Source organism: Strongylocentrotus purpuratus, unplaced genomic scaffold (genome assembly GCF_000002235.5).
Source record: "Strongylocentrotus purpuratus isolate Spur 01 unplaced genomic scaffold, Spur_5.0 spur5_scaffold_14, whole genome shotgun sequence".
In the NCBI taxonomy this organism is placed as follows: domain Eukaryota; kingdom Metazoa; phylum Echinodermata; class Echinoidea; order Camarodonta; family Strongylocentrotidae; genus Strongylocentrotus; species Strongylocentrotus purpuratus.
This window is the reverse complement of record NW_022145599.1, coordinates 28,512,048-28,584,136: the sequence shown is the minus strand read 5'-3', so window position 1 is coordinate 28,584,136 and position 72,089 is coordinate 28,512,048. Positions and strand designations below refer to the sequence as shown.

The 72,089-nt window shown below is 36.3% G+C and overlaps 2 protein-coding genes and 1 long non-coding RNA gene across 3 annotated transcripts; 1 reads left to right on the top strand and 2 right to left on the bottom strand.

The window, feature by feature from the left end:
• Positions 1-42,766: 42,766 nt before the first annotated feature.
• On the bottom strand, positions 42,767-45,357 carry LOC115923602. Its single transcript, XR_004063992.1, has 4 exons — positions 45,293-45,357; positions 44,319-44,626; positions 43,332-43,490; positions 42,767-42,909 (listed from the first exon to the last, which is right to left on the bottom strand). It is a non-coding gene; the product is annotated as an uncharacterized LOC115923602 (long non-coding RNA).
• A 5,356-nt stretch (positions 45,358-50,713) lies between these two features.
• LOC115923831 lies at positions 50,714-52,593 on the bottom strand. Its single transcript, XM_030985195.1, has 2 exons — positions 52,376-52,593; positions 50,714-52,016 (listed from the first exon to the last, which is right to left on the bottom strand). The coding sequence occupies exons 1-2, from the start codon at positions 52,591-52,593 to the stop codon at positions 50,714-50,716; spliced, it is 1,521 nt and encodes a 506-aa protein (XP_030841055.1).
• A 233-nt stretch (positions 52,594-52,826) lies between these two features.
• On the top strand, positions 52,827-69,886 carry LOC105439899 (transmembrane protease serine 3). The gene is made up of 5 exons (XM_030985194.1): positions 52,827-52,980; positions 65,049-65,229; positions 66,547-66,821; positions 68,824-68,963; positions 69,722-69,886. The coding sequence occupies exons 1-5, from the start codon at positions 52,827-52,829 to the stop codon at positions 69,884-69,886; spliced, it is 915 nt and encodes a 304-aa protein (XP_030841054.1).
• Positions 69,887-72,089: the final 2,203 nt, after the last annotated feature.

The window sequence follows — 72,089 nt, the reverse complement described above, 5'->3', positions numbered from 1 at the left end:
AAATAAGCAAAAGTGAAGAAAAGCGTAAATTTCAAACAGTGTTGTAGCCGTTTCAGGCCAAGACTGAGTCCAAGCAAAGATCCAAACTTAACAAAGATGATCACGTAGTTACGAACTTGCCCGTGCATACTGTGGTATGCAAGCATGCCCTGTTCGTTTTTCACAGGCGCGAAATACCCCCAAAATACATTACAAAACACATAAACATAAACACGGGACCGTGTCACAACGTTGCGAAGGCAAGGCCGGAACAAAGGATGGAAACCAAGGCCTGATGTTGGCCTCGAGTCATCCAACACTTTTTTCAAAGCATTTAGGGATATGAAATTGCATCCAGCCATTGAATGACATTTTAGCTCCAGAGTGCAATTAAATGATTGATTTCTTCTTTATCTTTTGCTTTAAAAGTTTCTTTCTGTCGAATTGCAATTAGTTTTTGGTATTTCATGATGGTATTTGAAAAAGTCCCCATATTATTCACACCAAGTTCATTGGTTTTCACACACTTCAGGAATCGTGCAAAGTCGATAAGTTCGGAGGAAGGACCTTAGGCCTGAACTCTTAGGGGCGTTCCCAACAACATGTTGACGTTAATTACGAAAACATTCTTCAAACCGAGAAAGTATAGTCCCTCTGAATCCATATTCCTTTAGTTTACGGAATAATATATATTCGATGATCCATGGTTTCGAATGCCTTCGATAAACTCAGTGTGTTTTTTTTTTTTTTATAGAGGAAATCAGTTGATTTGTAACATAAGTATAGTATAGCATAATCAGTGGAGCGATTCTCTCTAAATCTATATTGATAATAATGATTATAATATAGAGTATTTGTAATGCGCCAACTCCACATGACTAATGTGCTCGAGGCGCAATGGAGAAGAAAAACTAAAAGTTAATGAAAATACACAAAAATGGAACGACAGCATTGTGAAAGTAAATCTACTGAAAAGCCGCTTTGAACAAATGAGTTTTGACGGCATTTTTAAAGGAATCTACACTTGAAATATAACGAATATCTTGTGGCAATTGATTCCATAGGTAAGTTCCAGCGTTAGCAAATGACCGATTCCCCATGATTTCTTATTTCTCGGAACAACAAGCAATTTAGAATCGGATGATCTTCAGCGTCTGGGAGGATTGTGAATTATTAATATATTCATATTGAATAAAAAATATAATCCTTTAACATTTGTGATGGATCATCTTTTTTATGAATCAAAATTATGTTCACAATTTTTAGCGGGTCGGGGAAAATACCTTGGGAAAGAGGTAAATTAAAGATATGTGATTATGGGAAAGCTATGAGGTGAATACTTTGTTTTAATAAAGTTACACTTATTGATTCATCATAACCACAGTGTATTTCAATAAACAATTCAGTTTATTTAATTAGAGACTGTTTCTTGAGTAATCCATGTTTTTTTTCTTTTCGATTTGACCTGATTTAATTCTTGCGAGGGGCACAGTTTTATCATAATGAAAAAGATTTTTTTTAAACAAATTTTATCTTCTTGACTCAAGTCTACTTATAAGGATTCTCTATTACGCTTTGTTTATTTACGGCTTGTTGAATGTTCTTTTGTGTGAACTTTTTAAATAAGTGTTTATCATTCGGACATATCGTAAATATTGGTATATAAATTGTCTGAAATATCGTAGTATATTTTTCCATTCTGTTTATTGTCTAATACGTTGAGAAAATATTATTAATTATACTATGCGTTACGTGTGTAATCCTAGTTGGTTCATTGATAAGAGGTTTAACAGAAAATGATGATAATACATTTGTAAAGTATCGGCGCCAAACAGTATAAGATAAGGGCAGATCTATATTAAAGTCTTCCATGATAAAATATATCTTTATTATTTATGAATTCGACACATGATTCTAATTTATCTGAAAAAGTGTCGGCTACAAATTAAGTGGTCTATACATTAGCCAAACAATTTTATTCTGATGTATATCATCAATAATTTCTGAAATTAATGTCTCTACTCCTTCAAATTTGATATCATGTCTTAATGTTCAATGTAAATCGTTGCAAGTATAAAGAGCGACACTTCCTCCCTTTCCATTTTTTTCTCGATCTGTACGAACTAATTCATAATTCTCAATATCGAATATTGGAGAAGTTGAGTGTAGCCAAGTTTCGGCAATTCCTATCGAGGAAAATAGAAATGTGTTTAGGGTAGATTAAGATTCTTTAAATTATCAAAAGTTTGATATGTTTGTTATATAGCCTCGAATCATCATCAATAGTGATCTGTCAGTTCATGACAGGTTCAGTGGCCCATTAAAAATTCCATATCAAGTGTCTCTCCAAGCCCCTCTCCAAGTTCCTCGGTCTTGAGCAAACCGTTTCATCGTCTCATACCCCGTCGCTTCGAATATTAATGTTTAATCAACTAATACTGTGAAGATTATTGTTCGGTACCGTCGAATGAAAAGTTGAATTAAATACACTATTGATACAATATTTACGCTGGGGTGTAAAAACTTGATCATTCAAAATATTATCTAAATCCATAGAAATGTCAGATTTGGTGTGACGACCAGTATAAATGAATATTATGTGTTTGGTGGGTATAATGTGTGCGTGTAGGACTGCATGTGCATTCAGTTTGGGTGTCGGGTAGAACAAATATAGAACCGGGGGTGTGACTGTCAGGCAGACACGGGGCTCTCGACAGTGTTTAAACGTGGGATGTAAGATTTAAAAAAAAGTATTGTTATCATGTAAAATTACAGGGATCGTTTTCGATATTAATACATTTTTCAAGGACTCATGGTAAATTTGTTTAACAGTTAATTACCCTCGGTTGATTTTTTTGTTCGGATTCTTTGGCGGGGAGAGATGGAATGGAACGGTCTCACGCTTAACGACGTTGTATCATTATTCTTATTTGTTCGTCGTCTCTACGATGCTCTTTGAATCAAAAACAGCTTTTATTTTTAGGCTTCCTGAAAGATATTTCAATTGTTGTTAAGAATTTGTTGGTTGCACTCTGTAGATTATGATGATGTGTTTGATCTTTTTTTCAATAAAAAGATCAAACACATGATGAAAATCTACTGGGTGCATGCCAATAAGTTCTTTACAACAATAAACAAATGTGAGGTGATATTCGGTGTGGCGTACACATGGCAATCACATGGTAGTTAAAATTATGATCATCAGTACTGGTTCAAATAAATTAAAGAGAACTGACTTCGAACCCAGCCATAGGCTCCCTCCTCTCGTTCTCTCTCCCTCTCTCTCCCTCTTCATCGCCTTACTTTTCCCTCTTTTACCTTCCTGTGCATTTGTATGCCTCGATAATACAGAAAATAAACAATAAGATTCTTCCTCTTCCCCTCCTTCTTCCTAGTATATACATGTAGTAGGAGTAGTATTAGCAGCATTATCTCAATAATAATGACAACAATTATTAATATAACTATTATTATGGTTGGTGGTGTGTTTTTTTGGTGTTTTTTCAGAGAAAAATATATTCAATCATTCTTGATCAAGAACCAAACAATACATTTGAACAAAGTACATGTATTGCCATATCGGTAAAACAAACATTATTACAACAGTGGCACATGTCCCTTTTTATCAAGTAATACAACGAATTTGTTGCGTTTGATAGAAAGAACCCACTTAACCTCATAACAACTTTAAGCATCTTCTTAAAATAATTTAAAGATAGCCGTTCCCTTTTGTATTTCGCAGAGAATATATAGTGTTTTGCATATAAAATGACAAAATTAAAGATACATTGCGTACCATCTGGGAAACCAAACAAAAAGCAATTTTTATTCAAAAGCACTTCATTGTTTAGAATAGAGCTTTGGAAGTCTTGTATGAATTGATACGTAACAGAGCATTCCCAAAACAAGTGTGAAATACTTTCAACAGAGGATAAGAAAAATGTACATAAATGAATTAGCTATGCCCATAATGTGAAGATATTTGTTGACACCTAATGTTCGATGTAAAATTCTGAACTGAAAATAACGATGTTTCGTAGAAAGGCAACATTTTAAAGGTAATACAAAGTGTTGGTATGGGGTCATGGATCTTGTTCAAATGAACATATTGGAAGCATATGCGATCCTACAATATTAAGTTATGGTTGTCGCTGTCGAAATCGAGTCTGAAGTTATGAAATTGTAAATAATAAACTCTTTATGTTGTATAGCGCTCTCTCAAGGTCAAGATATTAATTAAGCTATAAAACAATGTTTCTTGACTAAAATCGACCGATTAGCTATTCCCGTTTGAAAATTATATATCACAACTACATATTCTGAGATTTTCATGGTCGCAGCTACCATTGTACAGCCGTAAGCGCCATTTCAAATCTATCAAAATTTACCAGGAGCACCGGTAAATTTTTAGATTAAAATTGTCTCCAAAGCAGAAGTGTTTTAGGGGCTAAATTTTCTAGTGCTTATAATACATCCACAGGGGCATCCAAATATATCAAAATTGTAAAGAATCACTATCCACCCAATTTTCAAAATTTACCAAAACTTTGTAGTACCTTTAAAGGAATAGTGTAAAGTTCTTTCTAGTCTTGAACAGGTTCAGTCAAAATTGTAGCGCATTTCATTTCCGAAATCGGAACTTTAAAGACCTTTTCAACAGAAATTTGATGAACATATTTGCATACTACCCTTATTTCCGATAATAACAGTGTCTCTCAGGGTGCAGCATTGAACCTTTCAGATTTCAACTCTTACCTATTATACCCAGAGGTGCACTGTTGCACCCCAGCTTTTAATATTGCTCCCTTGTTTGGTCTCTCTTCAGGGTGTTTCTCTTTTTTTAAGTGTTAGAAGAGAGTTCACTGTACGATACTTCCGTTGTGCTTCCTTGGTATGCATTGTTATATAATCACATTCATAATCATAATAATAATAATTAAGTAACATTGACTGCCTTCTGGGCAATACGACATATATCGCCCAAACCGAAGGTGAGGGTGATATATGACAAGTCGTATTGCCCTGAATTAGGCAGTCAATATTACTATTATTAACCACATCAGACATCTAGAGAAAACAAGAAACTCTTACTATCCCAATAAACAAAATCACGTGAAAATCACGTCAATATCAAGGTATCGACTTGAGGAGAGTTACGTTCTTCAAACACCTGACATTTACGTAAATGTGTTAATACGTTTATTGCACTAGGTAACTTAAAACACACGTACACTAAATCACGCAATTGTCACTGCAATATCACCATTATAATAACGTGATTATCCCTACCTTGGAGACCATGGTTTGTAAACCTAATACTCTCGTGTTTGTTTGGTTATGAAATTACATCTTCATAAACGAAATTATCGCGTCACAGAAACACGTGAAGCGTTAGTAATAGTTTTAGTCAAAATATCTGCGTGAAATTCACGTGAATATTACGAGGCTGACTTGAGATGAATCATGTTCTTCATTCACGTGAAATTTACGTCGAAGAGGAAGTATGTTACTGTAACCCGCGTTCAACCCAATAATTACGCAAATGTTACAATAAATGAACCAAAATAATAATAATCATCCCGTTTCTGAACATCGTGTCTTGGATCTTCCATAATTACGTCCAGGCGCGCCGGAAGCAGTTTGGGGTTAGAGGGGGTTGGGGAGGGGGGGGGGGTGCAAACATCCCAGAAGAGAAAGCTAGTTGCAACTGGTCCAGTTGATGAACCATTTAATGCCAACTGGTAACCCTGGAAATTGAAATGGGCTAAATGATCCAGGCCAGTTATAATTCAACTGGTCTAGCTGAGCCATTAGAACCATTTGGTTAACTTCCAACCAGTTGAACAGCAACAATACTTCAATACTGGTACGTCTGTATTTCCAATGTAGAGGCATTGGTAATAAGTAGACTTACATAATTGAATTGATCGAACAAATTTCGTATACTTGTACTTTATTGAAATTATTTTAGTTCATAGTTAATGTTTCCCTTATTCATGTTTAACTAAATGTAATTTATACGAAGTAGCGAAATGTCCTAATAACTGGTAATTTATATTTGTAGTATTTTCGAAATGAATTGCATATAACTAAATCATCAGTAGTTAAGAAATATGCTGTAAATTCAGATAAATTGTTTAAAAACATAGATCTGCACGCACCCCACATTCAATATGCAAATTAATGGGTGTCAGCTGGTTCAACTCGAAATATGCCGACACTCAGTCATCAACCGGTGCAACTGGAAATATGCACACTCCAGTTATCAACTGGTGCAATGGAAATATGCCAACAGTCAGTTATCAACTGGTGAACATAGAAATATGCCAACAGTAACGGTATTATCACCACGGAACTTAAATGGGAACTGTGAAACCATCAAGACACCCAAGAATAACTCATTTTCACACCTGGAAAACACGGAATACCCAGCTTATATAAATAATCCGTTTGAGTCACGAGATCATCAACGCGGAACTGCTGGCTACGTTGACTACCATTTAAATAGGTGTTTTAAGACACCTAATTATGACTAATTATTCACACCTAAAAGTCACGTATGCCCAGCTTAGATTAATATTCCGTTTGAGTCACGAGATCATCACCGCGGAACTTATGGCAACTTTGACTACCATTTAAATAGGTGCTTTAAGACACCTAATCATGACTTATTTTTCACACCTAAAAGTCACGTATGCCCAGCTTAGATTAATATTCCGTTTGAGTCACGAGATCATCACCGCGGAACTGCTGGCAACGTTGACTACCATTTAAATAGGTGTTTTAAGACACCTAATCATGACTAATTATTCACACCTAAAAGTCACGTATGCCCAGCATAGATTAATATTCCGTTTGAGTCACGAGATCATCACCGCGGAACTTATGGCAACGTTGACTACCATTTAAATAGGTGTTTTAAGACACCTAATCATGACTAATTATTCACACCTAAAAGTCACGTATGCCCAGCATAGATTAATATTCCGTTTGAGTCACGAGATCATCACCGCGGAACTTATGGCAACTTTGACTACCATTTAAATAGGTGTTTTAAGACACCTAATAATTACAAATTTTTCACACCTACATATCACGGATTCACAGCTTAGATAAGTAATCAGCTTGAGCCACGCGATCATAACCAAGAAATTTATGGTAACTTTGAAACCATTTAAAGAGGTGTGTAAGACACCTCCGAATTACTAATTTAATATAACCAGAGATTCACGGACAGAACAATAAGACGATTAGCCGGTGTAAGTAACGTGATTATTACCATCAACCTTGGATAACCTGTGAAACCAATCGATAAAGGTGCTTACAAGACCAAATAATAACGTATTTATCGCCACCATCGGTTAACGGACAAAAAACTCGTTGCTTGGTCAAGTAGTTATTTGGTCATAAACACTTGATTTACAGAGGTAAGTGGAATCACGTTACTCCAGTCGCGTGATAAACTGGTGGTTTTTAGGTTAGATAAAAACGTGAACAGGAGTACCTTTTTTGTTTAAATGAAGGCACGTGTCGATAACGTTTAAATCTAGTTCAAAAGGCACTATACTTTAAAATCACTTAAAATACACTCCCAAAAGAGGTTACTTTTTAGTGTTCTGTTTATTGGGATCTTATACTCTTGAATTATGTAGGCTATGCAGGGTTTCCTAGCATTAGAAGTTGCAAAAACATTGTCAAACCAGCACTGTTCATCCAGTGTTTGACAGATTTTCGATACACTGCAAACAGTTTGCCTAGGGTGTGATTGTTACGTCACAATAGAGTCCGCGCAAAGTGCGCATTTTCTTATACACGATGCGTGATGTAAATTACAGTAGCTGATGCGCGATGTAAATTACAACTGGCTCTATATTATTGCTCTCTAGTTTAACACGCATTTTGCCATTTCGCGTGTTTCTATTAGTTATATTGAATTATCCGGTTGAAGAAATAAGCGTATTAAGCCAGGGAAGGGCAGTTAATATCTACGCGCATTACCAGGATAAAATACACCGCTCCGATCTAGCCAGAAAAAAAGGCCGTGAAAAAGTTCGTCGAACTCTGGCTAAGGTCACCGCAAAGTATTGTGGGACTGCTAGGTCAACCCGGGATTGTAGTGTCGCGTCGCGCGCGTCGCGGTAAAACATTCCGATCACGTGATCACTCCTACTTCCGGTTTCTCCCCGGTATGTGCACTCAATCGGAACGGGGTGTGTTTCTACTTACGTTATCCGGTTAGCCTCCCCTGCATTATCCTTCTAAAAGAAGGATAATTTTGCAGGTGAACGCGTAAAAGTTTTCCCCGGCATTATCCGGATAATGCCGGAAAAAGTGTGTTTCTATTATGTAAACTGTTATCCCTTACCGGCCATTAACCGGATAATGGCGGATAATGGCTTTAGATAGAAACACGCCGATAGACTTTTCAGAGCGGGCTAAAATATTTGTTCATTGGTTTACTGTATAACCATAGTGCCCGGCAAATTGCACACAAATCCCATTGACTTTTCTGAGCGGGCTAAAATATTTGCTCATTGGTTTACTGTATAACCATATTGCCCGGCAAATTACACACAAATCCCATTGACTTTTCTGAGCGGGCTAAAATATTTGTTCATTGGTTTACTGTATGACCGGCAAATTACACACAAAATCCCATTGACTTTTCTGAGCGGGCTAAAATATTGTAATTTTGTTGGCTTATCCATCAAACCTTGAGGGCAATAACATTTGAAAATTGCCCTGCTCAGATGTCTGATACGGTTAATAATAAGTTACATTTATACAGCGCATTTCATGATGTGTGAGAGCATGTCTCCTTTTATGCCTCCATTATGAGGTAGCCGGAGGCATTATGTTTCCGGGTTGTCCGTCCATACGTCCCGTTCTTGTGATCGCGTCTTCTCAAGAACAAACTGATGGATTCCAGCCAAACTTTGGTCATGCACAATGTAACTTGCAGAGCTAATGAACTGATTAGATTTTGGGTTCACGAGATCCAAGGTCAGAGGTCACAGGGCTTATTATGTTTGCAAAAATAGCTCATGATCGTGTTATCTCAAGAACTGATTAATGGATTCCTACCCTACTTAGGTCTTGTATGTATCTAGCCTATAATCTAGGCGGAGTGCCGAGCTTTTTTCTTTGCTGCTAGACTAACCCTAAGCAGAACGTCTGATACGGCGAGACTACGAACCGTGAGTCGCGAAGCGGCTCACCGCCTATAATCACTGGTCTAGCTTTAGTCGTTGTTTTTTTTTATTATCGACCATGAATCCGTGGCAGTTTTTCGTACGAAAAAACCTCATGAATACGAAATGAACTCAACCAATCAGAAACACGTATGGAGAAGAGTCTATGCATATGCATATTATAAATCACGTGACATTACGTCATTTTCTTCATCCAAGATGGCGGGTAGTTCAAGGGACAACGATCTTCAGCGAGAAAGTTTATCATATGCGGCCAACAAACTAGGCATTCCTAATGGAAAATTCAGAGAACTGCAGGAATCCGCTATTCGTAGCGTTATTGAAGCCGGCAGGGATATTTTTGTTGCATTACCTACTGGTTTTCGAACGTAACATAGGTGTACCTTATTTGGTAGGGCTGTTGAATGATTCATAGATCCGCCATTTTGAATATATATGAATATTGATTAGCTAGACCAGTGATTATAGGCGGTGAGCCGCTTGGCGGCTCACGGTTCGTAGTCTCGCCGTATCAGACGTTCTGCTTAAGGTTAGTCTAGCAGCAAAGAAAAAAGCTCGGCACTCCGCCTAGATTATAGGCTAGTATGTATCTTGCAGAGCCAACGAATTGATTCGATTTTGGGTTTACGAGATCCAAGGTCAGAGGTCACAGGGCTCATTATGTTTGATAAAATTTATTATCATTAGAATAGATTAACAGATTACCATCAAACTCAGGACATGTATGTATCTTGCTGAACCAATAAACTGATTAGAATTTTGTGGGTCATTAGGTCAAGGTCAAAGGTCATGGGGCTCATTATGTATGCAAACATAGCTTGTGATCGCATTATAATTAGAACAGACGGATATTTTACCATCAAACTCAAAACATGTATGTATCTTGCAGAGCCAATGAACTGAGTAGATTTTAGGATCATGAGGTCAAAGGTCAAAGGTCACACAGCTCATGTATGCAAAACTAGCTTGTTTTCATATCATTAGAACAGATAGACAGATTTCAATCAAACTTAGGAGATATATATCTTGCAAAGCCAATTAATTGATTAGATTTTAGGGTCATGAGGTCAAAGATCAAAGGGTCATACATGTATATGAGAAATGGCTTGTAATCACGATATTCTGAGAACCTGTTAATGGATTACAATCAAACTTGACTTTGAAAAATTCCTTCTGTTTTGGATTGTAAAATTGCTCTAAAACGGAGGCATCATTTTCAACTGCGCGCAGTGGAAGTTCCATCCAATTTCTTGATATTTCATGTCTCATTCATCTTAAAAGTCTAATCTTTCCACAAGAGCAAGTATGGATAGTTTGAAAACTTTCTAGATCTCACTATGTTTGCCTTTTCTGTGATGTAAGCTCTATGGCTATATCTAATACGCAAAGTATGCCTTTCAGTGTTCAACCCATACATAACTTGCACGTAAATATTCACATTAGAACTGTGATGTAAGCTCTATGGCTATATATATATTACACAAAGTATGCTCTTCAGTGTACAACCCGTAAATAATTGCTTGAAATATTCTAATTGGTTACTGATGTTCACAATGTAAATTTCATCTTTTAGTGTGACAAATAGCTAGTCATCAAGTGGTTCTTGCACTTCATAACCCGTTTGGAATCTATTCCTAACTCATGTCCTTGTAATTTTACTCAAATATTTGTCTGTCTGTATGTGGGGGTGATTTAGGGTGCACCATTGTGTGTAATATAAAGCTTAACATTGATAAAAATTTGTTCATTTGGGGTAAATCTTGGATCTCTGTATGTATTTTTTTTAAACTTTTCCTGGAAATTAAATGAATAAATGAATATATTGTTCCACACAGTACATGAGCTGGTCAATGGAGAACATCTACACCTGTACTCACCAAATTATCCAAATAGCTACTATGGCAACACCTCCATCCTTTGGCTCTTCCAGGCGAATTCATCAGCTGGAGGCAACTTCTCTTTCGTTGTGACCATCGACGAGTTGCACCTCGACAGCTATGATACTTTGAAGATAGGACAAGGCCATGATGCCGATGGCTTCACTGTAGTCAATTTCACTGGCGTTACATCCCTGTCCAATACACATTTTACCGTCGTTGAAGGAGATCAGCTCTTTATTGAATTCGTGACCGATGACTTTTACGATTCAGGAGCTTTTAGCATCAATATTGGACTCTACTTGCGAGATGGTAAAGTTATTACACAAAATAACAAATTTAATTCTATTTAAAGGGAAAGTCCACCCCCAAAATAAGTTTGTTTCGATAGAGGCAGAATAATAAGAAAATCAGGTGAGTGAAAGTTTGAGCAAATTCTGAATGAAAATAAGAAAGTTATGAATTATTGAAGTTGTGATCAATCAAATACAAATTGGCAACTCTGTGACTTATTATACGAGCTCTCCTTCATTTGCTTTGTGCATAATATTCCATAAAATCATGTTTTCATCGTTATTGATGACGGAATATATATTTGTTCCTTGCAGGGGGAGTATAGAAACATATTTGCAATTATTATATTTAGGGTGCATGTATGGTTGAAATTTTTCTTGAGGGAAAATGAAAATTTTAGATTTTTTTAGTACTGAGCAAATGAAAGTTGAGCTCGCATGATACGTCATAGAGTTGCCAATTTGTGTTTGATTGATCACAACTTCAAAAATCCTAACTTCCTTATTTTTAATCGGAATTTGCTCAAACTTTCACTGACTTGTTTCTCTCATTTTTCTACTCCTATTAAAACTAACTTAATTTCAGGGTGGACTTCCCCTTTAAAAAAAGATCAGATCGCATCTAAGCTAAATTGAAAAAAAATGCTGTGATAAAAATAAATGTGCATTGTTTTCTTTCAAGATATTAGGGAGAGGGTTGGTTGCAGCAAGACAGCTGTGCACAGGATTATAGTTCATTTCTTGACCAGAAAATGTGCAATTCAACAAAATCTGCCCTACCCCCTTTGGAGATAACCAATGGTTTGAAAGAGCCATCTTTTTTTGGTGAAATTTTATGGCAGCTCTGACAAATGTAGCCATTAAAGCAATGAATAAGTTCATATAATGGAATGGTTTAAGTTGAGTTTTTCTTCAGGTTATTGCATTTGCATGCATTTGGTTCACTTTCCAAATTACATGTTACATTTCGGCTGGATTAAAAGTATCGGTATATTAATAATTTGAATCAGATGTACATATAGAAATGCATATGTAGATTTGTGACTTGACACATTCATCCGTATTTTACTAATTCAATTAAACCCAACCTTAGGTCTAAAATCATATATAACGAAAGGAAGACTTTGACGTGACTCTAACATCCTTTGTTAAACCCTTTGTGAGCAAAATCCAAAACCGACCAAAGTTTTAAATGTTCCAGTTTATCGATCCTGCCTAACCTTTGGTTTAAATCAACTTGTCACATTATATAGTGAGAGATATAGTGAGAGATATATTTTCTCCTGTTTGTGGGATTGTGTTGATCACCTTTGGGTTTTGTATATGATAAACTGGAGTATGCCATTCATATTAACTCACTTTGTTCTTCTATCTTGTCCTTTGTAGGGAAATTTATATGCAATGCTGGCATTGGCAAAGGCCTCATTAGCATTAACAAAGTATGTGATGGGAGGGTTGATTGTATTGATGGTACAGACGAGACAAATTGTTGTAAGTATTTTATTGTACATGATTCGAAATCCGTTTTTAGAAGGAGTTATATTAGAGATAACTTTGTTTGGCTTAGAAAAACAACGCTCAAAACAGCGGAATCCCCCTTCAAAAGGGTCATTCAACTACTACTTTGGAGTGGATTAAAGTCCAAAGTATTTTAAAGTGATCTGTAATATCACTCCTTAGATAGTGGATTTCCTCTCCTCTGCATTAAAAAAAAGTTATAGAGCAGAAAATGGTACTTCACATCATTTAATTTACATTTCACGTATATCTTCTGCTTCAGGTCATATTGTGAGCAGTCTATTTTTAACACGTTCAATATTAAACCTGATTTGAAAAGCATATGTTTATTCTAAACAGTAATAGAATAGATTGTCCCAAGAATATTTGCTTGAGTTTGATCACCTTTGTAAATGATGATTCGGGACATACAAAAGGAGAATTATAACGCAGTGGATTAATAGACAAGATATTCTTCACTTACTTTTATCTTTCTTGACATTTTAATTAGCTATCCTGACAACTGACGAAAAGGTTTTCCTTGCCTCCTACACTTATCCTTCTTATGTGAACTATGGAAATGAATACATCTATTCAAGCTGGATTGTTTCATCAGCAGACAGGGCAAATGCTCTGATAGTCCAAGTTGAATATATTAAACTTTATTTTGGTGACTCACTTATCATACGTAACGTTGGTGCAATTACAAGCTGGAGAGAGACCACGTGGTCATTTGCAGATGATACAACCTTTACTTGGAGCGATATTGCAGATAAAGTATTCCCAGAGGGAGAGCTGTGGGTGGAATTCAAGAGCCTGTATCATGGAGGTTTTGGTCTTGAAATACTTGCACTTCCGCTGGAAGGTATTTCTTCCTTTTCTACATACAGTCAAACCTGTCTATAGCGACCGCCCAAGGGAAACACAAAATGGTCTTTGTAGACAGGCGGTCTTTGTAGACAGGTTTCTTTAGTACATGTTTCAATGAGAAACCATTTTCAAGGGAAACAGAAAATGTGCTTGTTGTAGACAGGTGGTCTTTGTAGACAGGTGGTCACTAAAGCAGGTTGGACTTTAGTATCTAATTTTGTTTTTCACAAGCCAGACTGCAGCTCATCCATAGACCTAAACACAAGCACTTCTTGGGTGTAGCTCATAAAAGCACTTGTGGAAATGCTTTTTTTAAAGAAAAAGATTGGAAGGGCTTGCTTTGCTTTATACATGTACTTGATAGCACTTAATGGGTAGTGGGTCCATGATGGTAAAAATGCTTACCAGTAATATTTTGGCATAGCCACGATAATGTTCAATAGTGCTTTAAGATGACAGTTGTGTTAATATATATAGTCATTTAGGTTGAACACTTAATTAGTCAACGAGCTGGGACCATGGGGAATAAATGTTATTGGAGGGAAGATACCATAAAAGCTTGTGTTGAGAATGTCATGAACAAATAGAAAATAAGTTTACTGTAAAAAGAACGTCAAAAACATAGGATGGTCAGATGAAGAAAAGGAACGAAAAGAGAAAATGAATAAGGACAAAATACACTGTTGGTCGATCATAAAGGTGGAATAATTTTTTTTACCCCAATTTATGTGCCCTTTTGTGAGGCATTAATCCTCATTACTGTCAGTTACGACTTAAGGACGTAGGTCCCCTAGTCGATTAGCATAGTTAGTAGCACACACATGCTTTAGCAGTCATAAAAAAAACAACACTCAAATCATCATTCAATAAAATCTGAGAATGTACACTTGTATTTAGATCTAATAGGAATAAATCATTGTCAAAATCATTCCATAAATATGGGTAAAAATAATTATTCCACCATCATGACCAACAGTGTACTTTGTCCTTATTTGTTTTCTCTTTCGCCTTCTTTTCTTAATCTGACTATCCTATGTTTTTGACGTTCTTTTTACAGTAAACTTGTTTTCTATTCGTTCATGACATTCTCAACACAAGCTTTTATGGTATTTTCCCTCCTTCCTGAATAGTATTGTTTGATGTAGTGAACAGAACAACAAGACCAAGCTCTATAATTATTAGGATCTCTGTCCAGTAGTGCCATGTTTGTGCCAACAAACTGGATCGACCAAATCAATTGATTCATAATATTTTCCCATAACATGAGAGTAATTTTAATAGTTTCATTCTTTTAATTTAATGTAATGTTAGTTGTTATTGCATAATTGTTTTAAATGGGGGCACGCTACAAGAGTCCTCTCTCGCATCCCGGGGCAACGTGTCTGACACGGCCGGTTGTAGCAACTACTCCGAAGATCAAGATAAATTAATCTTGATCTAAGGGGAAACAAACGAACGAACAGATGTAGTGATCACTCTTTTACACATTACTGTACTTTGCCAGAAGGAAATATATGTGAATGTTTTCTTGGCAAGGCATGCAATCTAACTTTGTTATGCTTCATGCTTTCTTTAGATATCATAACATGTGATGCCGGAGATAAGATCGCTGCACCTGGAAACACATGTGATGGAACTGTGGACTGTACTAATTTACGTGATGAGCTTGATTGCCGTAAGATTTGTTGGATTTTCTACTATGTCACTTTGGTTCCCTATGAAAACTGCAAATTATGATAAAGACTAAAGAATGTTTAGATTTTGAAATTATTTCGAAACAGGATCTAGTATCGTGTGACTGGCAAATGTAAATTCTCTTTAAATGCAAATTCACTTTTTATGAGTCATCTTAAAGATCACTTTCTTTCAGTTGAATCAACTCCAAATTATAGTGGAATCCACTCCAAAAGTATTGGTTGCATGAGACTTTTGAGGATGAATTCTACAGTTTTGAGTTGGGTGTTCCACTCCAAATGAATTGATCCCTAAAATGATTCCCCCAAAGTGCCTCTCCACTCCTATTCATTTAGACAATAAAGAAGATGTCATTGAACATCTGCAAGAACTAATTCATTTGCTGTACTCTTCATAATCAAAATAATAGAATAATAATGACAGGGTGTATAGATCGGATGATTCTGTATTCATGTAATGCCTATCATATTACAGCTCCTATCTCAAGCTTTAATCTGAGTCTTGGCGAAAATGTTACCATCCAGTCCCGTGGATATCCAGTTTACTTACCTATCACCAGACCACTGTTGAAGACGTGGACATTCAGTGCAGTGGATGGGACAAGGCTACGTTTGGATATCGTCCATCTGCAGATGGAAAGTGTAGACCATTTTTAGCTAGGAACTGGTCTTGACATACACAATGCTTCAACGATTGTGTTTGAGGTACTGTATGTGTAAATTAGATTTTTCGCACGTCCAACAAGCCTTCAAATAGAATGTTCAGATGCACTTGTTAGTTGAATTGAGTCTTTTCGTAATGTAACCCATTAGACCAGTTCAGAGACGACACATGTACAAATAGGCTCAATTGGGATCAAGTGCAATTCTTCATGAGGATAAATAGATCTTTCTAGATTGGTGTACAAAAAAATAAAACGAGCACAGAAGACGTTATTACTGACATGAGGCATGATACTGTACAGGCACATTATTGGGAAATCCATTCCTAAGAATAAACCACTCTAAAAGAAAAAAAAGAGAAGCAGTCCGACGAAAGTTTGAATAAAATCATACAAAAAATGAGAAAGCAATGCTTTTTTAAAAGTTGTTACCATTATATATATGGGTTCTTCAAATTGGCTGAATTCGCAAAGGCAGTAAGCAATTTTAAGTACGTTCATTGGTGTTGGTGTTGAGAGCGTGAAAAGGCTGCTGAACCGAGCCCCAACACCGGTGATCAGTTTAATCAGAAGAACTATACCGATCACTTTATCAATAGCTCAACATGAGACGTCACACCTTCACACAAAAAATCTTGATGATAAAGTGAGATCAGTGCTAAATAACGTTCAAATTTCATCTTAAAGAAAATATAATGCTCCCATCAGTTACAGTTATTTTGACTGTACAATGGATTTTACCTTGGGGTGATCGTGAGACTCGTGAAAGATGCCCGCATAGCTACCTGCTGTATGCTGCAACACCAACACCGAACTTGAAATCATGAATTTCCCAATTTATATCAAACTTTCACCATTCTTTTACTCTCATTTTTCCACTTTGATACACCTTGGTGCATTTCCATCCAAAGTACAATTTATATGTACCGGTATGCTAAAACTAAGTGTTTAAAGGCTATTTTTTGTGTAGTCCTGCATATGTTGATTTATGTACAGTTTCAGATTCCCCATGCAGGGGGGCACGCATGAACATTAATGGTAGAAAATAATTCTATTATTCTATCTAGACATATCCCAATTTCAAACATTTGAGCATAAAAGATGGAAGAAATACTGATTTAAAAATTGTTTGTCATGTACATCTCATAATTCATGGAATTGCCCCTACATGCATTTTTTCAATATCATTTTAAACCTGGGCAGCCTGTCTTATAACAAGGTGATCGATTTTGATTAATCACAAGTCCACTCAACCACAAATACATCTGTGATCAATTTGAATCAGTTGCAACTGTTTGTGAGATCATTTTAAACCTGGGCGGCCTGTCTTATAACAAGCTGATCGATTTTGATTAATCACAAGTCCACTCAACCACAAATACATCTGTGATCAATTTGAATCAGTTGCAACTGTTTGTGAGATCGGACCCAGGGCATCGTTTTCACGTAACCTTCATCATACTTGATTACCAACATGCGATTGAAAAGCCTGTTCATTTTAACTTGTACTTTTGATGGTTTTGTGAAACAATTTGGATGTCAGGCCCACACACAAGTGTGCATGCATGTGTGTCATTTTTACTTATGAGTATCCCCATTTTATAATATGCATTGGTCCCATAAATCAAAAAGCCACAAAAGTGTATTGTCATCTTTTAATAAAAAATAAGAAATCATTGCTATCACCTTACATGTTATATACTTTTCAATTCAGAGAAAACCCTTAACTCTGATAATTACTTTAAATCCACTTTGTAATTTATATTCTGGAATCTAAAAGGGTGAAATTCACCTCTAATTTCTAGTCTTGATTATACATAAACACATTTATCAATGAATTTTTTGTATTTCATTATTTTTTGTTGTTGCTGTAATATGAACATTACTTTGTTACTCATCACATGCTTTTTATTTTTAATATGATTGCCTCTTATAAGAATATTTGTTTGTTCATATTTTTCTTTTGTTTTCTTTTGTCTTAAACCCCTATGAAAAACAGCTATTTGCTAATAAGGGCAATCCTACCCATAAGCAGTGAATAAATAAATCAAATCAAATATTATTATTTGGCAGAATTACATGCAAGTATCTCCAAGAGGGAAAAAAGTACACTCCAATTAAAAAAGGAATATTTCTGTCGCTTTACATCATAGACATTTTTAAGAAGATTAAAAAATCTTTTGTATTTTTTTAGTTATTTATTTTATACTCTTTATTCTAAATTCAGGGTAGGTACATTCAGTAAGAATGAAATGTCTGAATATTTCCTCACATTTATTTCTAGCTATCACATGACGTTTACACAGGAATTGAAGGAAACAGTCTACTACCTATCATACCGCCGGGATCTGAATTTTGGATTGCATACTTCAGAACTCAAGGGAGTTTTTTTCACACATCTTCCTTTGCATTTGAAGTTACCGCTGTCCAAGAAACAGAAAGAAATATATTTTATCCCTTTATTTTCCCCCCATTTCCCCCCCCCCCTCCCTCCATCTCTTCTCGTTTAGTCTTCTTCTTTCAGTTATTTTATAATGTGAATTTAACATGATCACAAAGACTATCAAAAACGGACTCAAGAGTAATTTCAATGCAGTTCTTTTTTTCCTATAGAAATCGAATTCTGATTTTGTAATATGGCGTTATTTGTCATTGTAATTTGTTTGCATTTTCAAGGATGATGGATCTGGCTATTGAAATTTGCTTAAGGTTAATTGTGTTTTTAGGAAAGTAAATAACCAATATTTATATATTCATTCATTCATTCAATTTATTCATTTGTCCAATGTCATGCAACATGGATATGTGGTTTGCTCACATGTAAAATAAAGGCTCAGACAAGGTTTACAAAGAACAGAAATGTGATACAAAACATGGATACATTTTGGTGACGAAAAATAATAGTCGTACATAATAATTACCGTGTTTACACAGTGACTCGGCTCGAGGGTTGAATTCGCGAGCCGCGCTCAACCCGGAAATTTTATGTCATGTAAACGGGATCTCAGTGATCCGCAAGCCTTGTCGAACTCGCCTTTTTGGATCCACCAGAATGGTAGGTTTCAACCCGCGAGCCGTGCTCAATCCGACAATTTTATGTCGTGTAAACGGTATATAAGAATTGATTGATGGATCACCGCCAAACTTGGGTCATAAATGAATCTTGCATAGCCAATGAACTGATTAGATTTCGGGTTCATGAGGTCAAAGGTCATGGGGCTCATCATGCATGCCAAAATAGCTGGTGAACGCATTGTCAATAGAACCAATGGATGGATTACTATAATACTCAGGACATGAATGTATCTTGTAGAGCCAATTAAATAATTAGATTTTAGGGTCATGGGGTCAAAGATCAAAGGGTCATACATGTACCGTATATGAAAAATAGCTTGTAATCATAATATTCTGAGAACCTGTTCAAAGGTAATACAAAGTTTTGGTATGGGGTCATGAATTTGGTTCAAATGAACATATTGGAAGCATATGCGATCCTACAATATTCAGTGATCGTTGTCCCGGTTAAAAATCGAGTCTAAAGTGATGATATTGTAAATAATAAACTCTATATGTTGTATAGTGCCCTCTCAAGGTCAATATATTGATTTAGCTATGAAACAATGTTATCTGACTAAAATCGACCGATTTGCTATTACTGTTAGGAATATAAATATCACTGCATATTCTGAGATTTTCATGGTCGCAGCTGCCATTGTATGGGAGCACCGGTAAATTTTTACATTCACTTTTTCTCGAAAACAGAAGTGTTTTAGAGGCTAACTTTTTGGTGCTTGTAATACATCCATAGGGGCATTATTATGTAGCAATATTGTAAAGAATCACTATCCAGCCAATTTTCAAAATTTACCAAAACTTTGTAATACCTTTAATGGATTACAATCAAATTTGAATTTTTAAAATTGCTTCTGCTTTGGTTTGTAAAATGGCTCCATGGCGGAGGCATCATTTTCGACAGCGAATATATCTAGTTTTTGCACAAATGATACGGGTAGGTTGTCAAGACAAAAGTTGCAATCCTTAGAAAAGTGTAAAGAGCCAATGGCAGAAAGAGAGAGAGAGAGAGAGATTGATAGAAATTTTGCTCCCGAAGAAGATATCAGAAGACATAACTAACATTCATAGAAATTTCACTGGACCTAGTACATTGTATTAGGGACTTGATATTGTATATATAAGCACACATTTTTCAAATGTTTTATTTATTTACACCAAAATTATACATTAGGTCTAATGATATCAAAGAAAGTACACATAACAAATCTATACCACATTAACATAATTAATTCTCATATAAGTAGACACATTTACAATGTACATTGATATATAATGGATTAAAGGATATTGAGAGAAGCTTCACTTTTCATTTGTATGTTAATATACTCTACAGTTCAATGTCCTGCTGGAGAGACAATTTGTGGAGACGTCTTCTTTGAATGTGTTAACTCTACCATGTTCTGTGATGGAGTGAATGACTGCATAAATGGAGCTGATGAAGAGTGTGGTATGTATGCTCAATTCATCATCAGTATTTCAACCCTTTGTGCACAGAGTTTTTGGAAATGCTAGACTGGTCAGCTTCTTTCCTTCCAAACTGTAACATCTTATCTAGTACATTTATTTCAATTTTAGTATTGTATCTGAAAAAAGAATATGCAAACCTAAGTTAGGCTATAAAGTTATGAGAATGTAATGTGGTATGGTAAATCAGAGCTAGCACAAAGGGTGATCAGCGTTTTTTTCTTCCGTAAATAGAATACATCTATAGAAACTATTCTGTATATTTGTGTAGAATATAATTTGTATGGTAGTCACTTCAAACGTTGCTAATTTCAAGATCTAAATGCTTTTTCTTCTTTTTCTTAAATGATGTCTTATGATATGTTACAACACGACAGAAAAAGGCAGAGGTCGTACACAATATTTAACCCTTATTGCGATGTACTTTCAATAAATGTTTGTGAACATTGATACCAAATTATTTAAATTGATACAAATAACAAAGAGATTCTAAAAATAAAATTGAGGCACTATAAAAAAAATTAAGAATAATTCATGTATAATTTTTAAAGTAAGTTTGTACTTGAGTCGTTGTAATAAGATCTTTCAGATGTTGCTAGAAGTCCTCGATCCTTTGATAATAAATTGCACATCATGGCAATACAGGTATCTGTCATATAACAATTTTGGACCATATAAGCATATTCTTTCTTTTAATGATTGTCCAATACAAGAGGTATGTACATGCCATTTCATCAACGTCAGACCAAGTGGATTGTTTCCCAAAAGCAAAATTTATTCCATTTTCACTGTTTATCTTAATTTTGCGTATCAATGTGAAATAAGTGTATAGATTCAATGTGTTCAGGAACAAAGCCACAAGAAGAAATATATTCAACGAAAGGATTTTCGATACTATCCATAAAAATGATGTCCCTTGTAAACACCTATTTAGAATGACTTTAGATTCTTTTTTAATGTTTTAGGGATTCTACTGATCGGATCCTCAGTGGAAGAGCATTCCAAAGAGATGGCATTTACTGAATGTCATTTATGTCAACAATACTATGTGATTTCCATTGACTTGATGATTGTTTATATGTCTCATACAGAATGTCCTAGTCTTTGGGAAGTGCGATGTGGTCCATATAGAGCATGTGTCAACCGCAATACCTTCTGCACCAGTTACCATTCCTGTGAAACAGACTGCAGTGAGTTGCCTATGTTTTCAATATTATACAAATATATAAGAATGGAATAATATATACTCTAGTTTGCAATATTAAAGGCCAATTCCAGTCGAGAATAAGAGTTTTTCAGCAGCTTATAAATAAATCAATAGGTCAAGCAATGCATGAATCACACCATAAATAATATATTTTTTTTTGTCGGATATTCTAAATGGAAATTTTTAAATTTGCCACACAAAATCCAGATAGACCATGTGACCGTGTGACCTAGCATCCTCAAATTATGCTGCACGAGCCGCTAATGCAGCTTCATACAGCCCAGACATCATAGGTTGTATAGGCTGGCTCTCTGACAGCACTTTAGCATTATGTCACACAAAATGTCACACACATTGCTAGGCATTGAATGGTGGGGGAAACCGACCTGCTGTAATGATTTATTTATAGAATTAAAAAATCATTTAAAATACTTCCAAGCATCATTTCTCAAAATTAAAAGTATTTTTAGGCATCTGAACTGGTTGTCTCTCCGATGGGCTAAGCTAAATACTCGACAGAAGCACTTCTTTAAAGAATGTTATATCTTATATCTACAAATCAAGAGATTATCTCTTGATTTGTATATCATATCAGATATTATCTGCACTCCAAATGCCATAGTATTCCATTTCCGATCATCTATCTTCACAAATTTCAATAGTTATTGGTCTTTGGTTTTCTGTTCAAACAATTTTAAAAAAAAATTGTTTGTTTATGTTGTTGCTGTTGCTAACTTTTTACAGCATACCAAGGTCGACATTCTTCCCTTATCTCAAATTCAATATGGTGATATAGATATATGGATGATAACACAAAAATGATCAAACAGTAGTTTCATGCTTTTCATGCTTTTATTTAGCTCACAAATTTGTTACAATACCAGCTTACTTCTTTCTCAAGTGAATACGAGACAGATTAAGAATAATAATCTTTAGCATTTTTAAGACAATGCAGAAATACTTTAAATAAGTTACAAGGCACATTACCTTGGAACACTCTACAGAACAGAACAGGAGCAGGACACACACATATATATATATATATATAAGCAAGTTTAGTAAAACTGCAATTTCTGACAGTGCTCAACTGTGGGAGCAAATGTAGATGTAGAAGTTGGAAAGGTTATACTTTATTGGTGAGAGTTATACTCTTACCTCTTACCTCTTAACTCTTACCAATAAAGTTTAACCTTTCCAACTTCTACATATATATCTATATAAGTAATACGCTAAGGCTCCGCGGGGGGGGGGGGGGGGGGCGACGTCTCCGCGAGCCTTTGTATTTTATTGTTTTTTAATGAGATCGCCGACCGAAGTTGGTGCAGCTATCTCCTCCTAAACCCTCCCCTCGGGGTACCCGTGCCCAGTGCCATCGTCCGCGGGAGAGTCTACTCTGTGGAATTGGCTATACTACGCCCAAGGTCCTCCGTGTCGACGTCCAGGGCGAAAACAGACGCGACATGCATAATGCAGGATATGGGTGACGACAGAGATACCTCATGGATATTCAACATTACATCCGTAGACACACGACCGATGACTATCCACTCACATTAAGTTGCGTATTAAATGCACGATACACAGGGTCGGGATTACCCGAGTAAAGCATCTTTCTATAGGATATCCTTTGTAGTAGCTGCACAAGCACAAAGCCAGAGAGATACACGGGCTTCCCGTCCACGTCCAAACTTAGAGACCTATTTCCATCATGATTGCCGCGATTTGTATATAGTTCTCGTGAATGGAGGTATGAAATCAAAGCTTATTTTGTGATTATTACGGCCATGTTTAATGAATTTTAATCATCATTTCTTAAAGGAAAGTTTCACAAGAAAATCATTGGACTGACAGTTCAGTCGCAAGCTGCCTTCAGTCAACACACATACATTATGTAACTCCGGGAAGCTCCAACACCGGCGCCGCACGCTTGCGGCGCCGGTGGAGCTTTCCGGAGTTAAGTGCAGTGCTGCTGCTGTCGCGCGGCGTGGACTTTGACTGAGTGTAGAGTCGAAAAGTATGGGGGGCCAAGCAGGCCAATATTTCGTCCTTGTTTTCACGAAGTGACGGTAGTGAGGAAAATCGTAACGCAAAGTGAATGCAATTTTTTTTCACTACCGTCACTTCGTGAAAACAGCGACGATTTGTACAACTATACAACTACACATACGTCTATCCATCCATCGAAGAACCCGTCAACACAACAGCGTGCGGGCCGAAGTGCCATAATTTTGTCCACCTATACAGCTACAAAACTATGCGACTTTACGTCTACTCAGCCATCGGAGACTATTATTGTCTTATATCTACAGTAAATTACAAGAAAGCATTAATTTTAAATAAGGTTATGAATTGTACTCAACCAGACAGAAGTATGTGAATTCATGCATTGCAAAACAGTTACGTAATGAGTAAAATTGTTTTTTTTTTTTTTTTTTTTTTTTTTGGGGGGGGGGGGGGGGGTTGCAGAAAGAAAATCTGCATCACCATGCACCATTCTTGCATGTTACATGCAGGCTACAAGAAACATTCTTCAAAGTGGGGGGAGGGGGGGATCAGATCGCAGCGAGTTGAGTGTATATATAATATAGGCGTGGGGTCCACGGGTTTCAAGGGGCCATAACCCCCTGATAGCTCAGGGGTTTTAGGCATTTAATTAGGGTCAGATGAGCATATTTTTTATTTGTGACACTGGCAGGTCACTAATTGGCGTGGGGTCAATACGTAGTGTTGCGTACCATCTACGCTTGTCTACGTTACTTATGCTGAGGGACAGAAAGGGGTAAGCAAGATGAACGAAAACAATTCAACATGTTTAATTTTTTTTGCGTACTTTCGGCGTAGAAACTTGACGCAGAAAGTACGCCTTTTTACGCAACACTACGCTACATGCCTACCCAACAGTACGCTACCCTACGCCAGATCGACAAAGCAGTAAAAGCTTTCCACACAGTAAGCAACCATAAGCAAACATGTACGCCAGCCTATGCATAACCTACGCAGGGACTATTTTCCCATTAATACGCAGCCTAATTTCTTCGTAGTCGGTACGCCACACTACGGAACTCTACGCAGTTCCAGTTGCTTATAGAATAACTACTGGTACAGTTGGATCATTTTTTTTTTTTTTTATATAAGGCCAAATAAAAAAAAAATATGTTTAGCGTCCTGTTTTTTTGAAAAATAGGAAGGAGACCCTTTTTTTTTTTTTTTTTTTCTTTCAAAATGGCCGCTCAAAATGGCCGCTCCGTACATTTTTCCTGACATTCGGGCTATTTTTCAAGATGGCGGCCGACAATCTTTTTTTTTTTAAATCAGAAATACATCCATTTTAGCAGTGTTTTTTTTTTTTAAATTAAAAAAAATTAAATAGGAGGCAGCCCCCAAAAACGAAGCGGGGGGGACGCTAAACATGTATTTTTTTTTTAATGGCCTAAATGGCAAATAAAGTTCTCGGTGGTTTTAATTTAGACAGTTTCTATATATCTATTTACACCCCCGCCCCCCTCTAGAATCCCGCGGATTTCCGCGGGTCCTGCTAGTATATATATATATATATGCATACACCAGTCCTGTTCTCTCTCTCTCTCTCTACTTCTTTTTTATATAGAGTGGAATGCATTCAACTGCAGGTTTTCTTTCTGCCTTAAGGGTCGTTCAGATATGACGCAGTCAGTAAACAGCCGCTATTTTCTTATGTGTATTATTTATGAATGGCAACTGCGCACAGCAAAGGTCCTGCAAGTATTCTCTGAGCCCTGTGTTATGATACGTATGATACTTTGCGTCATCATAGAAAAAAAATTCTGCGTTTTGCGCCATCATATCTGACAAGGCCTTGATTGATATTGTTAATCTTTCTCAAATGCAGCATTTGCTTGCAACAATGGGCAGTTCATTCACCGAGGATTTGTGTGTGACGGATTCAATGACTGTGGAGATTTTACAGATGAGCGTCAAGACTGTGGTAATTATAAATTAGTTAACATCATAGCTGCTCATAAGAGATAGTAACGTCAACAGAAGTATTTTCCCGAGTGGTTATGTCATTTCATGGAGCTTCTGATAGTTCCCTCCCATAGAAATTGTAGGTAGGCGTGAACTATTTGGAGCTCTATAATTTGACCTATGACATCACTTGCCAACACATAATGCATGTGTGTCAACTATACTTCAATACGCTATGATTATCATGTCATCACTAATCAGCTAATGTTATATAATAATGTATTGGTGAAGAGGTTGTGCCCTCTGGGTGAGAGCAAAAAGAAGGTAGAGGGGAGGGGAGAGACAAAGAAAAATGAAGAGGAAGAGAGGAGTAATAAATTAAATGTATCATAATCAGAGAATGCTGAAAAGCCAACATACATGTATGTACCTGCCCATTGTAGCTGGGGTAATTTAGAAGCACAATGATCATATCTCCTCTCTCACTCTGTCTGTCTCTCCCTTTCCTCTCTATTTCTCTCTCCTCTCCCTCTCTTTCTCTTTTCTTTTCTCTCTTCCTTTCTATTTATTTCTGCTCATCCCCCTCACTCTAACTCTCATCCAGAGGACATGACCTCTAATAGCATTAGCCAATACATTACTAATGTTGTAATTTAATTTTCATTAAGATATTTGCTTTGATTATACCTTATTTCTATTATGAAGGACGTAGGAAGGGGGTTAATTTTGATTTTATTTAAAGGTGATAAATCAGAAAAGTGAGAATGATTTGGATTTCAGATATTTTTATTCCTTTTTTTCTTCTTCAATGGGGTTATTTTAAAGAAAAAGGGTGTGTATCATACTACGGGGTTTATTGTCTTTAGCTGTCAAACAGAAACTATATCAAGCTTTCATATCAAATAATTTTTGGAGCAAATTAGATTATACCAACAGTATTTAACATGGAACAATTATCTTCATATTTCAGAATGTGCAGCCCATCAGTATGATTGTGGTGAGAAATGCATTTACAAAAACAGCGTTTGCGATAGCTTCGTAGACTGTGCTGATGGAAGTGATGAAAAGAACTGTTGTAAGTGAAACTCATCTTTCAAGGATTATTTATAGAAGGATAAATCATAGTGAATTGAAACCTCTGAAGGATCTTTCTTTCAACTGTTTTAATTACTATATATACTGTGTATACATATTTGTGTGTATAATAGTATTGTGTGCGTGTGTGGGTGTGTGTGTTTAGTACCAAGTGGGCGCTATTCTATGATGTGTTTTCAATCACACATGAACATGAAGACCATGGAGGTTAAGGGGACAACTATTTGTTTGAAATCCATAAAAAAAAAGTTTCAGACTAATGGGAGTATTCAGTCTTGACAGGTGGCATGTATTTTTAAAAAGTACATCTGAATGATAGAGTAGGTTATAAGTACCGCACATATGTATTCAAATTGTGTGCGAAACTGAAGACTGACACAAAGTAAAGATTTGAGACATTTCACTTTCTTCCAAATTTTCTGGTGTGTCCCTCACATTATGGAACTATAGTAATTCTTGTATATTTCTTTTCTTCAGCATGCCAAAGCTTTCAGTTTGAGTGTGCCAGTGGAGAATGTGTTAATTTCTGGCAACTTGGTGATGGAGCATCTCAGTGTAGTGACAGCTCCGATGAAATTACAGAAAACAGTCAATGTAAGTCTCTTTTATTCAAAAAAATGATGTACATGTATGTACAATGTTCATTTTAATCTGTAGAACTCAATTTAGATTACAGACACTTGTCAAGTCAACATATATCCTTCACGCACTTGGTATTGCTAAAGATAAACTAGGAGTGGACATCAGTAGTAACGATCTTGATAGAAGTCATCGGACGGGCCCAATGGAGAGACCAAAACGGAACTCATCACAACATGTGAAAGGATCATCGTCGTTGATTTCGTCCGAATCATTGCCGATAAATTCTCAGTCTCGTCATCGCCCGATCCTCGTCAAGTTTGCAACGTACCGCGCTCGCCAGGCCGTGTTGAGAGCAAGACGGAAACTGAAAAATTCTGGAATCTCAACTAGCGGAAGATCTTACTTTTTCGAACTACAAGATATTGAGGGCAGCCAGGGAAGCAAATAAAGCCACTGCAGCTTGGTCACAAGACGGACGAATCTTCGTAGCCATACCAGCAAGTAATGGAAAAACTGCTAAAAAGCTAATCACGTCCGTCGAAGATTTGAAAAAATTGTAAAATGATGATTTGATGTACATCTCTAACATCTAACGATGTTGGCTAGTGATATATTTTATATGTCATCCTGGGAGGTGTATCGATTTAACGAACAACAAGCTCGCATTTTGTTTATATTTCTTATTTTAATGTATAACTTTAATGTTTGTGTTATTTTGTTGTTTGCTTTGAATGTTTAGCTTTAGCTTTTCAAGCTAGATTTTAAGCAGGATTGTAATGTTAAGAAAGTTTCCATGTGGGTTGTGTAGAAAGTCTGTAAAATCAAACCAAAAGGGCCTTTTATGTACACAATGTAAAAGTTGGATCCACATATCATGTGCTAGTGTACCTGTACAATTATATGATGATGACACGGAAGTGTTCTTGGATTGGGAATGTCCACAGTGTATGATGCAGCATTTACCTTTTTATGGAGAAAGTGCCAATTTGATCAATGTGCAATATAATTCAAAGAAAAAATTAGATGAACATATAGTTAATCAGCCCGGGTTGAAATACAATCAATTATCACTAAATGGATTAAAATGTCTACAGCTTAACGTTGTTAGTCTTTTGAAGCATTTTGATGAAATTAAATCAATTTTGTGCAGTAATGACATACACCTACTCGCACTAAATGAAACCAGATTAGACGTTAGTGTGCATGACACAGAAATCGCCATACCCCAATACTCTGTTATTCGAAATGACCGCAATAGAAAAGATGGAGGAGTAGCTATATATGTGCACAATAGTTTGAATTTTCATCAATTGACATTTGATTCCACCCTACATTTAGAAGCTTTATCATTACTGATTGATTTGAAAAAAGATAAACCTTTCATATTTGTTACATGGTATCGACCTCCAAGCTCCAAATGTGATATTCTCAATTATTATGAAACTATGTTAACATTTCTGGAGGGATTTAACAAACCAATCATTCTTATGGGAGACATCAATTTTGATATTTTAAAACAACCTCAAACAAGTGGATGTAAACGATATAACCAATTAAATCCTATTTATGGTTTGAAACATGTATATAAGTCAGAATATACAAGAGTTACTAAGGAATCTTCAACACTTGTTGATCATATTATTACAAACTGTAACGAGAATGTAAATTCTTTTGGTGTTATTCATAATGGTCTCAGTGATCACTCCATGACTTTTTTGATCTGGAACACTCGTCAATATGATAAGTGTTCTGATCCAAATTTCGTCACATTTCGTAAATCAAAAGGTGTAGATTTAAATGCTTTTAAAAGAGAAATCAATGAGCTTGATTGGTCTGATGTTAAAGAAATGAAGAGTATAGATGACGCCGTAGATGGATGGCAAGAGCTTTTGTTGGGTGTAGTTAATAGATACATGCCACTCAAAACTAAAAGAGTAAGAAAGAAACATTCACCGTGGTTGAATGAATGGATTTTTGAATTAATGAAAAAGCGTGACAAAATGAAACAGAAGGCAAAAATTGATAACAAAGATGTATATTGGAAAGAATATAGACAATTAAAAAACAAAGTTACATTTGAAAATAGAAAACTTAAAAGGAAATACTTTATCGAAAAATTAACTGAAACTATAGACAGAAATCAAACATGGCCAACTCTTAAATCTCTCCTACCCAACAAGAGCTCTAAATCACCTATTCCTGTGTCACATGATATTTTTGAAACTGCAAATTATTTTAATAATCATTTTGCCAATGTTGCCAATGTCTTACATGCATGTAATGGTGTTAACGTCTCGCATGTATGTAACGAGGCAGGTCTGGATAATGATATGCAAACCCCACTATTTCAGCTTTCTTTAGTTTCTGAAGCAGATGTGTTAAAAGAAATATACAGCCTAAAGAATAAGAAATCGGTTGGTTTTGATGGGATCAGTTCTTACATATTGAAAACTTGTGCAACAGAAATCTTTAGAATTATAGCATACCTTATTAATAAGTCAATAACTGATGGGGTAGTTCCTCGCCAGTGGAAGATTGCAAAAATTATACCATTGCACAAAAAAGGTGACAAATGTCAGCCAAATAATTACAGGCCAATATCATTACTGCCCTGTGTTTCGAAACTTTTGGAGAGGGTTGTTCAAAAACAATTACTTAATTACTTGAATGACAATGATGTATTAGTGAAGGAGCAATCGGGCTTTAGATCGAAACATTCCACAACTACTGCACTTATTAAAGTAACTGATGAATGGCTTGAAGCAATTGATCAAGGGAAATATACTGGATGTGTCTTTGTCGATTTACATAAGGCATTCGATACTGTCAATCACCAAATTCTAATTAAAAAACTTTATGATATTGGAGTACAAGGTACCTCATTAAGATGGTTTCAGGATTATCTAATGAAAAGACGTATTAGAACTTCCATAGGACAAACATTGTCAGAGGAATTATCCCTTGATTACGGCGTACCTCAGGGCTCAATACTGGGGCCACTGCTATTTTTAATTTTTATAAACGATCTGCCTAGGTCTTTCACGAAATGCAATTTGCACTTTTATGCCGACGACACGGTTATGTATTATTCCCACAAAGATGTAGATGTGATTCAATCAGTTTTAAACGAAGAGCTAGGACATCTACAATCTTGGATGAATGCAAATAGACTCTCTGTGAACTCCAGTAAAACAGTATGCATGCTTTTAGGGACAAAGTTTATGCTTTCTAAGCATGATATTCTCAATTTAGAGATAAATGCCACTAAGCTAATTCAAGTAAAATGTTTCAAATATCTTGGAGTAAATGTAGATTGTGAACTTAAGTGGAATATTCATATAGAGTAATTGAACAAAAAAATTGGGAAAATGATCGGTTTCTTGAGGAGATTGAGGTATTTTATTAATGAGTCAAATCTGAAACTAATTTATACATTTTATACTGTAATTATGCCTCACTTTGACTATGCAGATACTGTTTGGCAAACTGCAAATAATAATCATTTTGATCAACTTCAGAAACTTCAGAATCGAGCAGGAAGAATTATTCTTCAGGTTAAACCTGGTGAACATATATCTATTCAGCAGATTCACGATACCTTGGATTGGGAAACCCTAAAATCTCGACGTCGAAGACATATGTGTTCGTTACTGTTTAAAACATTTCATGAGCTAGCACCTAAATATATGACTGATAAATTTGTATTTAACGAAAAGTGTTACGGGCTAAGATATAATGACAATTTAATGCTTCCGAAACCAAGAACCAATCAGTGTAAACGTACATTCTTATATCGGGGATCCGTGTTATACAATGAACTACCTATTAAGCTCCGTCAGTTAGGCACACTAAATTTGTTTAATAAACATGTTCAAAAATACTTCAATTATGTTGATATTTAAATTTCGCAATCCCATTGGCTTTTGCCATAAACATAACCAATTTAATAACAGACTAAATTAGATAATGTGTAGAATATTTTAAAACTAATTAAGTTAATTGTTAGCAGGGTGGGTGATAAGGGTGGGGTCGTATTTTGTTACATTAGGGATGGTAGGGGATATTTGAATAGATTTTAATGCTTTTTGTTAGTGTTTTTTGTTTAATTTAATTTAATTTGATTTAGTTAAGTTAAATACAAGTACAATGTTGTTGTTGTTTTTTTTAAATATTTTTAATTACGACTTACTATTTTGTTATATCATTGCTTATTATAGTATCATTATATATATATTGGACTCCATGGAAGAACAGAGCCATTAGGTTAATGGCTCTGAAATGGACTATTCAACCGTTTTATCATTCTATCATTGTTATATAAGTCTTTGATTTTGTTATATTGTGTTATTGTTTTTTATAATGATTTTCGGAAATAAAACAAACAAACATAAGTTTTGTGAGGTTGAGATCCACCTTCTTTTTTTTATCTACGTAATAAGTCTCAATTATCTTCCATATATCAGCTTGAATGCAAAACGACATTCAGTAGCAATTAACGTTATTTGTTTACTTTGATGTGTGAATACAGGTTGTAGATTTTTACAAAAAGATAGATACACATCTGCATTTTAAAATGATGTGCTGAAATTGTATTGTGTAAAATTAGTATAACAATAAATGTATAATTTGTTTAGTAATGAACATGTCCAGTTTATAAGATGCCACAGAGAATGATAAAGAGTAGCCAGCTCTTCAGCTGGATGCTTTTTTTTCTTCCCTGATCTATTTGGTTAAATTCAGATAAAACATTTAATGGTAGGCTTAATAGCTTGCACTTTTAAAATATTGTTGCCCTTTGCTGCAAAAAAACTGCCAGGGCAAGATACACTGACAAACGTAATTGCTATCTTATAACACACAGATAAGTTAAATTTGTACTGTACGTGCTTTGGTCTGTGCAGATACTTTTTCACAACCCCACTTGCCATTCATTTACATGTAAAAAATAAAAATCCTGTACTGATTAAACCACGTCATATGTGAAGGAGTCTCGATGGTATTTGTGTAATTTATATGTTTTATTTGTCTTATATGCATAGACTGTCCTGGCAATTACTTCCAGTGTCATAACTTCGGCAGCTGTCTAGCCCGCAGTGACGTCTGTGATAACCAGCAAGACTGTACTGATGGAAGTGATGAATGGTTTTGCTCTAGTGACCCACCAGGTACATTAGTGTTTCATTACCCATTGCATTATTACCTCCATTAGTTGGGCCTGGAAAGGCAAGTAGCCAGTGCGCCATTTTTGTTAAAGCATTCTTCGCACTTTTTGCCTTGCAATCACGTTTTAGACAATGTCACCCTCACAAGCATGGTGCTTCAAAACCGGAACCACTAGCTGACGATATCCCCCGCTAGTCAAATTACGCCTCCTGTGCAATGGGATTCAGAATAGTATATTATGTTTAATGTGTAACGCTAAAGTTAGGGGCTCGATCTTGGTACATTTTATATGATGCTCCTAAGCTCCCAATCGAACAGGAGATGCATTCGGTCCAGCTTTGTATGACGGGGGTGTTATCATAAGCAGCATATATATGGTAACATGATCACAAAGAATTTCAAGAAATCAACTCAAGGGCAATTTTAATATCCCATTGTCTTGCCTTCAGAAATCATTTTCGGATTATGTTGCATGTCATTTTCATGTTACTACAAAAGTTAAGATGACACAAAAGGCTATTAGTCAGTTTGTACATGTAGATACTATTTCCACATGGGCTGAAATAGCTAGGTAGGTCATTTGTATAGATCTGTAATACCCACCAAGATGAATACAGGATCCATGTTCATGAAGTTATGTAATCATTATTCATTTATGCTCGTAATGTACACTGTATGATACACAGGTCGAATTATTCTTTTCAAGAGGGCAAACAGAAGTTATTCATGAAGAACTTTGGCAGTGGATATTCTTTTAAAAATACATTGATACTTCTCCATGTTTAAAAGACTCAGGATATTTTTACCATCCGCTATCTATAAACTGGTCTATTGACATTGCCTGAGGTTGATTTTCTTAAGTCTTCACAATTATTTTTAGTATTGATGGTGCGGATCATATTCTAATGCTGCCACCACTACATTACAACTACAATATTTGCCATCAATTGGGCCCTCATAATAGTCATGTCATCAATTCTATTATTTCACTATTTATCTCTTTTTGTGCAAGCCAGTCTAGTTTTTTTAAGGCTAACATCACATTATGTATTTCATTAAGGTGTATTTGCACTTTTCACTTTATGATATCTCATCCGGTCATCGACTATTTTCTTTTTTCTTTTTTCTTTTTCTTTTTCTTTTTTCATTTTGTGTATCTTTATCATGAATGTCTTTAAATCTTTCACAAATGGGCCACTGGCTGTAACAAAAAGAAAGATGATAAAACCTTCCTCTCGGTTCAATTCAATATCCAGGAAATGATGATAATATGACGTTGAGCATTCTTTAACACTAGTTGACACTTATTATATTTGTATAATTCATATGATATAATTAATTTAATTAATTAAATAATAGTTTTGTGTAACCAACAGGGTTTAGAGGGCAAACACATCGTCCTTAAATCGGAATACATGTCAGATTGCCTAAAATTCCAGCTATTATATTAATTTTAATGTAAATATAATGCCCTATCTATCAAGTGATAAATGATATGATTCAAGAAGGGAAAGGCAAGAAATGCAGACGAAAAAAGCATCACTAAATTATGAAATGATACACAGTATTTATGAGCCTCATTGTTTCATAAAAAAACATGAGCAGGATACCAACATATAAATTTATGTATTTTATTGTATTTCATCACAGATGAAGTAGTCCTTAACAAAGGAGAGTGTTTCAACCTGACATCACCTTCATATCCAAACGACTACTCTAACAATCTAAACTATATCTGGACTATAACTGGAGCAGTTGGGGACTCTGGTATACGCATGAAATTTGATGTCTTCTCTTTAGAATCGGGCTATGATTTCTTGGATATCGGGGTTGGTACTTATGATGGAAATTACCTTTACCATTTCACTGGGACGTACTCTATTAAAAATCATGGCATTGCGGAGTTTGCTGTGGGGGCCTCTAAATCACTTTCAGACACTATTCGAGAACCAGAGTCAGATGGTCGGAAGAAGCGATCAGTTACTTCTGATTTCTGCAGTGCCTCCACATCTTACTACGATTACGGAAGTTTCCCCTATGTTATCCATCTAAACAGTACAAAGATCTGGCTACGAATGACAACAGATGGAAGCTATGTCTATAAAGGCTTTGTCTTGCAGCTCATTTCTACAAGATTTGAAAGTAAGTCTGTCAATTAATTCTAGAGACCTTCATCATGCTGTATTTATATACAAAAATACAAGAAATGCATGTAATTGTTATACAATTTCTTCCTTACAGAGCATTATTATTTTTTGTATATTTCTCGTACTCTAAGCAGAACTCTAGCCTTCCTTTTTTCTATATATATATCTATCTATATATATATATATGTGTGTGTATGTGTGTGTGAGGGTATGATAATGGTCACAGAACAAAGGATTAAGCTTAAAAGCAATCAGCCCCTGCCCTCCTTCAGCTTTTATTTTGCTGAACAAGTTGTTTTGCTTCATGTTGCTTTTTTTTCTTGAGCAAAATTAAAAGCTGATGAAGGGCTGATAGCTTCTCAACTCAATTGTCGTGACCTGCTCTATCATGTGACCATAATCATACCCTCACATATTTATGTTAAAAATAGTACCGACCGGTAAAAGCATCCGTACCTACCCTGCTTTATATAATATACAAACATACCTCTCATTGTGGTGATATAAATTGGCAAATTAACAGAAATCACAAATTGACCAGACAAATGAATGTTTATAATCAAATTGAAAGATGAATAATTTCAATTGTACATGATTTGAGCCCCATTATTCTCAGTAAAACCATGTTAAACTTTGCTTAGGCAGAATGATTATAGATATGATGCTCCGTACAGAGGTCTAAATCAACACACTATTGCCTAAAGGGCTTTCTCAAGTAAATTATTTAAAAAATGATGAATAAATGTATATATTGCACACTTATCCATCCTAGAGGATGCAAATGCGAAGTACTATTATTATCCAGGCTTAATGCCTCAGTCACACCTTTGCGTATGTTGCTGCGTATTGCTGCGCTATGCGGGGTATATCAATACGCAGCCGTGCCTAGCAATACGCAGCAAATTTGAAGGTAGCAGTCACACTATTGCGTATCTAGCTCATAGGTAGCTCGTATGCCGCTGGTACAACGACTGCCTACGGTTGCCTATAGCCACATTATAGCTCGCTGTTGCTCATAGCAGTACGATTCAATACGCAGTTTGCTCGCCATGTTGCGTATGTAGCTCGTTTGCTGCTCGCTAGCCGCTCGCTCCAGTTGGTCTCGTCGCGTGTTCGCTCGCTCTAGCTCGTTTGTTCGTTATGATGCATGTCGGCTTGCGCTACAGCGTACCAGCTCAGCATATGTAAAAATACTTGTCATTTTTGGGAAAATATAATTTAATTATAGTAGCGCTTATATTAGAAATATACTCAAAATTTGAAAAAGTTGTCTCATTTTCCGTAAACAATTTTGTAACGTCCAAAACAATTTTCAATTTGAAGTAGCAGAAAATATATGAACAGCAGGACATATCTATCATAACATTTAGTTAACATCTCATGGCAGCTACCCACCAAAACAAAGAAATTTGCAATACATTACTACGATACTATTTTATAGTTAAAACCAATTTTCCGTTAACAGTTGTAACGTCCGAAACAAACATGACTTTATTTCGATTTAAGTATAAAAATGTGTTGAAATATGATGCCAAAAATCAAATAATCCGTAAATTTTTATAAAACATAAAACATTGAAGCCGCACTTTGTGATGCAAGGCATGGCTGGCTGCTTTAGTATGTCCTTAATTGTAATTTATCAGAAAAAATCTCAACAAAAGTGACTCATAACAAATATTCAGCCACTTTAACAGCACTTTCTGGTATGCTGTTAGCACGTTTCGGACGTTACATTAAACTGTTAACAGACATTTTCATACTTAAACTAGTTCAAATGAGGGGCAAAGATAGACGTGAGAATAGCAAATTTCAATTGTTCAACTTCTCCTTTTGCTATTTACATTGGTGTGTGTTTGCAAATCATGACGTTTTCATTTTTATAGAGGTTGTTCCAAATGATGTCATATAAACCAAAGATTTTATGGTCAATTTACACTATTTGGTAGGCTACAAAACTCAAAATCACCCACTTAAGCAATACCCAGTGTACATGGTCATGACATGTATATGATACAGGTATACATGTATGAAGTTGATAAGATCAAGCAAATTAAAATGTTTTTTCTAACAATTTATGGGAAATATGATATGTATTTTTATCTGAAAATACATGTAAAAAAGGGCACTCAGTACATGTAACTAATCTGTGTAGAAAGGATTACTACTGCCATTATCCAAAACTGGAATTGGCAATTACGCTTAATAATGATAACAATTTATCAAGCAATTCAATGAAATTGGCTTGCACACTACATGACGCACTCATTGGTTGCATACATGTACAATTGATGAGCACAAAGGCTTCCATTATAAAACACTAATCAGTAATAAGTATCCGATTCCTATTATAGAAACTTGTACAACATAATGTTAAAATGGCTGTAGATCTGCCAAATTTCCAAATGACAAGAAAATGGATTACCAATTTGTGGGGGTAATTAATAAGCATGAACATGGAAATAAGGTGTAGCCTCTTCAAAATTAATTAATTCATAATTTTTTCCTTTCATTTGATGAATTACCCTCAAATGTACTCGTCTTTTACAAATACTTTTCAAATGCTTGACCCTCCTAACAAATTTACATGTTAATGATCATTTCATGATCCTAAACATACATGTATATGTATAGTATCTTCCTCAAATTTATGCAAAAATATTGGGATGTACAATAAATTAGGATTCCCATATTTCTTATTACTTAAATGGCTGGGGATACTTTTGTATACTTTTATTATTTTGTTAAAAATTTTTTTTTTATAATGTTTTGCTTACACTGTACATACTGTACATGTATGTGATAGTGATATTATTGAATGACACACTACATGAATCTAGTTTAAGGCAAAGTACAAAGCAAGCCGATTAAACATCTATGTTGTAAAGTTTGTAGAAATTGATGATCTGATTGAAATGTTCACATCGTGTAACATCCGAAACAAACTATAGCATATATTGCACTGTTGTTCATAACCTGCAAAAGAGAGTATGTTTGTAAGTGATTTTTTCAGGAGTTGTGATGACTACAATTGCTATTAGCTTCATATTTCACTTTGTTAGATCACATAAGCATTTTTAACTACACGTTCCTGAAATGAACAGTATACCTTACATAAATTGAGTGGTCAATGAAGACAAACTAGGTATATGTGCAAAACTAATTAAAACTGCACAATTTTTTCAATAAATGTTAAAGAAATATTTTTCTGCAAACAATTAATGTAACTTAGGTCAATAATACCTAAAGAAAAGCAATTAACTTGAAAAAAGTTATGATGTTAACAGTGTGTAACGTCCAAAACACCAGTGGTGAAAATTATTAGGCAATGCACTGCTTCCCCAATTTTTTTGGATGTATTTAACTTATATCATCAGTTGTAATAGTAAAATAAGTTTGACCCAAGAAAAAAGCATTTTACCTATTGAAATAAAAACTTTTTATTGTCAAAACCCTAATTTGGAGCTATTTGTCACTTTCAAGGGACACAAAATCTGTATTTTTCGAGATAGAAACTCAAAAATTTGCATAAATAATCTCTGAAACATATTCTTAAAGACCAACATATTTGTTGGTGAAGTTAATAGCAAATGAGTTTTATATCACAGTTATTAGATATGCTATAGTTCACAATAAAATTGTAAAAACTCATACCTGGTGAATAAATAAGGAGATAGATTTAAGGTCCAAAATTTGCATTTCTCAAAAATATGAATAGTCCTGATCCTAAAAATACATGTTTGAAGTGAGTGAACATAATTTCATTTCGGACCCTATTGTGGACACATTTGGTATACCGGGTATGTTAAAAAAAACCAGTGCCATATGCAATCCTACAATATTCAGTAATCGTCGCTGTTGAAATGGAGTCTAAAGTGATGAAATTGTAAACAATAAAGTCTTCATGCTGTATAGCTCACTCTCAAGTGCAAGGTATTAATTTAGCTTTAAAACAATTTTTTTGGACTAAAATATACTAATTGGCTATTCCCGTTTGGAAATTATATATCACAACTCCATATTCTGAGATTTGCATTGTTGCAGCTACCATTGGATGGCCATTAGGCGCTATTTGAAATTTATCAAAATTTACCGGGAGCAGTGGTAAATTTTGATATTCAATTTTTCTCAAAAGCAGGAATGTTTTAGGGGCTAAATTTTCTATTGCTTAAAATACATCCTCAAGGGCATCCAAATATATCAAAATTGTGAAGAATTGCTATCCGGCCATTTTCAAAATTTCCCCAAACTTTGTATTACATTTAACAATTATGCTGATAAATCTTAAATCATTAGAACTATATCATTGAATTTAAATACGGGTGTTGCTTTCAGAATTCTTGTATATTTCTGTCACATTTTGAAATCTGGGCCCTGTTTCATACAACTTGATATCAATTACAAACGCTAAATTGTTATGACAAATTTGCTCTCAGCCAATCAAATGCCATGGTTTCAGTAGCTTATAAGAGTTATTGTAAATTTTTATTGATAGCAAGATTTATGAAACAGGGCCGTGGTACATTAAGACGTGCAACTTTTTTTTGAAATTAGAATAACCAAAATATTATTATTATTTTTTAAATTCATTTTCATTGATATCACTATTGAAATATTTCAGAGAATGGTAGCTTTTGGGAGTGAAGTTCTTTGGGAGGGCAATGCATGGCTCTAATACACTTTGTAATTTTGATAATTGTCTTTGATTGTGGGAATTATTTCATATCTAATAAGAAAGTCCATTAACCAATTGCTTCTTCTTTTTTTCTTTAGGTGAATCCTTTGAGTGTTCAGATTTGTCGGTTCTTCCAGCAGATAAAAAGTGCGATCACATAGCAGACTGCCCATTAAACGACGATGAACACGAGTGTGACATTGGTAAATTCCAAGTTTATATATTCGTTTTATTTTGTACAGAATTCTGGGATTTGCAAATGAATTTCTCAATGAATAAACCATTACCTTACTATTAAAACTATAATACAGTGCGTACGTCCCAGAAAAAACGAAACCAAGAATTATCGATGTTTTACCATAACTTTATCACATTTATAATTAATAAATGACACATATTTGGAAAGCTTAGATCCTCCTCATTCATTTTTCTTGAATGAGGTGTCATATAAAAGGTCAGAAACTCAACTTTCTAGAAATGTGATTTTCTCTTTGAAATTCTGATACCGCCCGCCAAACGACTTTTCGGTTTCCTCTCTTCAAATTGAGTTTAATCACTCATGCTTGAAATATGCATTATTATTATTATTTCCAAATATGTGTCATTTATCAATTATAATTGTGATTAAGTTATGATAAAACATCGATAATTCTCTGTTTCGTTTTATCTGGGACGCACTGTATTACCTTGATTCTAAGTTTTTTTTTCTCCATACATTTCTGACCATAACAAGTAGTCTCATGTACCAGGAGACTGTCCTAAGTTGATTGCCTTTACTGTAGTTGAGATCACATCAAATGTCAAGGAATTTTTTATTTCAATATTCTTTGGGGATTGATCACCTAAAATATAAGACATACATTGTCTCACAAGGTGATTAATTAGTAGTACTTCAAATATTGCACAGCACCTGTCGAAAGGATATATGTAAGACTATATACAAATTAATGTCGCTTCTTTGCGGATTAAGTAAAAAGGAAGAAACTCATACTCTCTATAAAGTAGTAAAGCCTTAGAACCGAGTAGAGAAACAAGCGAAGAAGTAGGACATGAATTAAGATGAAGCTGAATTAGCTTTGGTGCAGACTGAAGGCTCTCTCTAGAAGATGTGTGCTCTGTAAGAACAGCTCAGGAGAAGTGATGAATATAGGTGTGGCAAGCAAGTGTAATATACTGAACATGCTATACCAGTACCTTGGGTGGTTGCACATCCCAACACGTAGGCCCGAATTCACAACGGAGGTTTGTGGACAAAGGTTTGACAAACCTTGGTCTGTAATTCCCAAACCTCAGACCAAGGTTTGTAAAACTAGTCTCAGCCACAGGGTTCCTAACATATTCTCATGGGCTAGGGTTTAAATGTTAAGAATTTAAAAAACTGTTGAACTAAGCATTCTTAGTACGATCCGGACATCTTAATGAGCAATCTTGAAAAGATGATGGTTAGAACATCTCTGAAATAAACTTTTGAATTGCATTTTCATGAATTAATCGAACCAAACTGGCGCGCCGATGCAGAAAGTGTTATACCCACACTTGTGTGGTGCTGGTGAAGCACTCAATCTGACCCAGAACAAATTGAAATCGGCACCTGAAAACCTTTGTTAGATTAATACATCTAAGGTTGTGAAGGGCTCTTTTAAATCAACTGTAAGCGTCTTATTGTTTTGGGGGCTACAAATTCTTATCAATAAAATCGCCTAATAATAATAATGATTTAATATGAATTCAGTTTTTATTAATATATTTGATTAATATATTAATTCATTCGATTGCAAGTCGCACATCCTCCTTTCATGCCGTTTTAGTTTTGTCTTGTATATTGTTTTCTATATTTAAAATTCTTAAGTATATACTTGTTAATTACTATAGATCTATATAGTTAATTTGTTAGAATGGTCAATCAATTATGTTAACTAGTTCCCCATTTGTTTCCCTAACTTGCCATTTTTTTTCACATCAAAATTGTAACTGGTAAATGATTCGTTTCCATATAATAATAATTAAAAAAAAAATCCTCTATGGCCATCTTTTTTTTCTCTCTCCCTCCCTGTCACTTTCTCTGTTCCCGTCCCTCCTCTTTCTTTCTACCCATTTTTGTTCTCTCACTCTTTCTGTCTTCTTCTCTTTCGCAATGAAACACATAATGCAAAACCATGCGAACTCCCCCCCCCCCCCAAAAAAAGGGGGGGGGGGAGAGAGAGAGAATCTGACGCATATATTTTTCCGTTATCTTTGTAAATATATGAAAGCAAGAATATTGTATTTGTATTTTCATGTTTTACATAAAAAATTGAGCATGCAACACGATAGTAATTTACCGTTTGTTCAAACAATGCAGTTCACATTTGTACATTTTGTAGCATGCTTATATGAAATATAGCCCACTAGAGGATTAGAGCTCTGGAAGGACAATTACAAGTCTCACTGTACCGCTATTAGCAGAAAGAATATCACAAATACAACAAAATGGGTGACGAAAATTCAAATTTGCACATAATAGTTCTTTAATTCTGACTTCGCTTAGTACAGTAAATAATATTTGTTCGAATACTCTCCCCTAGCTGACAACCAAATAATTTATATTGACCCACCCCTCAACTCAGCAGTGTATACAATGCTTATTATAGTTAAATCGGGTGCATTTAATCTATAGAGAACACTTAATTACAAATACCGTCAGAGTGACAACAAATACTTATCAACTAAACATAACATCAAAAATATTCATAAATAATCAACAGTTCAACACCCAGGTTCTTGATGTAATGCTGCATAACTACGAAGTATTGTGGGAACGCCAGGGAGGGGCCGTATTTTGAAATACATTTTGAGGTAATTCCAGTTGCAATCGAGTTAAATCTGTATTTTATAACTTATTACCGTATACATTGAAATTTTTTGTGGAATCCTTAATTAAATAATGTATAGCTCACTAAATAGCTAGATAGTGGTGGTTATTTTACTTGACAGCTAAGAAAGCAATAAATGCTTGTTAGTAAGCTCCAGTGTCAGCTGTTTTAGGCTATACTTGGCCAAACCAATGCTATATTTGCACAACGTGAATTTCCCCAATATGGGCAACAGGAAAGCATAAAAATAATTAAGAAGTGTCGACCTTCTCTCTTAGATTGATGAGGCATGGAACGTCCTCATCCTTGCATTTAATAAATATGCGTTCAATCACACATCTCCCTTTTTTGTGTGTGAAGTGTTAAAGCCCCACTGTACTACTTGTAGCTACTTGCTCCCTCTATATAGAAAACTTCCCAATCTGTGCCTGTTAATCCCCCATGATCCTCTTTTTCTTATGTTAATTAAGAAACGAATTGATGAGATAGCCTCCCGTCAGTGACCTCGCTGGGTTGTCTAATCCTCTTTGGCTGAACTAGTACAGATGGCCTTTAAAGCACATCTGTGGTCGACCCTCTGAATGAAGAAATGGCTTCTGATGAGGCAGGGAAGGCATGGATACCTGCAAAATTGAATGGACAAAATAAACAATATCATAAACAATATTCTTAATTTCAACTTGTTCATTTTTTTTCTTGGAGGGGGTGGGGGGGGGGGGGTGATACTATAGAAAGGATACAATGTATTGTACACATAATCAGGAATTATTCAATCCTGTGTCACTAATACAAAAACTATGAGGTTCCACTTGACAACAAACTAATCAAGTTGCATCCAGATATCAAAAACATTAATTGTGATTTGTGAACTGAAATTTAAAAGCATATGAGCTCGTTTGAATTAATTACTTAATGCGAGTTGTTACTATATTACCAAATGAACATTCCTAACATGTCACATGTTGGCCAAATACAAAAAAGGAAACAAGATTGATTAAGAAAAAGAATAAACAAATGTTTTCATATAAAGAAATAATCTACCTACCCTATAGTCTATCTCCAAGAATCAACTGTTATTCATATGCCCTAGCATGAAGCTCTCAATTCAGTGCACACTCAGAAAAGATCCTGGCATCGTGGCTGCTACCAGTCCAGGCCACCTTGCAACGATACTAGTTATTTTCCCAGCATAATCACAGACAACCTGTCAATATAAAATAACATGTTGGCATTCATTAGTTATGAAAACTCACCCATTTCACACTTCAGATAGGCCGTGAAATGTATAAATTTCACCTGTTATTTATGGTAATTAATGCAAATGCAGTTGAATATGTGATCATTGCTTTTCAATATATATTTATACAACAAAAATTGGAAGAAAATGCTAATTACCCTATATTTATTGACTGATGAAATATTTCTTCATTTTTAACTCATTTTGTCATTGTTTATCTTGTAACAATGTAAAAATGTAAACAAAAATAATCTCACTTTTAACAAAACATTTTGAGCCTAAAACAACAAATGCTTTGTGTGTATGTGGGGGGGGGGGGGGGGGGGGGTACCCACTCTCGCATCTTTTTATTGGAAATGAACCTGTTTGTTTTTCTATAGTTTAAAATATATAGTAAAAACAGTGGCCCGATTGCCATGGCCATCAACAAAATATCAGAAATCTAGAGGTCATATCCGTATTGCCAATAGAAGGATGGAACAAGTTTTGATTTTTCAAATTTTCCTTTCGTTAAAAAGATATTAACGAGTGTAAGGATTTTTAAGTTTAACTATTCATTGGATATTCTTAACTGTGTACAAAGGCAGTGAAATGAGTACCTGTACGCGAATATTACTTTAATATCCATTTGGCCACTAGAAATCTTGCATTGGTCACCAATGAATTAGCATGGATGTACAACACACAAGACTGAAGAGTGTATATATCTAATGTGAAAATTTTGCAAGGTACAAAAAAAAGGTCTAAAGGGAAAGCCGTGCTGGATCCAGTCATGATGTATTCATTTATTCTCACCTGAACATCGATGGAGTACCTGTTCTTCCTATTAAAGTAGTACCTGGCTCTTGCCCCACCAGGGCTCCTGATGTAAACATGTGTCCCATCAACAGCAACTCCTGGAAATCTGCAGTACTGGAAAAACTGCTTCTGAATAGTAGTCACTTTTTGCCTTGTTGTAACTTGTACTTGTAGGAAACTTCATGACTTGTCCCTTTCTTCTGACAACAGCTTCGGAAACATCCCTCACTACTCTCCATTCGGCAAACAGATGAATATGACACGGCATGCCGCCTCCTCACGGTGCATCCTTTAGATCGAATTACCTTTTTAAAAAATTTTAAAAAACAAGCATTCAAATAAATCATTTTTTTGCTGGTTTATGCTATTATATTTTTACATCCCCAACTGTCACTGTCACTTAAAAAAAAAAAAAATACTGATTTCTAGATGTGGTGTAAATCAATTTAACGTAAAAGACAAAATTGTCTAGACCTATGCCTTTTCTAATCTCCTTCACGGCTTCACCTTTTGTGAAATTTAAGCAACAAATCACAAACTTGTTTCCAACACATAATCTGAATAATTTCCTCATGTATTAAAGCCAAATAACAGTATTGGGAAATGCCCCACACACAAATTATGAAAATTAATGCTTTCATAACCTACCATGTAAAAGAATAAATATCATAACTAATCTTTCAATGTATGGAATATGACAGAAATGCTTAGAAATTGAATAAATTTATGTAAACGCACATGTGCATGGCATTAGGGGCTCGCACGGTCGTAGGCAGACCAGCGGAGCGGGGCAAACGAACAGTGAATTTAGGCGGTCAACATGAATTGAAATATTTCTGGATTTTAATAACGACACTAGGGTTGGATTTTACAACAGAAGCCCTTTTTTATAGCTATGTTAACAATATTCATCAAGTAGTTTGGCCATGTTTTCGCGAACTTTCCCAATACAGAATTTGAATTCAAAGTACCTCAATCTAAAACAAAAGGCTCATCCAGCGGGTTTTCCCAATCTCAGAGGCCTCTGCCGAGTTGTGCTGCTATATATTGCTCCAGCTCCTCCTCCAGGTACACCAGCTCATCATGCTGAATCAGCTGCATTTCTACCATCTTTACTAGAGTGAAGATAAAATGAAACAAATGTTTAAACAATGTTTTTAAAATAAAGAAATGTTACTTGTGCTTGTGACTTAGTGGGTGATCCTGGCTCTGGAGACTAAGCCAGTTAATTAAGACAATTAGAACCAGATCTAAATTTAATAAAAGCTTTGCTTGTCATGACTTATAAACAGAAATAACCGTCTGATATGGGTCATTTCTTTAATAAAAATAATAAAACTGACATTTGTTGACATTCTATAATCGGAGGTCTAGTATGGAGCCAGATGTAGTCTCAGTGAACAACTGGCAATATAGAGAGACTGCATGAAGCTTTTGGTCTATGCTTGTCAGTGTGATTCATTTTGGGGAACATTGCATTGCTGATGCCACTTCAATTTCTATTTATTTATGTAGGTACCAGTGTGTCCAAGTCAAGTGATGCATGGACATCATTGCCAGGCCTAAGCTAGAGCCTGGTATTATTATCATTATTATGAATTTGTAATAACTAGTGTAGGTCTAGGCCTAGTCTAATTGGCATGTGTCATGGCATTGCTGACAACAAGACAAAATTAAACATGACAGTCATACTCAGTTATCTACTGTAGGCCCGGCTAGGCCCAACTCCAGCCCAGGGTCAGAGGGTGCGAGCTCCGCCGCCGCCTTGGGCGTTGGACTCGAGCTCCCTCAGACACAGTCCCTGAACTCTGGAATTGAGAGGCCGTCGGATATGAAAACACCGAACATTTCATGGAAAATGGAAAGTTATAAAGCATATCAAATAGTGAAATGTCAGTAACGTGAAGAGTATGAATTCGACTACATGTACAGCTTTTATACTTACGATTTTAAGGAAAGGATCAAGAGATTGAGAGATTTCAATTGCACTAAAATCGGGCTGACCAGATACTATCGCAGATTGTTTTGGCGGTGAATTATTTGGATAAAATCAATCGAGCATAAATTATCTCCACCCAGCGCTGCATCCTGATTGGTTGATAGCTCTCAAACCAGGTTTGAGAAATTACAAACCTCCTATCTGAGCAGTCTGTAAATTTCGGGTCTGATGACGTACATAAACCTGGTCTGAGGACAAACCTTGCTTTGTGAAATGTAATTTCAGACCAAGGTCTGAACTCAAACCTGAAACGCGTCATATGACGTACATAAACCTTGGTCTGAGGACAAACCGGCTTTGTGAAATGCATTTCAGACCAAGGTCTGAACTCAAACCTGAAACGCGTCATATGACGCACATACACCTTGGTCTGAGCTCAAACCTTGCTTTGTGAATTCGGGCCATATTGTCTTGTATTACAACCTGTAAGTAACACTTATTTGAATTGAACAATTCAGCCATTGTTCCTGCACAAAATGCATATCTACCTTTGGAAATCTAAACCTTTGGAAATCTAAACCTTTTTCCAAACTGATAATTCCAAATCTGAATCATATAAATTCTTTGCCTATGAAATCGAGGTGGCTGATCAAAACAAATAGTGTCACTGCACCACTTGTGATTTAATACCTGTCAAAATACAAAACATCATTTTGCAATTTTATCAAACGTTTAAAACATTGTTTAGCCTGACAAAATATCCATATAAAAAACTTATTCAATTTCACTGAATCTCAAATACTCAATTAATGCAAACATTTAATATAATGTCCTCCTGTCTTTGTTGCTATTCTCTGAAAGTCTGAATGCTTATGGACATCACAAATTGTTCTTCATATGTCTTGTTTTTTTTGTTCAAATGTTGCAGTTAGTGAAATTCTTCTGAAATTACTTTATCAGCTGATCATTTATCACGCTTCAAACACTTGAATCTGCGTCCAACTTGCTTATCCGATAAAATTAATTATTCTCCATCACAGAAGGAACATGACTCGCGATTTATAAATTGCTTTCAAAACATGTTGCTTTAAAGTTGCTGGAAATGCTCTTGATCCAATAAATTGACGTTGATCACAAAATAATTTTCATTGGCGGCGCTTGGCTCGCACCAATTTCACAAAGGTATTTTATCACTTCCACATGGCGGTTGCAAAAATTGACGTTGATCACAAAACAATTTTCATTGGCGGCGCTTGGCTCGCACCAATTTCACAAAGGTATTTTATCACTTCCACATGGCGGTTGCAAGAATTGACGTTGATCACAAAACAATTTTCATAGGCGGCGCTTGGCTCGCACCAATTTCACAAAGGTATTTTATCACATTCCACATGGCCGTTGCAAGGCTCCAATTTTCTTGATCCAAATTAAATTCACAGTGATCCAAACTTCACAAAAAACATGCTATCACATTCCAAATGATACGAGTTGAGCACTATTCTGCTTCCAGGAGCGAACACAGCTTTATATCACTGGCCTCGTGAGTGTTGTGGATTTTGTCTTTATCCTTGCACTGCGAACTAGACCATCTTTACCCGGATATACTTCCTCCACTCGTCCCATCTGCCAGCAACATCTAGGCGCGTCCTTATCAGCAATCAAGACGACGTCTCCCACTTGTAGACTGCGATTTGGTTGGGCCGACTTCTGCCGTTGCTGCAAGGTAGGAAGGTACTCACGCACCCATCTCCGCCAGAAGGTATCTGCTAGTAACTGCATCTGCCGCCATCTTTTCTTAGAGTATACATCCTTCTCTGAGAAGCGCCCTGGGGGTGGAATTGTAGTCATCTTGGCCTGTAGTAGATGATTAGGTGTAATGACATCCAGGTCATTGGGGTCCACTGAAGCTCTTGTTAGAGGCCGACTGTTTATAACTGCCTCTATCTCACACATTAAGGTGTGAAGCTGTTCATCACTCTGGGCAGTTTTCAAGTACTGTTCATGTAGTATGGCATGAAGGATTTTTCTGATAGTTCTTATTTGTCGTTCCCATATTCCTCCAAAATGTGATGCAGCAGGTGGATTGAAATTCCACTGAATTCCATGATTACAGCAAAAGTTCATGATCTGCTCCTGACTCCATTCTTGTAGAGCCTGCTTCAACGCACTACAGGCACCCACCAAATTTGTGCCATTGTCTGAATACATTGTCTTAACAGAACCTCTTCGACTAACAAATCGTCTTATGGCATCTATGGCAGAACTGATGTCCAAGCTACTTGCCACTTCTATGTGTATTGCTCGGCTGGTCATACAGGTGAACACAACACCATAACGTTTCTGCATGCTTCGACCACGCCTCGTCTCAAAAGGCCCGAAATAGTCCATGCCTGTATATGTGGAAGGAGGTTCACATGCTGCAACCCTAGGCCTTGGAAGATCTGCCATCGTGTGTGTGTTTGTTTTGGCTTGGTACCTTCTGCATGTAACACATTGTCTGATGATTGTCTTTGTCAGCACACCTGCTCCAATTATCCAGTACTTCTGAAGAAGTTCTGCTAGAACATGGTTTTGACCTTGGTGTGCTACACTTTGATGAACATGTCTTACTATCAAGGTAGACACATGGTGCTTTTTGGGCAAGATCACCTGATGTTTTGCATTTCCATCAATCTCGGCATTCCTTAGTCGTCCGCCAACCCTCAGTACATTGTCATGCATTTCTGGATCTAGCTTTATGATGCTGCTGCTCTTGCGTATGGCCTTTCCTGGCTGATTTCCTTTCTGATTCAAGGCTTCTACTTCTTCTTGGAAGGACTCAGATTGCACCCACCGAACGATAGCCAATTCTGCACCATTCACTTCTGCTACTGTAAGGGTGTCAGAACACACTTTATCCAAGGACAACTTGGCCCTTTCTTTCAGTTTTCCTTTGAGCCTTAGCCACCAAGCAACAGCCCTTCGTAACCTTGTTCAATCTGAGAAATATGTGATCAACTTGTGTACTGTTTAAACTTCTCCTCCAGGCCTTGTTAAACCCACCATGCAGGTTTTCTTGATCTCAAGCTGCTCATTCTTTCCATCACGAGACATGTCAGGTGTCTTAGGCCATTCTTCAGATTTCAGAAGAAACTCTGGGCCACTTTTCCATTCTTCATTCAACAGTTATTCTTGTACTTTCAACCCCCTTGAGCCTGCGTCTGCTGGATTGAGACTTGATTTGACATAATGCCACTGGTCCGGACTAGAGCCGTCTTGAATCACTGCTAGCCTATTAGCTACGAATGTCTGGAATCTTGCTGTTGTGTTGTGAATGTAGCGCAATACAGTCTGGCTGTCGGTCCAAAAATAGGTCCTCTTGACTGGTAACTCCCTTTTGATTACCTGATCTATCTTCACTGCCACGCTTGCTGCAGTCAATTCCATTCTCGGGATAGATACTTGCTTAAGGGGTGCTACTCTTGATTTACTCAGCAGGAATGAACACCTGGTCTCTCCTTCACTATTTTCCATTCTGAGGTAGGAGACTGTCCCATATCCAACCTCGCTGGCATCTGCAAAATGATGGAGGGAGATAGATTCTGCTTGCTCATATGAGGCTGGCCTCAGACATCTTTCTATCTTGTACTCTGACAACATCGGAAGTTCCTCTAACCAGCCTTGCCACAATTTCATCTGTTTGGCTGGTATCTCATCATCTCATCCTATCTTGAGTCTACATAGGTCTTGTAGTAGTTGTTTTGCTGTTAAGATCACAGGAGACACAAAACCCAATGGGTCATACACTGAGCTGATGATTGATAGCATGCCCCTTTTTGTTGGCGGCCGATCCTTGATCTTGATGCTGTAGCCGAATGAGTCGACTGTTTCAGCATTCCAAAGTATCCCAAGAGCTCTTTCCTGTGGAAGTTTGTCCTTTTCAAAGTTTAGCCGTTGAACGCTGCTGGCTCTCTCGTCCTTTGGTATTGCATGCAAAACTGCCCTATGGTTACTGTTCCTTTTGGTGAGGTGGAAACCTCCTCTTCCACATGTGGCTTGTAGCCCTTTTGAGAGCTATACAGCCTTTTCAACAGTAGAGGATGAGTATAGACAATCGTCTACATAGAAGTCGTGTTGTATGATATGTGCAACTTCTTCATGTTCACACTGTTCTGCTGTCTGTTTCAAAGCATAGTTGGCACATGCTGGTGAGGAGGTGGCCCCAAATACATGGACATTCATGCGATACTCCTTGATTGGTCGTTCGATATTGCCATCAGGCCACCACAAAAACCTGTGGAGATCCTTGTCTTCTTTCCGTAGTCTTAGTTGAGAAAACATCGCCTCAATATCTGCCATGACTGCAATGTGATCTTGACGGAATCTGGTCAGAAAACCCAACAGGCAATTTGTCAGGTCCGGCCCATGTAGAAGATTTTGGTTTAGGGACTGCCCCCTGTAGGCAGCTGCACAGTCATATACAACTCGTAGTTTCCTTTTCTGAGGATGGTAGACACCATGGTGTGGGATGTACCAGACTTGACCATTCTTTCTCTGAATTAAGTTCCTTGTCTAGCACCATTTCAGCATAGTTCTGATCTATTACCTTGTGCATGAAGTCCTTGTATTCTCTGTGAAATTGTAGCTGACGCATGAACTTCCTCTGTAGATGTGCTAAACGCTGTTCAGCCTGAGGTTTATTGTTAGGCATCTTCATACTTTGGCTTTTTAGAGGCAGACCAATCTCATAATGCCCATCTACATGCTGAATAGATCCTTCAACTGAGTCTATAAACTGCCTATCCTGTCTTGACTTCTCAGGTTCATCATTTATCACCCTTTCACTAAAGTCTTGGTTGAACATATCTACCAGCTGCTGATTAATATCTGCTTGGACCAAAACATGATGAGCTGAAATCCTTTGTGACTCGTCAGACTTGGATAAACCATACACTGCCCAACCTAACAAGGTTCTAAATGCAAAAGGACCATCATGTTCACTGTGGATAACTTCCAGCGGTTCTGACGCTTTTGGAATGTTATTTCCAATTAGTATGCCCACATCCTCGTCAATCTCTGGCAACTGAATATGGTGGAGGTATGGAAACTGCTTCAACTTGGCTTGTGTTGGAATTTCCTCTTTCCCAACTGGAATAGACTGCTGGACAAATGCTTCTCTGATTTGAAGGTTGTTCTCCTCTTTTAAGTCTAGAACCTCTATATCGTTGATTACTTCACAGTTTACGGTCTTACTCTCTGTCAAGGTTTGCAATTGTATGTTTTTCCTTTTTCCAGATAGCTGGAGTCTGTCCTTCATGTCTTGGCTAACAAAAACTGCATTGCGTCTACTGTCCAGAAATGCATATGTCTGTATTTGTTTTCCACTTTCCTTTGAGCGCACCACTACAGAAATCACAACAGGGAGGCTGCCGGATCCACTGCTGAAACTTGACAATGTGCGTTTTACACCATCCTCTGATTTGTCTGTAGCGGGACTTCCACTGTTAGTAGAAGTAGCATAAGTGTCCTCATGTACTGTGTCCTTATGTACTGGAACTTCTTTCTGAGACTTTGGAACACCATCTTGGTTTGGAATTGAGGTTCCCTTTTGAAATTGTCTGTGCAGTACTGATGGATGCGTCCTTTGGCACAATGTACACTTCAGCCTACTCCTGCACTCCTTTGCAAAATGTGATGCTTTCTTGAGACAGGAGAAACATAAGCCCTGTGATCTGCAAAACTCGATGCGTTCTTCATGTGGCTTGGCTCCCAAATTTCTACAAGTCTCCAAATCTCAAACCCTGCAATAAAGACAGTATTTGTCAGAACTTGACCTTTCTTGCCTTTGACTAGAAATGCTTGTAGCAAAGCCTTGTCTTTCATTCCTTTTTCCGGGTTGGCTTATATTGGAATGTGTAGTGTCGCTTCTTCTTTGTGGCCCTGTAATGTCTCCGTACACAGGGTTAGATAGCACACGAGCTGCCTTGGCCACAAACGTCACCACATCTTCAAACTGGATACACTTTCCCTTTTCTTCCTGAATGTAGTCAGCAGTATGACGCCATTTTCCCTTAGGCGATATGGCAACTTGGAGATAGCTATCTTGACATTGTTAGAATGATCAATTTCATTGCACTGTTTCAAATCCTTGGCAGTGTTCAGAAGCTCGGTCAAGCAATGCGAAAAGTTATTGAGCTTCTCTGCATCATCGGTCTTTATTTCTGGCCACTCCTCCATACGCTTGATTATGGCATTTGTAATCCTGTATTTGTTGCCATAATTCTTCTGAAGAACTTCCTTGGCCTGCTTGTAGGCTATCTCAGGATCTGCATTGTACATGCAACTTCGCACCATTGTGTTAGCTTCACCCCTCGTGAATTGTTCTAAATAACATAACTTGTCTCTAGGATTTGAATTCTTCTCCTCAACACTATGGTGAAATGCTCTCATAAAGGAATTGTATTGCAACGGGTCTCCATTGAATGGTGACAAAGTTCTCTGAGGCAATGATGCTCTTTGGTGGCATTCCACTAAAACCTTGGTGAGGTCATTTTGTCTTTGAATTACATCAGTTTGTTGCATTAAATATGCGGAAAGGTCAAACACTGGCTGATTCTCACCTTGTGCATTATCAGCACGTTGAGTTGTTCTCTCATGAGCTACAGATGAAGGAGGAATGTATCCTGGCTGTCTTTGTGAAGTTTCACTTGCAAACTGTCTTTGAACTTGACCTTAACCTTGGTATTGTGAAGCTTCCACCTGTTGAATAGCTGCCAATCTTGCACTTGCTGCAGCTACTTCTGCTTCTAATTCTAACTGCTCCTTCCTTCTCTGCAGTAATTGTATCTCACTTTCTAGTTAATATTTCTTTCTGAGAACTTCTGCCTTTACTTTAAGTTCTGCATGGCTTGCTGGTGCTTCGACTTTAGCCCGAGATGCAGCACTCCAGTTGCTTGCCCCACTGACAACCGAGTGTGACCCATAACTCTTCATCTTGGGTGCAAATCTTGGTGCACTAACATTTGAAATACTATCACTTGGTTCTATTAGTGGTACATTCCCAACATCATCTGTAGTACCTCTGGCTTCTTCCAGATCCAATCCAAATTCAAATAGTCCCTGGTCATCATCCAGATTACCACTAAATATTGGATCATAGGTCGCACTATTCATGACTGACTTAATTCAACTGAAGTGAAGCAATAACTCTAAATCTAGTATTCTTCATAAACTAAAGGCAAGCCTCAGTTTTCAACTAATGATATTGCCATATGGCCCAGTGGGAATACTTGTAGTTGGGTCCAAATAATATCTGACAGAGACAGTGACTAGTCTTCGTCCTAGACTACTACTGTAGTGTAACTGTGTAGGTTATGTCGTCTGCTACTGTGAAATTCATTTTACACCTTTCTATCACTAGTATCACCATAGACCTACCACCACTGGTGGTAGGTCTATGGTATCACTCATCACTTCAGTCTGACAGTGTCACTGCTTAACTTTGTTAGACTAGGCTACTCGTTCCAAACACTCCACATGCAGCTCTTCTTTGCTCTCTTCATCGCTCTTTCAAGTCTCTGCTCATTTAATGTGCACACATACTTAATGACATACCTATGCCATCCCTTGCAATGATCTTGATGCGATTGTCGTCACACATGTTCCACATACCGACATTCGTGTAGCACAAATTGACTCAGTCTGAAAATGTCCAATTGTTTCCATTATAGTTATAATATCATAATCACATGAAGACTTAATTCCGATGAACATATTCAAGCGATGATTAACAGAGGTCATAGTATAGAGTTCACTTTCTGCCTGTTATGGAGCTTATAAAGCTTATGAAGGAGGTTGAAAACTGGTAGGCCTTCCTACATTCTTCCAACAACTACAAATTTGTTTCCCTAGCTACCACCTTCTAACCTGCCGCAGAGGGCCTAAATTCAATTTCTGCCTATAACAAACTTGTTCATTTTTTTTTCTTGGAAGGGGGGAATACTATAGAAAAGGCTAACATGTATTGTACACATAATCAGGAATTATTCAATCCTGTGTCGCTAATACAAAAACTATGAGGTTCCACTTGACAACAAACTAATCAAGTTGCATCCAGATATCAAAAACATTAATTGTGATTTGTGAACTGAAATTTAAAAGCACATATGAGCTCGTTTGAATTAATAACTTAATAATTTACATATCACATGTTGGCCAAAATACAAAAAAAGGAAACAAGATTGAGTAAGAAAAAGAATAAACAAATGTTTTCATATGAAGAAATAAGCTACCTACCCTATATGCCATATGTATAAGCTGTCAATTTAGTGCACACTAAGAAAAGATTCTGGCATCGTGGCTGCTACCAGTCCAGGCCACCTTGCAACGATACTAGTTATTTTCCCAGCATAATCACAGACAACCTGTCAATATGAAATAACATGTTGGCATTCATTAGTTATGAAAACTCACTCATTTCACACTTCAGATTGGCTGTGAAATTAGGTATCACAGAAGAGCTGCGTCGAGTGGGGACACGCAGAGCTCAATTCTCTCTTTATCAAGGAAGATTTTCATATCATGGAAAAAAATAAATATTATAAAAAAGCTCAGGATTCTGTCTTTCATGTCATGTCATTTTCATCAAAATCCATCAATTACTTACGACACAGTTGCTTGAGATTTACCCTCTAATTCGTACCGTGTCACTTCGTTTGTCCCCATTTTTATTTGATTGCCGATTCGTATGGCTAGTTTTGGCTCAATGCGCTTTAACACCATTTGTCTTTGAGTTTTAAAAATCCACTGGTTGGAAAAAGCACATCTTAAAGGCCCACTACACTACTTGTAGCTACTTGCGCCCTCTATATAACAAACCATGCCTAATCGGTGACCATTGATCCCCCATGATCCTCTTTTTCTTATGTTAACTGAGAGCTGAGTTGATATGAGATAACCACCTGTCCAGTGACCTTGCAGGGCAGTCTAATCCCTCCTGTAAACTATGGCAGATACGCTTTAATCTTTATTTTCATAAAAAAAAAATGATGGGGGTATGTTTTAAAAAAGATCGTGAAAAATCAGAGTGAAAAGTTTGAAACAATTTGTCTATATCAGAAAAACATACTTTTAATTCAATTTTGATACGAGAAGAAAGAAAATTTACTTTTTATTTATTTATTTATTTATTGGAGAATACAATCATGTAAATAATAAGAATGACCGCGAGATGGTGCTTGGGCGCAAATCCCATGAATACAGCTGTACCCTGACACTATGAAAATGACGGACAAAGAAAGCGGACAAAATATACAGTTCCGAAGGTAGACAAAGGAACATCCCTTCACTGCTATTATGTAAAAATGTGTAGAACAGGTGAATATGCGTGTGACACCTGTTCTACACATTTTTACACAATAGCAGTGAAGGGATGTTCCTTTGTCTACCTGGACTTCTTGAAGAGTTTAGAGCCATTTTCAAATGCCATTTAAAATTAATTTAAATGGATTTGACGGTCCAAACTTACAGAAATAATTAATCTATATATATACCCCAGATATGTCGAAATTCAGCCCCTTTTAATAGACACTCTTAAATCTAGCCATGTTTCAAAACCCATGAAAACTTGTTCCGGCGACGCAAAAATAGCCATTTTGTCACATGCATCAAAATGGGCTTCATATAATTATTTGAAAAATTCCACCAAAAAAAAAAATTATCAAAAGAACCTGAAAAAAAATAGGCATGTAGAAATCCATACAGAGAACAGATTTCTTGGAAAAAAAAAGGTGATTCATCAATTAATTACAAAATTATATCACCTTAAAAATGGCTAATTGTCAGTTATAGCCTAATTACACAAAAAATTTGACCATTTCGTCTCTTATGTAATTGGCCGTATTTTTAAAAGTACTTATTCAAATTTGAGAAATGAGGTATCAAAATTCTTCTTTTCATGTGCTCAAAAAGGAAATGGGCAGGGGAAGTCAAGTGAAATTTAGAAACTTTTAAAATTTGACTGTGATACCTAGTGAAATGTATCAATTTCACTTCTTATTCATGGTAATTAATGCAAATGCAGTTCAATATTTGATAATTTCTTTTTCAATATTTATTTATAGAACAAAAATTGGAAGAAAATGCTAATTACCCTATATATATTGACTGATGAAGTATTTCCTCATTTTTAACTCATGTTTTTCATTGTTTATCTTATAACAATGTAAACAAAAATAATCTCACTGTTAACAAAACATTTCGAGCCTTAAACAACAACAAATGCTTTGTTTGTATGGGGGGGGGGGTACCCATGCACTCATCTTTTTAAATGAACCTGTTTGTTTTTCTATAGTTTAAAAAAAAAGTGGTAATTGCCATTGATCAATTTACATGCTTCTCTTTGTGTTTTGTTCTTTCATTGATCAATGGCAAAAACAGTGTCCCAATTGCCATGGCCATCCGATCAAAAAATTATCAGAAATCTAGAGGTCATTTCCGTATTGCCAATAGAAGGATGGAACAAGTTTTGAGTGTTAGGATTTTTAAGTTTAACTATTCATTGGATAATCTTAACTGCGTACAAAGGCAGTGAAATGAGTACCGGTACGGGAATATTACTTTAATATTCATTTGGCCACTAGAAATCTTGCATTGGTCACCAATGAATTAGCATGGATGTACAACACAAGACTGGAGAGTGTATATATATCTAATCTGAAAATTTTGCAACCTAAAAAATAAAGGCCTAAAGGGAAAGCCGTGCCGGATCCAGTCATGATGTATTCATTTATTCTTGCCTGAACATCGACGTAGTACCTGTTCTTCCTATTGAAGTAGTACCTGGCTATCTTGCCCCACCAGGGCTCCTGATGTAAACATGTGTCCCATCAACAGCACCCACAACTCCTGGAAATCTGCAGTACTGGAAAAACTGCTTCTGAATAGTAGTCACTTTTTGCCTTGTGGGTCATTCCATGTCAAATCACTCAATGGTTTTAACCCGACCATTTTTGATTTTGATGAAACTTAGTGTACTTGTTGAGTGTGATCTCACAGCACCAAATCCAAACTTTTAGGTCAATCGGATAAGGGGTTTGGGAGATACGGCCCACCAAATTTTGAGATTTTTTCAAAAATGGGGGTGGCGGGCCTACCTTTGAACCCTTGTATTTCAGGACCTAATGGGTCAATCTTCACAAAATGTGTATTGTTGGAAAGGGTATTCAATAAGGATTCCAAATCTACCGCCATTTTGAAAATTTGGACATGTTGGGGTACTTTGACCTCTTGACCTAAGATTTGACCTTGAAATTGACCTTGTGGATCACGTGACCTTGACAACATTTTTCATGAAATGTAATCTCTGACATGTTCACTTAAACATATAAAAGTTTCAGAGATATAATATTTTTTGTTTAGGAACAATAAGGATTGAAAGTATCCATACTTACAGATATTCACAATAAACCCTATTATAATGTATACAATACATGCAATATGCACAGTATAACATACATCTTCCACGTGCTTTTTTGTTCTAGGCATATCCATTCTAAATGTCAGCAGTACTTGAATAGAAAATCAAATGACAAGATCATATAGGCCTATTTGTTTTAATTTGGGTGGCTGTCACAAAAGTAAATTTTCCCCGAGACGAATTCAAAGAATTGTAGTCTGTTTTAAGGTCAGATAATAGATACAGCCCAAATGTTCATACATAGGACTGATTGGAGAACAAAATTGAGAGGCCATCGGATATGAAAACACTAAACATTTCATGGTTGGAAAGTTATAAAGCATATCACATATAGAAATGTCAATAAAGTAAAGCTATGGATTCGACTACATGTACAGGTTTTATATGATTTTAAGGAAAGGATCGAGAGATTGAGAGATTTCAATTGCACTAATCGGGCTGACCAGATATTATCGCAGATTGTTTAGGCGGTGAAATACTTGGATAAAATCAATTGAGCATAAATTATCTCCGTGCAGTGCTGCATCCTGATTGGTTGATAGCTCTCAGACCAGGTTTGAGAAATTACAAACCTCCCCTCTGAGCAGTCTGTAAATTTCGGGTCTGATGACGTTCATAAACCATGGTCTGAGGACAAACCTGCTGTGTGAAATGTAATTTCAGACCAAGGTCTGAACTCAAACCTGAAACGCGTCATATGACGTACGAAAACCATGGTCTGAGGACAAACCTTGCTTTGTGAATTCGGGCCATAGGGTGTGGAATGTGCTTGCCAGAATAACTGCACATCCCAATACAATACGGTTTAGAATGTGCTTGCCAGAGAAAGTATGTGTGGCACTCTGATAATGTAACAGTGTCACTAAAGAAATGAGTGACAATTGAATAAAAGGATAGACTTCAAGCCACACAATAAGCCAGTTTCGTAATGTAACCAAATTTAATGCATACGTCTTTGTGAAGTGCCTCAATACAAATTATTTCATTCACCTGATAAGAATAATAGTATTTCAATAGTCAGAATGCAACTGCATATATTAAGTTGTTGCCAGGTTGGACAAACATTATGGCTTGACCTACCTAGCAACACTTAATATATGCAGTTGCATTCTGACTATTGAAATACTATTATTCTTATCAGGTGAATGAAATAATTTGTATTGAGGCACTTCACAAAGACGTATGCATTAAATTTGGTTACATTACGAAACTGGCTTATAAAGACAAGATAATAATATTTACAAATGCAAAGTTCTTCTAAGGTCAAGTCACTGCAATTCATTACGTCATAATTCACGATTCTATGGGATGTATGGGACACCCAAAGATGAAATAGAATGAACTTTCCGATTAAAGGGGATGTAGCATGACAAGACTATTTGTCTTTCCTGTGGCCTGACTTTGGGCCAATCAGGTATAATAGGGACTTTTAGATTGAGTGGACGAGAACACGACGAACGCCGACTGATCATGCGTGTCAACGTACTCAACTGCCATGTTGACTACAATTAGAAATCTTTCAGATCGACGATATACATGCATGCAGGAAGTGACGAACAAAGAAAGAGGACAAAATATACAGTCCCTCATTCTATCCTCAACAATAGGCCACTTTCGTAATGTAACCAAATTTAAGGCATAAGTCTTTGTAAAGTGCCTCAATACAAATTATTTTATTCACCTCATAAGAATAATAGTATTTCAATAGACAGAATCTGAACTGCATACATTAGTTGTTGCCAGGTTGGACAAACGTTATGGCTTGACCTACCTAGCAACACTTAATGTATGCAGTTGCATTATGACTATTGAAATACTATTATTCTTATCAGGTGAATGAAATAATTTGTATTGAGGCACTTCACAAACACGTATGCATTAAATTTGGTTACATTACGAAACTGGCCTATTGCTGTGTAACATCCCTTCACTGCTATTATGTAAAAATATGTAGAACAGGTAATTATGCATGTGACATCTGTTCTACACATTTTTACATAATAGCAGGGAAGGGATGTTCCTTTGTCTACCTGAGTAACTGTATATTTTATGCACACGCGGTATATACTAGTACCGTACTAGATTTAGGAAAATCAAGGTTGACGCATTCTCGATCGCCGACTGAGACGACGTGATGCATGCGCGGTGCCTTAAAATGACATCACACGTTACAGTCAAAGCTGTCGACGTGCAAATCAAAAAGTCCCTAATACGACTAAGGACGACGTGAACACAGTATTCATGTGGGTGCAACATACGCAAAACCGAATCAAGTCCATTTCTTTATGTGCAGTTGTCCAAAAGACGTCATAGATGGCGTTTACCAGCATTTGCCCTGCTGCACCCCCTTTAACCCTTACTGTACTGGGGGGGGGGGGGGCCTGGGAAACCCCCCTCAACATTTTCGGATATTGCGCCACAACTGCTTGGAATTTTGAATTGTCATTTCTAATTATTTTCCCTCAAGTCTTACGCACATTTTGATACCATTTTCGTTGAAATCGATATACCTTTAAGGTGTTATGTAACAATTAGTATGCGCATGTCATCAAAAGTATGCTATAATTGCATATATTCATGTACAAGCAGAAATGTGAATACAGGTTTAGATGTGTTTCTTCCTAAGTGGGAGATATGAATTGATATCAAATTGATTTTGTAGGTTTTCTCAAAGTAACTTGATGTATTCCAGAACAAAAGAATACATTAGAAATAAAACAATAGATATAATAAGAAATAAAAAAAAAACAGTAAAATACAAAAGAAAATAAATATTTGAAAATCGCATCAAATTTGCATAAATTATCATTATTAATTACATCAAATTAACTATTTTGTGTTAGAAAAGTTTCATATGAATAATGAGTTTCCGATTAACATTCAAAAAGTGGAGTCTGACAATTTTTGTAATTCTAGTTCCCTGTATATTTCCAGATTTGATATTCAAGAATGCATATTCATAATTTATGCAAATTAACCTATGCATTTTCAAATTTCATGAAAATAATGTAATCATGAATTTGAGATGAAGGAAACATTTAGCAAATACATTTTTAACATTCTTCACAAATATGTAGAGTTTTCTGTAAAATGCATAAAATTAGCATTTTTTATGATGAATTACGCTATAATGAGAAAAATTTGCATATTAGGAAAAAACTAATTATACCATCTTGTTTCTTATGTAAATATCTACAAACATGCAAATTTCAAACTTTCTTCTTTTTAATCAATTTTTGCTCAAACTTTAACTGACCTGTTTCTCTCATTTTCCTCCTTCGATTAAAACCGACTTAATATCAGGGTAGACTCCCCCTTAAATTGTCTACCGGTATACTAATATCAAATCCTGACGTATACTGACCTACAATGGATAATGATCACTTATAATTCAATTGATTGGATTAGTACGTAAAATCAATATGTGATAATAGTTTTATAGGATATATTTCCACATTTTACAGCAAAAATCTGAAGTGAAAACTAGTATGTTTCCTAGCTGCCCTCAGGGGTGGATCCAGTTGGCGCGTGGGGGACACGCCCCTCCCCCTTCTACCTTCCAATTTATTTATTTTTAATACCTGAATAAATGTTCAGTTCATTCTTTCAGAATGCCTCAGAATGTACCGTAGAGCATCTTAATGTTCAAAATTTTCATGGACCCCATGACGTTAAAAAATCCTGGATCTGCCCCTGGTCCTCCTGTCAAAATTGTATGAGACAAGTCCCTCCCCCCATGGAGCCCATCACAAAATGTATGACTGTCTCTTATTTCTTCCATAGATATTAAATTCTCAATTGCGACTTCTATTACACTGACATACCCACTGGCCTACTCTATTTACACTCGTGATGTTACATGGCGGATCACAAAGGAAAAAGGCTTGTACAACGGTTACTTCGTCAATGTCCTCGTGCTTCTATTGGGCCAGATGAGCTCATTGGTTATAGGACTAGGAATGGATGATAGCCTTCCTGAAACACGGGCCATGATCTTTTACTCACCACAGTCGAATTTGTATTTTATATCAGAAGCATTGTGGGTTCGCCTACACTCATATGAATCCACGAATGCAACATTCGAACTCTCAGTTGCACCTTATGACTTTACTGGTAAGTATTTAGAGTAAGAATTAGCCTCAAAGTTATGCCATTGTATTCAAAATTGATATGATAGCAAAGACTTTCGAAAGTCAACTGAAGGTTTGATAATTTTAGTATATATAGTATATATCCCATAAATCGTCCTTGTTTTCACGAAGTGACGGTAGTGAGGAAAATCGTAACGCAAAGTGAATGCAATTTTTTTTCACTACCGTCACTTCGTGAAAACAGCGACGAAATGTCAAATGTGAATTATATATATATATATATATATATATATTCATAGTAAATGCTAAGACTCGGCATGGCTTTTGATTTTTCAAAAGTCTTTGTGATTGTGCTGATGAAATTTTTCATACAAGAAGCCATTATTATTTCATTCATACACAAAAAGGAAATTCAGCATTTGAAAGCGTGTAGTTTGCTGCTAAAGAGCCCTAATTTGTTTGTCAGTTCTACTATTTTTAGCTCATCCGGTCCGTCCACAGTTTTCAAAATGCTTCTTCGTTATTTTTCAACTGATTTTGATTCTGATTGTTTCATATGGTAGGGCTAGGAGGGGGATTTAAAACTTCTACACAGAATCGTGAAATTCATTATCTATGCTAATTTATGCAAATTTATTCGAAATCACAAAAAATGCTTCTTCATTTCTCGACCGATTTTGATTTGGTTTGCTTTATCTGGTAGAGCTAACTTTGGAACACTAAACTTCTACACAGAATTTTGAGATTTTGCTCCATTGATTATTTATGGTACTTTATGCAATTTTTTTCCAAAAAATGCTTCTTCTCCTTCATATTTCGATCGATTTTGATTTGATTTGCTTTATATCATAGAGCTAACTTTGGTACACTATACCTCTACGCATAATTTTGAAATTTTTCTCCATTAATTAAAATAATAAGCAATGTCCTTACATTATTCTTGTATGAAGTGTGAAGTCTTATTAGGAAACAAGAACTCCTGTGAATAATATGATTTGTGATCCGCCTCCATGTCGCGGGTGCCGGGCAACATTTTGCACTTGAAAGAATATTACAACTATATGTAAATACTCGGTGCAAAGTGGCTGAAGGGTCACAGTGTTTTGTGTTCTCTTCCACTTTATGCATGCTTTTTTATTGTTTCGGTTATAAAGAGTATTCAATTTGCCATAAAAGATTTTTACTCACTAACTCCTCTTCTTCAAAAAACTCTGTTCTCTTATTGTTTTCTCTCAAAGGGAGTAGCATTTCATCAAATAGCCCTTCTCAAATTGTATGGGATGTTACATTCTATGGCAGATATTTCGCAATGAGCTTTGGATACAATTCTTGTGAATAATAGGATGTGTGATCGGCCTCCAAGTTGCGGTGGTTGGCAACATCTTGCACTCAAGGCAAGCACAACATCCAACACACCTGAGTGCAAAATGGCTGAAAGATCACAATATTTAATTTTGTTTTAATTCATCAGTATTATGCATGCATTGTTTTCATTCTCTTGTTACCTCCTAATTCTTCAATTTGTTTAAATATTTTAACAATTTTCTCACACTAACTCATTTTTTCCCCTTACAAAATTGTTATTTTGCCATATTTTTCTGTTGACAATTTACTGACTATTTATACCTCTGTCCTTTTCTTATCATAATAAAAGGTGAGTATGTTTTATCTCTTACTAAGTTCGAGTCCTGCTTGTCATAAAACTATATATTTTTCAACCAATTTTCATTCCATTTCCTTTAGTTTCTATTTAATCTTGTACAGCTAAATGAAATTATGTCCCTTCCAGGGCATCAAATTTTTATTTTTTGACCAGTTCAAAAGTGTACCACATAAAATTTACGGTATTTGTTGTTGCGAGATGCGGATGAGCACTAGGTCATTGACGTTCTGGTTTAATGTTGTATACTGGTAGTTGTTAGTTTGTTATTATTACTATTATGACAATATATGTTTGTATTTTATACATGTTCAAAACGTATACACAGTTTTATTTATCTGCAAATATTATGGAAAACTATTTCCACATGTTGGAATGATAAAATGGAAAAAGAAATGAATAGGAAACAGTTTCATGCCTTTTATGCCTCCGTTACGAAGTAGCCAGAGGCATTATGTTTTCGGGTTGTCCGTCCGTCCGTACATTGTACGTCCCATTCTCGTGATCGCGTTATCTCAAGAACCGATTGCATGGCCAATGAACTGATTAGCGGAGGCATAATTTTTTACTTAAGCATAAGGACATAAGGAAAATAATCTTCTGTAAAGTTTGCTTGTATCTTTTTGCTTATGAACTTTAATGATAAGATGTGTATAGCAATTCTTTTCATGTTTCTATGATAATAGGAGGCCCACTTCTGTGCAGTGAGGGCCGTGTGAACATCAGCAGTAATGGTATTTGTGATGGAGAGAAACAGTGCATTGATGGAAATGATGAAAGTAATTGCCCTCGGCCTCGTAAGTCATAAAAATTCATGTTCTTTAAAATGCTATACTGAATACTAGTAATGCTGTTACACTTTTGAAGACAAATTTAGAAGGCATCCTGATTGGATGACTATGTAGTAAATGGTGTAATATGGGACTTTGGACATTTACAATTGTTTGTAGAATTGATGTGAACTTTTCATTGGAAATTTTTGAAGGGCATGGAGAGATATGCATGCATATGTGACAAAGTTATTTGATTCGAAAAGAGCTATATACCTTTTCCTTCGGGTACATTTGGAAAATGAGAACATACCCTTCTCATATGATCAATACTGCGATGTAATTCACAAAGAGTGAGATATCATTACAATTTTTCATAGTCCCGTGATACCGCATTAACAAGCATTATGCCCTTCACAAAACAGGCCCCTTCTGCAAAGTGGACCAAGAGAATGGTACTATATATGACCACTATATGAAGATTAATGTTCATATTCATTTGACATAAAGAAATTTCCATTAAATTCAATTTGTAATTGTAAACAACAAAAAACAGACGTGGCGAAAGTCTGAAGACAAATGTCATATTCACAGTAAAATCCAAGAAAACATGAAATAACTTTATGAAATGTACATTAACATAATTATAATAGTTCAATGATATTAAAGTGAAAAGGATAAAATGTCATAATGAGATCATGTTATAAATTAATAAAAAAAAATTGCTCAATATATTTTGATGGTGTGTGTAGGTCTTCTTTCCTGTATGTCATTCACAAAATAACCTCCTTTTGCATTGCTTTCTTTCAAAGTTTTCCCAGAAGAGTGTGGGTTGCGCCCTGCCCTGGACGTACATCGTGTCACACACGGATCAGAGGTTACCATCCTGGGAGAAGCCCCATGGCAAGTTGCCCTCTACGCGAACGGTGTTCGATTTATATGTGGTGCAAGTATCATTGCCAATGATTGGATCCTCACTGCAGCACACTGCGTGTAAGCTATAACAGCGTTTTTTTTTTTTACCGTTGCACTCTAGGCAACATTTGCTTTGTGCATGTTAACCACTTACCCCAAATGAGCTTACAAAGCCACTTTGTACATGCACCAGTTTAGATTCGAACATGGATCAGTAACTTGTTGCATTGTTTGCACTGTATTCGGCCAATTGACAATTATTGTACATGTTAGACAAGTGATCAGACAAATGATGCCTATATATAGATGCCATTTTGATTGTGTTAATACCTGCATTGATATTGAGCCTGTGAAAGCAATTAACCCAGAACAATGTTCGTACTTTTCAATTTCACTCTTACTTTTTGTACAACACTCTCACATATTCTATCTCCAAGATTTCTTGCCAGTCACTAGCTGACACAGTCGTGTTCAACGGGTATTATGGTTGTACAGTGTACATGATTTGTAGTGTCATCTGTAGTGATGGGTACAAAACCAGTGAGATCAAAACTCGCCCAGATAGTTCATAGGAAAAATAATTTAGCCTTTGGCCCGCCGGGCTTACAGCATCAAATTTGTAGACATTGGGACATTTGTCGGTAATTGGTGGCTAGTTTTGTTTGTAATTGGTGGCCTCCCACTGAAAAAGGTCTAGTGACGCCCCTGTGCAGAGTTGCACATAGTATATATTGAGACAGTACTCAGTTGTCTTCAGAATGACATCCTTTGTGCCCTTGATAACAGACAAGCTGTGTTCTTACTAATGCTTGTCGACCTTTCATCTGCGTTTGACATTGTGGACAACACAATTTTGTCAGGCTTGCCAACAAATTCAGTCTACACGATAATGTTCTTTCCGTGTTCCTAGCAACAGGTCAAAGCATAGGGTTCATATAAAGGGATCCTTTTCTAGTGACCGACTACTGGAATTTGGTCTATAATGGAGCCACAGTTATTTATATACCACATTCGATGCAAGCATTAAATCATAAGTCTGCATTCAGTTTATTATCATGTATATGCAGATAATATTTTACCATTATATTCGACCCTCGGAAAAAAACCATTTGAATTGGCTCAATGACCATCCCTTTTCCACTGATCCCCAATTCTTCTACAATTAGAGATCTGGGCCTAGTGTTCGACCACGTTACCTAATATGTTGTGACCTTCTTCTTAATTTGTTGATTGACTATTAATTAAGGGATAGCACCTTATATCCTCTGGAAAAGGTGCTATATAAATCCAATTATTATTATAATCAGAACATGATTTTTGAAAGGCACAATAATAGGTATACAGTTGCTCTTGAGAACATTTTTCCTTGAATCATGTTTGTTTTTCTTTGTGCAGGGAAGACTTCTACTGGGACTCTCCATTTCAAATTCAAGCAGGAACGCTTACTCATGATACAGCAGGGCAGGTCCATGAAGTATCTGAGATATTTAAACACCCGCTGTTTGACTCATTTTCACTTGGATATGATATTGCTCTCCTCAAGCTATCAACTCCGCTCAATTTCACGGATGCTGTCCAGCCCGTATGTCTGCCCCCTCCAGGGGATCATCTTCCTGAAGTGGGTTCCTATGTCACGTTTACAGGATGGGGAAGCTTTGGCGAGATGCGTGGTAGGATTATAATCACACTTTCTACAACTTACTTAGATATGTTGTTCATATCACAGATAAAAATGAAAACAGTTTAATGTAATTTTGGGAAGTTTTAATCACTACATATATGTGGGAACTTCAAATTGGCTGAATCTATAAGTCCCAGACAACTTTCCATTTTTGTTTCAACTCATAAAATGACTAACATGTCAATTTTTCAAAATATATGACTCATTACGGTCTTTTCTCTTCAGAGGACCTATAATAATATGCTATCCATAATATATGTTTAGTTTTGCCAAAGGGAGAACGCACTTCTCAATGATATTTGTGTACACTACAAATGGGAGGGTTTAGTTGTCCATGGCAACCTCAAAATGCACTGACCAATTCACATAGATTCACTTATCTCATTAATTAAGATTCATAACTCTTATTATTGGCCTCCATTTTGTTTCCATTATTTTTCGCTTTCATACAAATGAACATATTACAAATGTTGGATTGCCCTTCAAAGCCTGGAGGGATAAATGGGGGGATTGGAATATCATGGCACCTTTAATATGATGACAGTGTTAATAAAATGATTTAACTACGCCATATCTGAACAAGCCTTTAGAGGTATGAATTTCAAACTTGGTATATAGTGAGACAATATGATTGGATTTTGGGTTAACCATGCATTGGCTACTGGATCTGGGTTGGTGCTATATCAAACAAAACGGGATTTGAAAATTCAGAAGTCATGGGTTAAGAAGGTCAAGGTTATCAAGTCATCTAGTAAACATGCAATTAAATAACCTTGTTATCACCATGTAAGCTAATTCAAAGCTGTTTTAGCTGGGAACTTAACATTTGCATTGAAGTTGTCTGCATTACCGTATGGAGACAAGCAATCATATTTTGGGATTGTCAGGTCAAAAGTCATAAAGATTAATTAACATGTAAGTATAGGCTTTTTATTCTTATGATATTTCTAGAATAATTCAAACCATGATCATAACAGAGGCATATTGGAGACGAAATCGTACTCCATCTTGAGTTCTTCCATTATTTGATTTCTTTTATCTGTACAGTGCGTCCTAGAAAAAACGAAACCGAGATTTATCGATGTTTTATTATAATTTAATCACAATTATAATTGATAAATGACACATGTTTGGAAAGCTTAGATCCTCCTCTTTCATTTGACGCAACTCATATAATGCATATTTGAGGCATGAGTGATTAAAATGAATTTGAAGAGAGGAAACCAAAAAGCAATTTGGCGGACGATATCTGAATTTCAAAGAGGAAATCACATTTCTAGAAAGTTGAGTTTTTGCCCTTTCATATGACACCTTAGTTAGGAAAAATGAGCTAGGAATAACAAAGTTCTGTTTGTTTAAAGTAGTGCTTGCATTTCCATAATTTCATTTAACAAATTCGTTTTCACTGGCTGCCTGCCGTAGCAACCAATGGAATTAACAAAAGAATTAACTCCGTTTCGTTGACAATCATCCATGCATGAAGTATTTCGTCTACGGCTGATTGTGTACGAAGCGGAGTTAAGTCTTTTGTCCATTCTGCTTATTGCTACGGCAGGCAGCCAGTGAAAACGAATTTGTTTGATAAAATTATGGAAATGCAAGCACTACTTTAAACAAACAGAACTTTGTCATTCCTTGCTCATTTTTCCTGCTGGTTGAGGTGTCATATGAAAGGGCAAAAACTCAACTTTCTAGAAATGTGATTTTCTCTTTGAAATTCAGAAACCTTCCGCCAAATGACTTTTTGTTTTCCTTTCTTCAAATTCATTTTAATCACTCATGCGTGAAATATGCATCATATGAGTTGCCTCAAATGGAAGAGGAGGATCTAAGTTTTCCAAATATGTGTCATTTATTAATTATAAATGTGACTAAGTTATGATAAAACATTGATAATTCTCGGTTTCGTTTTTTCTGGGACGCACTGTATTACCATCTATGCTTCATTCAATTACATATTTCAACCAGTTTTCTTTCATTTGTTTGTGAAGGGCCCATAACTCGTAATCTGCAGAAGGCCAGAGCACCTGTGATACCAAACAACATATGTCAGAGATCTCTGACAGGTTTCCATGTTTTGCCATCAATGTTCTGTACTATGTACGATACTGGATACCAGGATACTTGCACTGTAAGTTATACTTTTTTTCATAAAACATATATGTTTTTTTTTCAATCTTTTCTTATGTTATTTTCAATAGTCTACATCCATTGTTATTAAAGCAGCATAGCTCTGGTGGATTGGCATGAAGTCGCTTTTCACTCCAGCCCGGTCTTATTTTCAGATAAAGATTAATATTTCTGACTTAAGTTATACTGAAAAATATTAGAGCATTTAAATAACAGCCCATGACAAATATGTAATACAAATTTATATCAAATGCAATTTATGGGGATCAGAACTTAGAGTTTGTGGTGTTAAAAGAAGAAAAAAAAATCTACATGACCGAACTGATGATTCGATCCATCCATGTTTCTTTAATATAAAATACATACCACGCCATGTCTGTAGTAGAATACAGCACCAAATGAAAGAATGCAGCATCGATATGGATATAGAACAAAAATCTTCCTTGTTGAGGCTCAAATTTATTTTCCTTTTGTATGCTCCTACCCCCACCCCTTCAGAAGAACCCAGTCTCCTGGCACCACTGAGATATGTAATCCCCTCACCATTTCAGGCCCATGTTATCATCATTTTGTAATTTGTGTGAACTTCTTCAAATGAAAGAGTTTCATTTGGTGGTCACTTTGCTGTACTCATAGCCAGTAACAAAAGCAAACCCAGAAGGCAAACAAATCTGCTGTGTAATGGTATATGGAACTATGATATAACTTCAAACAGGACATGTATTTGTCATCACTCATTCGCTTTTTGTCTCTATTTAGGGTGATGTTGGGGGTCCACAAGTACAGGAGGTAAACGGTCGCTGGACTATCTATGGCATCACTAGCTGGGAAACTGTCTGTGGCAAAGCATACTCGCCATCAGGCAAAACTCGAGTTTCAAGTTTTATTGATTTCATCTATAAGACAATTCGAGAGGATGATTAACCAGAATTATACTCATACTACCAATCACTATTAAGCCCATATCAAATTTACGTCAAAACAATTGTAAAGACAAAGTTATTTCTACTAATTCAGTTAAATCCGACCCTGTGTCTAAGATCACTTTTAACAAAGGAAAGCTTATACCTCAGTTGAACGAAAGCTAAAGCCCAATTTTAGTAGAATGTAGGCCTTATAGATTTGAGACTAAATGAATATTAAATTATTCTCTACAAATCGCTATAAAACACCCATGACAAATTTATGTCAAAACGATTATGAAAAATGTTTTATCGATTTAATTCTTAAGACCATTTGAGAGATTAATTTATCAAATTATTCTTTATGAATCATTTTAAAATCCCATGGAAAATTGATGTCAATTGATCACAGACAGGCGCGCCAGAAGCAGTTTGGGATGGGGGGGGGGGGCAAACACTCCAAGGGGGCTCACCTTCCAGGGGCAGTGACGTAATGAGCAAAAACGTTTGGGAGGGGGGGGAAAAGAAAAATCTGCTTCACCACCACTCTTCAGCAGCCCCCGCAGAACGTTTTTTAAAGTGGAGTATTAACGATCAGGTAGAGCATAAATTGGCGTGGGGTCCAGGGCCTGAGCCTCAGCAGGGGGGTCAAAGGGCTGAGCCCCCGGAAGCTCAGGGTTTTTAGGCATTAAATTACGGTCAGATAAGCATATTTAGATACCTCATTTGTGATACTGGCAGGTCACTAATTGGCGGAGAGTCCAGGGAGCAGGTCCCCATTGAAGCTCAGGGGTTTTAATATTTAACTACGGTGAGGTGAGCACCCAGGGGCCGCCTTAGGGCCCTTGGTGGGGTCCAGGGGGCAGAGCCCCCCGAAGCTTGGGGGTTTTAGGTATTACGGTCAGATGAGCATCCAGGGGCCGCCTTAGGGCCCTTATTGGGGTTCGGGGCGGACCCCCTGTAAGCTTTGGGGGTTTTAGGCATTTAATTACGGTCAGATGGGAATATTTTGATACCTCATTTGTAACATTGGCAGGTCACTTATTTTTTCTCTCTTTCTTTTTCTCTGTAACATACTTTTTCAAAAAGTGAGGGGGGGGGGGGTGCCCCAGCCCCGAGCCCAGCCGTTTTGCAGACCATAATATAAAGGCTTCTAAATAAGCATATTTTTCGCCCGACTGTAAATTTAGGAATTTCTGATTTTCCAACAAACACATAATAAGGTATGACTTACAAAAAAATTGAGAAAAAAATACCAAGAAATCATGTCAATTCAGCAACTTTTGTAAATTACTGGTATCGAATAAGAAATACCCCCCCCCCCATCAGTACGCTAGCGTTCAGGGGGCTCATGTCTTCTCACTCCCATAACAAAAAAACAGACATGCTTTCCCATTCTCTCACAATATGTCCACGATATGCGGGTATCGCTATTATAAAAACCTCCATTGATAAATATAGGTGGCATGCGCAATGTTTAGGAAATTTAATTCCTGTTAAATTTCCTTTTTTTTTAATGGAATTTTATATGTAATTTAATACAGGTTTTTATTAATGTTATGTTCTTTTGGTTAAAAATACAAATTATCTTTACTTCCTTGCTTTTTGCCCCCCCCCCCCCCCCCACTTCCGGCGCCTATGATCACAGAGGCTTAATTTTTCATAAAGACCATTCTAGATTAATCCAGTCATTCTTAACAGTTCACTTTCGATTTATGTGTATGATTATATACATGACATGAAGGATTAAATTCAATTCAGTGTTTTTTTTTTTATATATATGAAAATAATTTTTCTTTTTACATTATTTTAAGGGGAGGTTCTTAGGGATGCCAACTTTGAGCGAGAGGTGAGAGTGAGACATTGCGAAGGGTAATGAGCACTTAATTTCTTTGGCAAATAAGCGGGGGTACGGGAGGGGGGGGGGTAGTGAGTTTTTTTTTCAATGGGAGGGGGGGGGGGTTATGGAGCACCATTTAAAAAAAAAAATCAACTAACAACTAAGCAAATAATGGCCTTCATAAATGTGCGACTCTTGGCAAATTGATTGGGTTTTTTGCTTATTACCACATTGCCGACCTGTTTTATAAATGTGATTATTCTAGTTTTAAAGCTTGTGTATTTAAACTGTGATATAGACTGCACTCTGTTAGGTCAAAATGAGCCTGATAATGACTTTGACCAGTCTTGTCCATTTTCCGAAAGTAATTTAATATGTGTGCAGT

Bases quoted from the DNA above. Each gene is read 5' to 3' on its own strand.
- LOC115923831 (XM_030985195.1), bottom strand. From the start codon at position 52,593: ATGGTGCGAAGTTGCATGTACAATGCAGATCCTGAGATAGCCTACAAG. The intron at 52,017-52,375 runs GTGCAATGAAAT...GGAGACTTGTAG, and splicing joins ACTGCCAAGGATTTGAAACA to AAATTTGGGAGCCAAGCCAC.
- LOC105439899 (XM_030985194.1), top strand. From the start codon at position 52,827: ATGCGGAAAGGTCAAACACTGGCTGATTCTCACCTTGTGCATTATCAG. The intron at 66,822-68,823 runs GTAGGATTATAA...TTGTTTGTGAAG, and splicing joins AAGCTTTGGCGAGATGCGTG to GGCCCATAACTCGTAATCTG. The intron at 68,964-69,721 runs GTAAGTTATACT...GTCTCTATTTAG, and splicing joins GATACCAGGATACTTGCACT to GGTGATGTTGGGGGTCCACA.